This window comes from Phascolarctos cinereus, unplaced genomic scaffold (assembly GCF_003287225.1).
Source record: "Phascolarctos cinereus isolate Bilbo 61053 unplaced genomic scaffold, phaCin_HiC Scaffold_4;HRSCAF=312, whole genome shotgun sequence".
In the NCBI taxonomy this organism is placed as follows: domain Eukaryota; kingdom Metazoa; phylum Chordata; class Mammalia; order Diprotodontia; family Phascolarctidae; genus Phascolarctos; species Phascolarctos cinereus.
In genome coordinates this window covers 274,244,025-274,316,113 of record NW_027555847.1, presented here as the reverse complement: position 1 = coordinate 274,316,113, position 72,089 = coordinate 274,244,025, and the positions used below count along the sequence as shown (strand labels likewise).

At 35.0% G+C, this 72,089-nt stretch overlaps 1 pseudogene; it reads right to left on the bottom strand.

Annotated features, from left to right (window-relative positions):
• Nucleotides 1-18,972: 18,972 nt before the first annotated feature.
• On the bottom strand, nt 18,973-31,339 carry LOC110203079 (uncharacterized protein C3orf26 homolog pseudogene; annotated as a pseudogene).
• Between the last annotated feature and the right edge of the window lie 40,750 nt (nt 31,340-72,089).

Below are 72,089 nucleotides of genomic sequence, written 5' to 3'. Positions count from 1 at the left end.
CAACTCAAAAGGCACCTCATATGTGGACATCATCAGATGGCCATTTCTTATAGTACAATGGTATTCCATCACAATTATATAACAAAACTTGTTTAGCCTTTCCTCAATTTGTGGGTATCCCCTCAGTTAGCAATTCTTTGCCCCCAACAGAAAGAGCTGCTATAAGTGTTTTTGCATGTATAGGCTCTGTTACTTTAAAAAAAATTTTTTTCTTTGGGATACAGACCTATTTGTGGTATTTCTGGGTCAAAGGACATGCGTAGTTTATAGTCTTTTGGGCATAGTTACAAATTGCTCTCCAGAATAGTTGGATCAGTTCACAACTCTGCCAAGAGTGAAATAGTGTCCTGATTATCCCACACCCTCTCCAACATTTGTTATTTTCTTTTTCTGTCATATTCACTAATCTGGTAGGTGTGAGGTAGTACCTCAGAGTCATTTTAATTTGTATTTCTCTAATCAATAGCGATTTACAGCATTTTTCATATGACTATAGATAGCTTTAATTTCTTTGTCTGAAAATTGTCTGTGTCTTTTGACCACTTATTAATTAGGGAATGATTTGCATTCTTATAATTTTGACTAAGTTCTCCTTATATTTGACAAATAAGGCCTGTATAACAGAAACTTGTTGTATTTCCCTCCTCCCCTCCAGTTTTCTGCTTTCCTTCTAATCTTGACTGCATTGGTTTTATTCGTGCAAAATCTTTTTTTAATTTAATGTAATCAAAAACATCCCTTTTATATCTTATGATGCTCTCTATCTCTTCTTGGTTATAAATTCTTCCCTTATCTATAGATCTGACAGGAAAACTAGTACATGCTTCCCTAATTTGCTTACGGTTTCATTCTTTATATGTAAATAATGTACCCATTTTGACTTTATGTGTGAAATGTTGGTCTAAACCTAGTTTATTCGAAACTGCTTTCCAGTTTTCCTAGCAATTTTTTTTCTCCAAATAGTGAGGTATTATCTGAAAAGTTTGGAACTTTGAATTTATTAAACAATAGATTACTATGGCAATTTGCTACTCTGTATTTTGTCCCTAATCTATTCCACTGATTCACCACTCCATTTCTTAGACAGATTGTTTTAACGATTACCACTGTGTAGTATAATTTGAGATCTGGTATGGCTAAGCCACTTTTCTCCACATTTTTTTGCAATAACTCCCTTCATATTCCTGAACTTTTGTTTCTTCAGATGAATTTTGTAACTATATTTTATAGCTTTATAATTTTATTGTTAATTTGATTGCTATGGCACTGAATGAGTAAATTAATTTATGTAGAATTGCCATTTTTATTATATTGCTCAATATTCTAAACTGTTTTTGGACTTTGAACTTTGTTAACATTGGAATGTGCTCATCTCTGGGTTGGAGTGGGATGTCTAGCCTGATCCTCCTTTTTTATGGTCTGTTGATTTACATATTAGGTCTGGGATACTTTAAGTTTTCAGTGTTTCCAAGATGGTGTGATCTGGAGAGAGTTCTGGACATCCCCCACTCTCATGATGTGCTCATCTTTTCCCAAGGAAGGCTCCTTCTTCCTCACAACTGTAATTACTATTTTATACCCTGGAACTGTTGGGTAGAGTCCTGAGTTGAAGTTAGAAAGACTCATTTTTATGAATTCAAATCAAGTCTCAGACACTTACTAGCTGTGTGGCACTGAGCAAGTCACTTATTCCTGTTTACCCCAGTTCCTCATCTATAAAATGAGCTGGAGAAGGAAATGACAATCCACTCTAGTATTTCTGCATATCCCAAATGTGGTCATGGGAAGTTGGATATAACTGAAAAATCACTTAACAACAACACCCTTGGAACTTTTACTCAAAACTGGTAATGAGTGACAGAGCTGCCAAATGGTACCTGATTCTGTGCCTAGTGCTGGCACAGGGATCCCCTAAAATCTTTTTGGCCTGTGTTCATTCCCATTATTGTCACTGTGCACTGAGCACTCTCAGTGCCTCCCAGACCTACAACTCTTGCTGCTTCCACCATACTACTCTCCCAGCAAGCCCATATGCTAGTGTCAATGGATCTCTTTTTTTATTTCTCCAAGCTACTCTGGGTTAGAAAAATGACTCATGATAGCTTCCTGATTTTCCATTTCAAAATTTGGTTTGATGTCCTTTTTAATGTTATATAGAGATATATTTTGGGAGATCTTAGTAAAAATGCTCACTTTGCTCCATCATCTTGGCTCTGTCTTAATATTAATATAATATTGATGAATCATTTTTGGTCTTATAAATGAACACTTCTGATCTTTCCTATATGTCATAGGTTAGTCTGATTCTTGCCCAATACCTGGACTAGTTCTTAAACTTTACTATGACATTCTAAATTTCAGCATAATTGATGAAAATAAATAGCGCTAATTCATGGTTTGTAGATATCTTAGACTGACTATCTTAGACTATCTTAGTCTCCTGTTTGTTTCTTAGAACACTGTTGGACAAGGGTATCACTAAGGATTGCCTCTAATCCTTCCTCATAATTTTAACTAATGTTACCCTGTGACTGGCATATACTTAGTAGAGTTCTCTAATTCTGGAAAAAAAAAGGTATGAATGCTTAATTTTTCTCCCATTATACCCATTCTTATTTCTAGACAGAGTTTGTTTGTTTTTTGTTTTTTGCTACTCAATGGGATTAAGTGACTTGACCAGGGTCACACAGCTAGTAAGTGTCAAGTGTCAGGCCGGATTTGAACTCAGGTCCTCCTGACTCCAGGACCCGTACTTTATCTACCGTTTGTTTTTTGAGGGCAGGATTCTAAATTTAGTGTCTCTTTTACATAAAATGACCTCATTTTAAACAATTATCGGTTGTCTTGGAAACAAGTTCAATTTAAACATTCCTTGTTTACTGCATAAATGTAGAAGCTTCTTGAAAACTTTTAACAGTTTTTTTAATCAGGTATATTACAGGTACATTTAAATTTAGTCTTTTGCTTTAATTCACTATCAAATTTCTTAGAGATATTTTATATCAAATCATCTAGGATATCAAAATTTACCAATTTTCCACAATAATACAAAAAAAAATTGAAATTTGTATTGGGCTTAAAATGTTTAAAATACAAATGGGCATCAAATTGTGTATTTTTCAGTAGTATATTTGGGCATCTACTTATTCTGAACCAGATGCTTACTCTTTAAACGTGTATTTGTACTTCAGAGATATGAGAAGACAATGCCTTTTTTTTCTTATTTTGTCTTTGAAATTAAATTCCATTTTTCTCAATGAAGAAAAACTTTTTTTCTTCTCATCACACACTTCAACTAAGTTGAAAAGGGGAAAAAAATAAAACACCTGTATAAATATGCATATTCAAGCAAAATGAATTCCTTTACTGACATATTAAAAAAAATATCTGTCTCATTCTTCAGCTTAACTTTATCACCTCTGGGTCAGGAGGTTGGTAGCATGCTTCATTTTCTGTCCTTTGCAATCATAATTGCCCATTGTGTTGATTAGAGGTCTGATATATGTCTTTCAAAGACATTTTTTATAGTACTGTTATTTTCATAAATTTTGCTACTTGTACTGCTCACTTCACTTTACATAAGTTTGTACAAGTCATCTGAGGTTTTTCTGAAACCACCCATTCATTAGTTTCTATATCTGAATAGAACTCCATTATATGCACATAGTATAAATTGTTCAGCCACTACCCAATTAGCAGGCACATCATTATTTTCTTGTTCTTTGCTACCGCAGAACAGAATACACACACACACACACACACACACACACACACACACACACACACACCCCATTACATTTTGAATATATATGTGTATGTGTGTGTCACATTTGTAATACAAGTTACAAATCTGATGATTTTTTCCTCTTCTTTTAATCTCTTTGGTCTTTGGGATATAGGCCTTGAAGTGATATTTAAATGTTTATTTTGCTGTTGCAAAAAGAGCAGAATATATCATCATATTTGTTAAATATATGTATGCTCTCTCTCTCTCTCCACATATAAATATATGTGTGTATATCTGTGCGTGTATATGGAGATGGGTATATTATGCATATATACATGTACATATGTATATATATATATATATGTATGTATATATATATATATATATACATACAAATATTCATATACCATCATATTTGGAGTAGATATAATACATATGTATGTATATACATACACACATAAATGTATCTCTGTGTGTGTATATATATATATTTTTATACATGTATAAAACAAATGTACTGATTTTTTTTGTTATTGTTTTTGTTTTCTTCTTTTTTTAATATCTTTGCCCTTTGAAGTAGAGGCCTAGAGGAGGTGTTTTTGGGTCAATAGCAAGACACAGTTTACTGATTTGGGTGGTAGGGAGGGGCAGAGTTACAAATTGCTTTCCAGAATGACTGTACTGATTCATATTTCACTTAAGAATCCCATTAATTGACAAATATATGAATTTTTATTTCTTTTCTCAGCTTTACCAGTCTCATGGATATAATGTGAAATATCAGAATGGCTTTAAATAAAATTTTATGAGTATTATTGATTTAGAACATTTTAAATACATATATATTGTATATGTGTTTATAACTAATGATAGCTTGAATTTCTTCCTTAGAAAAGTATCCACTAATATCATGTGTACTTTGTCTTCATTTGCTTCTCTTTAAAAAAAATTTTAAAATCTTCTTTTAAAAACAATTATTTTTTTTTCATTTTTGTAACTTTCTTTGATTTTCAGAATTTCTATGTTAGATTTTACTAGGCATTTCAAAATTGCTCATTTGAAAGTTGTTATTTTTAGTTACATTCTGAATTATTTGATCTGATCTACTCTTTTTGTTTTTTGGTTAGCCAATGGGGTTAAGTGACTTGCCCAGGGTCACACAGCTAGTAAGTGTTATGTGTCTCATTCCAGATTTGAACTCAGGTCCTCCTGAATCCAGGGCTGGCGCTCTATCCACTGCACTACCTAGCTGCCCCCTGATCTTTCTATTCTTGATTAAGTGATTTAGAAATACAAATATTTTCCCAAGGACTACATCATTCTTTCCTATTTTATTCTCTTTATTTAGTCATTGATATCATGATAGTCCATGAAATTATCAATCATATTGATGATGTGTTTTTCAACTCACTTCTTTAGGATCATTATATTTAGTCTTCAGTTAATTTTAATCCTGTCTTCGGTAGCTTTGAATTGTGTGTGTGTGTGTGTGTGTGTGTGTGTGTGTGTGTGTGTGTGTGTGTGTATGTGGGAGAGAGAGAGAGAGAGAGAGAGAGAGAGAGAGAAGAAAAGAGAGAGATGCATTGCTAAGTAAAGAATGTGTTTACAATTGTTTTGGTTTTCTGTAGTTAATGAGAATTTTGCTAAATACACATTTTTTGGTGAACATATTCAACTGAACATATATATATATATGTGTGTGTGTGTGTGTATGTGTGTATATATGTGCGCATATACACACACACACACACACACACACACACACACACACACTCCTTTATATTCTCATTAAATAATCTCTTGAAACTATTATATCTGACATTTAGAAAATTCTTTTCAGGTTGTTAGCTTCTTAATTTTCTATTAGATTAGTCTAACTCTAAAAGTGGAACATTAAAGCTGTCCACTATATTTTAAGTATTTCTCCCTGTAACTCATTTAGCTCTTCCTTTAAGTACTTAGATACTATGTCATTTGGTACATATATGTGTGTGAAATGTTGAAATTAATTCATTCCCTACAGTACCTTTGAACCAAATAAAGATCTACCTCTTTAATCAGCTGTTTTTGTTTCTCTTTTGAAATCATTATTACTACTCTTATTTTTTTTACTGCAGCTGAAGAGTAACAGATTTTTTTCCCTAACACCTTATTTTAATTCTCCAAATTCCCACACTCCAATAGTGTTTCTCATAAACAATATATTGTTGGATTCAACTTTCTAATACATTCAGCTATCTTCTATCGTTTTATGGGAAAGGCATAAAATTCACATTCAGCATCATGAGTGTTATAGTGTTTCCCTTATTTTATATACATACTTTTCCCTATTTTATCTCTGCTTCTCTTTACAGAAGAGGATAATGGAATGGGAACATGCTTTGAACCAATGCTGTATACTTGATTCAATTAACTTAACTCTTCCTTTGTCTTTTCCTCATACCATGACTGATCACAAGTTTTTTTTTCTTTTTTTTCCCTCTCCTGTTCCTTTTTTCCCTTTCCTCATGATCTTCATATATAGCTTGCTTATGACTAATCTCTCTCTTATTCCTCAACTATGTCTTCTTCTTCTCTCCCTATTCCCTCCTGATTCTTTATTAACTTTAACTTACTTCTGCAACAAACACATGTGTTTGTAGGAATGTAGTGGTTTATGTATTTTACTTTTCATTGACCAAACCAATTAAAAGTGAAGTTTTGATAATGCTCATTGTACAGATTTGGGTTCATTTGTATAGATTTCTACTTGCATCCCTATGTGATATTACCCTCATTTCCCTTTTATTTTCTAGTATCCCTTTCCCCCTTACCTTCCCTCTTTCATTTAATAATATAAAACCATAATCAAATCACTCCCAGACTTTGAACCTCTTCATGACTTTTGATTATATTAAGGTTCTGGGGGAACATTTGCATCACCTTCCATTAGAAGATAAACACTGCATCCTCATATTGTCTCTTATGATTGTTTATTTCACTTTGCATTTTTATGCTGCTCTTTACTCTTATTTGTATTTTAATATTTTACATACCTCTTGTGTTTCCTTAGAATGCTTAGAAGCCTTTTTTTTTTCAACAAGCACCCATTTTCCCTTCTATAGAACTAAATTCTATTATCCTTGAACGTAAGCCTATGTACTTTGTCGTATGGAATATCATATTCCATGATCTCTACTTCTTCATACTGGTAGCTATGTGATACTGAATATTTTTTTCTCAGTATTTGAAATCTTTATGTCTGCTAGCAGTATTTTTTTTTCTGAAATCCTAGATTTTGGTGATGATGCTCCTGCACATTTTCATTTTTTTTTTCAAAAAGTGATAGAGTCTTTATATTTTCATTTTCCTTTCTTATTCTAATATGGCTAGGCAGTTGTGTTTTCATTCTTGTTGTTGTTTTTAAAACTGATTTTCTCTGTGTGTGCATGTTATATGACTTTCAGGCCATCCAATAATGATGAAATTCACTCCCTTTGATATGTTTTCTTAGTTGTTTTTCATAGGAGATATATTAGTCTTATTTTTTTTCAATCTTTTAGCTATATTTTAGTTTCTTATTTTCTTACAGAGTCAATAATTTCTGTCTCATTCATTCTTCTTTGTTTTCTTTTTATTCTTAACAGTAAAATGAAGGGGCAGAGAGGTGGTGCAGTGGATAGAGCACCGGCCCTGGATTCAGGAGGACCTGAGTTCAAATTCAGTCTCACACACAAAACACTTACTAGATGTGTGACCCTGGGCAAGTCACTTAACCCCATTGCCTAACCAAAAAAAAAAAAGTTTAAAAAAATAATAAAATGAATAAGCCTAGGATACATTTGCCCTGAAGTATTATCAATACTAAATATCCCTTCTAACCTCTAAAAGCTCCCTTATAATATGATTTTAGGTTTTATAGTCTTTATATTTTGTATAATTCTGAATATTGTACTTGTAAAAATATTAGGGAAAAGGGGATCACTATTTATGTGATACCTACTATGTCTGGCACTGTGCTAAGTGTTTTTTACAAATATTTGAACCTCACAGTAAACCTGTGAGCTGGATGCCATTATTATCCCCATTTTACAGGTAAGGAAACAGAGGCTGAGAGAGGTTAAGTGACTTGCCACAGAGCTAGTAAAGTCTGCATCCAGATTTGACTTTAGATCTTCCTGACTCTAGATGCAATGCTCAATCCACTCAATCACCAATTGTCTACATTAGCAGTATACATTATTTCTCTACACCAGATATTTGTCAATACGATAATATTTTAATTACATTTCTGACCCAAATATCCCATGTTTCTTCCACAGAGGGACATACATCCTTTTTTGAGAAAATTCCTAACTTAGACTTCTAATTCCACAGTAATGCAATCCTATCCAGCATCTTCGCATCCTCTATAAATAGCTTGATAATTAAGGTGCAAGGCCTTATTGAAATATGGTTTTATCTACCCTTATATAACTCAATGTGTCAAATTTTCCCAAATTATCAATAACATTTTTCAAAGGGCTCTTATCTTTATCTCCAAGGTGTCATGTAATTCTCCTTTTACTAGGAGTCCTCTGTGCAGGTCTAACTATATTGATTAAAAAACAGAGATAGATATCACTGAAGAGAAATATCTGTTACTTATACTCATTATAAATGCAATAAACCAAATGATATTATAATGTTACTATAAAAAAAGCAAAAGTTGCATCAAATAGACTTGTTTGACTTGTAAAGGAATCATATCTGAATACTGTCCAAATTACAAATTAAAAAAAAGACAATTTTCCGTGGTGGATCCCTGTAAAGCTAGGGTATCTAAGAAAAACCTTCAGATATAGTCTCTCCAAAAGGTCCCTGCCAATGTAAATGGCACCTAAATAGGCCTTGGATAAGTATCTACAATGCATTGGATGACCCATTCCTGTCTTCTCTTTGTTCTTTTTTAATTGGATTGATCAACTCAGTGTGCATCCATACTTGTAGATATGGGTTCTCCAAAGGTGGTAAATGGGTTAGTTGTGGTTTCAGCTGCTACAACTAACTCTTAGGGTCCTAAAGGTAACACTTGCATGCTGTTACCCTTTAGCTATATTACATTTTAGATCCCAAAGGCAAATTGGCTTGTTTTCTGTTTAACAAATCAAACAGATTATTCCATTAACACTTACCATTTACTAAATACAAGATAAAACAAGAAAGATTGTAATTCTGCCCATAAACTAAGGCACACTATTTATCTCTTCATCCCCAAATACGTTTGGTGTGTATTGTAGATAATGAATACATATGTGAAGTATGATAATAGCGAGCTCATATTTTTAAAGAACAAATACATCAAAGGAAAACTATAACTCTGGAACTGAGGGCTTGAATGTATTTTCTTTTCCTGATGAATATTCCATTCAAAAGTTTATTGATGAACTTTAGGTTAGTATTGGGCAAGTAACTACAGGGCTTATGTGTTTGGCTCCTTGCTAAATTAGGGTAGTCCTCCATTGGAAAGAGCCACATCGATGCCAGCTCCTCTGCTCTTTGGATGGCCTTGACTTGCAAATCATCATTACTGTTGTGCAATGAATATATACTCATTCAAAAAAATGTAGCCTGTATTTGCAGAGCTTCTCCAGTATTTCTCCCTGGATGTTCTCTGTAACACCAAGGTAACAATTAGCAATGAAGAGATAAAGGACAGACTTTTCTTTTAAACCAGGCAGCATATGGCAGTACAGAGGAAGGTAAAATCTTTTTCCATCAGATTCTGAGATTAATTATTATAAGCACCTTTTTGTTTGAAAGCAGGGTCTATTCAGTGAGATACATCACTTCTAGTTCATGATGGTAAACTGAATCCTATTTTTTTTTAGCTAAATTATAACTAAGCAATATACATTTGTCCAATAACCATGAAACAGCAGTGGGGATCAGAATTCTCCTCTTATTGACTTCATAGTCCTTCTATTATTCATATGAAAATTATATGACAGGAAACAGAAAACTGCAGGCATATTTACCATAGGTATGTACCTTATCTTTGCATATTTCTTTCTTAGATGTTTTGTTTTCAAATACACAAGCTCCATAGATAGATATATGGATAGATAGAGTTATGTATTCATATATCTATCTATCTAGATCTTTGTTACTATACTACTGAATTAGCAAAAAAAGTCAAAATATCAAAATATCAACTTACATACACATACAACCACACACACAGTAATATATTTCATGTATAAAATTTAATTTAGACATAATTATTTCTAATTGATCATTGATTTTTGAATTTGTCCTTTTCACAATGATTTACCTTGCCATCATAAAAGTGCCTGTATAATAAAGAGAGTGAAGAAAAATAAACCAACACTTGGGCCATTGTATTACTTCGCTAGCCACCAAAATGATTTTCATCATCCTTAGTTCTAAGGTAATCCAGATGCATGTGAGGATATAACCTTACTAATTATTAATATTACAAACTTTTAAAAAATTACAAACTTTTTCTTTAGTTAGCTCTGAGCCTCCACCCCAGTTTATTAAAAGTCCTATTTTCCAATAAGCAATTACTTATCTCTCTATAAATATATGAAGAATCCTAATCTCCTAGGTCCTGAATAAGGTATGAGAAATGCACTTCCCCCTCTTTTTTGAAGAGATGATGGACTGGGGGCCTGGAAGCAATGTACTTTTTTTTTTCAGAATGTACTGATATGCTGGTGTTCCTTCCTTCCTTCCCTTCCTTCTTTTCTCTCTCTCTCTCTCTCTCTCTCTCTCTCTCTCTCTCTCTCTCTCTCTCTCTCTCTGTCTCTCTGTCTTTCTCTTTCTCTTTCTCATTATAAGCAATGTCTCTTTGGTGCAGTGAGAAGGTACAAATTCAGAAATTAAAGTGATATAAAAACAAAAGACATAAAATGAAATGAAGTATATTTCTTTTACTACACTAATTTTTAATCGAAAATGTTCTCTTTTATATACTGGAATTGAAAAAAATCAAAAAGACTCCATTTTCTGAACACATGTAGCATTTTATCTTTTCCAGAACATTTTTTTCTATTTTGTGGTATGAATTTCTTTAGTATCATGCTTATATTTCAATTCAATACAATGAAAGAATTTAAATCTGTTGTAATGCTTGAACTATCACTTTTTTCAGTAAGACAATAGACTCTTCAAATACTGTACATAATTAATTTCTAATAAAATGACTAATTTCTGAGACTTTAAATCTATGCTAGTTTTTCTACCATTAACCAGGATTTTAGTCTACCTCTCTGATTAAAAATATATTGCTTTGTGGTTTTATTAAAGATTATAAGGAGAAATGGTCACTGCATATTTGGGAAGGACATTTGAAATCATTGAAAAACATTTGAGAGATTTTTTTTCAGTTCTTGAGTGTATCTTTGTTCTTATTTCCATATCTAATCTCTCCAGTGTTACAGATGACAACCAGTCCATGTCTGCCCATCCTAGATGATTCAATCATGTTCTTCCTTTAGAGACCTGACATTTCCTGGCTAAGAATGGAACATATTTGGTGCAGCAGTTATCCCTTTCTTTCACTGGCCATTCTTTTTCTGGTGATAATAAGTTTTAACTATATTTTCTTTTGGACTAATGCATTCAATTGCTGACATAGTGCTTCAATACCTAGCCCAGAGCCTTGTACATGCCCAGTTCTTCAGTATTTGTTGAATTTAATTTAACTTAATCCAATTAAATGTATTTACCTAAACGAGTTTCAATGTCCTGGACTAGGGGTCAGCAAAATGAAACCCAAGAGGCAAATCTGTCCTGTTGCCTGGTTTTCATAAGTAAGCTAAGATTTTTTTTTTCAAATATACTGTTGGGCTATTAAAAAACAGACATTTGGCCAGATTTGGGATGCAGGCCATAGTTTTATGGTCCCCACACTAGCTTCTGCCTGTGTATCTAGTCAAGACATGTTTTTGCCAAATTCTATTCTAAAATTGTTATTTTATTCACATACTAAGCTTCAAACTGTTACAACAGTTGTAGTTTGTCATAATATGTTCTTAAACCATGACTGAGAAAAAAAATTGTACTGCTCAATTTTTTTCATTTTTTTCCTTCCTCTTTATAACTATTTATGAATCATTACACATTTTAATTACCCAACTATATTCATCTGACCTGAAGTTTTTCACAATAAGTAAAGTATTCAGTGACTTTTTAAAATGAAATATGATTTCTTTAAGCTTCAACCCAAAGTTTATCTTGGTACATTCTAGTGTTATCCCCTATTATCATCTAGTTACAATTTGATAAGCTAGTTTGAAGTTTCTAGATTTATGTTCATAATAATAACAATATATGATCAGTAAAAATATAATCATATTCTGATATCTTTCAATGTTGATTTTCTTTATATTAATGGAATTATCATACGAATGGTTTTTAGTTTTCTTGGGGAGGCTATTTCTCATTGATTTTGTATCAGCTCACTCAATTTTCCCAATTTTTCTTTGAATTATTTTATTTCCTATGAAACAATAACATTCTATTACATTCATATGCCAAACTTTGTTCAATCATTCTCTAATTAATGGCATTCACTTTGATTTTAGATTTTGCTATGACAAAAATATTGTTGTAGATTTTTTTTCACATAAACCTTTTCATTTGAATTTTCTGGGAAGGTTTTTTTTTTTGGTTTTAGGCAGTTGGGGTTAAGTGACTTGCCCAGGGTCACACAGCTAGTACGTGTCAAGTGTTTGGTCCGAGGACAGATTTGAACTCAGGTCCTCCTGAGTTGGGACAGCACTCTATCCACTGCACCACCTAGCTGCCCCCTGGGAAGGTGTTCTTAATAGTGATATTACTAATCATATGGTATATATACAGGGTAATTGTTTTTTAGTATATCTCCAAATTGTTTTTCAGAATTGATGATGAATTAAGTTCCTGTTTTCTCATAGCCCTTCCAAGAATTAATATTCTTTGTATTGCTTATGTCTGCCAATGTTTAGAATTCTTGCATTGAGAAGGTGCTTTGGCCTCATTTTTTATTAACTCCTGATGTCTTTGATATACAATCTTTATCAGAATTACTTACTGAAAAGATCTCCCTTCACAATTTATAGCTTTATTTCTGCTTGTAGGTACACGGTTCTATGTGTATGCATGTGTATGACAAATTACATAATCATAATTATTTGTTTTTATCACTTACGATCCCCTTTCTTTCTTGGTTTAAGTCCTTCCTCATTTTGAAGCTAGAGTTTTTCAAAGCATATCATTCTATTGTTCACTAATCTTTTTTTAATGATATACAGATAGTTCATAATTAGTGAAAATTAGAAAAATGTGAAATTTGATTTAGTATAAATTATAAAATTACATTTGACATACATTTAATGTGTGCCAAAATTCAACTAATGTTATACATACAAGCTAGTTAACGAGTTTTAACAGGACTCTAAATTAGCACTATCTACTTGTAGCTATATGGCACAGTAGATAGTGTGGCAGGCCTGGAATCAGGAAGATTTATCTCCCTAAGTTCAAATGTAGCCTCAGATACTTATTAGCATCTGACACTTTTTGTGTCAGTTTCTGAACTACAAAATGAACTAAAGAAGGAAATGACAAACCTCCTCAGTATTTTTGCCAATAAAACCCCAAATGAGGTCATGAAGAGTCATAAACAACTGAAAAAAAATGATTCAACAACAACTTGTCTATCATCTTGTGTGGACATGTGATTATATACCATATTACCAATACATGCATTTTTTTAAAAAAAGAGTTCTTAATGAAATGTACAAAAGAAAGAATACTTTAGATGGAAATATTGACAGTGCAAAAAAAGAAGCTTTAATATATATGTTTATACGCGCACACACACACACACATACGTATGTAGCTAAACAAAAATTTGATATAATTGAATGGCATGAACATGTCAGAATGTCTGAATCAATAACATGGAATATTATAAAACATGTAGGCAAAAGAAAAGAAAAAAGGCCAAATAGTGAAAGATTTTTTTTTGTAGTTTACAAACACTGCAATGAACTCATATGTTACAAATGAGAGAAAAGGGCCATTTTCAACTGTTTGGATGAAAGATAGCAATTAAAAAACTAATTCCTCTTAGCAGAGTAACCATTCAGCAAAAAGGTTCAAGCTTATTTAAGGTACTGAGAGAAAATGGAAATGAAGTTGATAGTGAAGATTTTTTTTCTTGCAATCATTAGTTGGTTTGATTGCTTTATAAATTCACTTAAATAAAATACAGTTAAAATTACTGGAAAGTCAACATCATAAAGACATCACAGCAAAATACATTGATGTTTTGAAAAAAAATCAAAGTAGGTGGATTTACTGATCAATCATTTTTAATGTATATGAAAAACATTATGGAAAAAGAATGTTTTCGGAGGTTTTCTGGGGCAGAGCCAAGATGGAGGAATGAAAGCATTGACTTGCTTGAGCTCTCCCCCAAACCCCTCCAAATACCTATAAAAAAGGACTCTAAACAAATTCTAAAGCAGCAGAACCCACAAAAAGACAGAGTGAAACAAATTTCCAGCCCAAGACAACCTGGATGGTTGATCAGAAAGGTATATGCACTGGGCTGGGAGCAGAATACAGTTCAGCATGGGTGGGCAGGCCACAGCAAAACTGGAGCAGGTCTCAGAAGACTGAATCATGGGCAGCTGTGGTGGTTGCTAGACTTCTCTACCCATGAAAACCAAAGACAACTTAGAAGGTCAGTGGGAAATGTCTGTTTTTACAGTGCTGAGAGAGAAGTGAGGTGGTCTCAGCTCCATTCCCTGAGTGAGGCCTGGGGTGGTGGCTGCTTCCTAAGCTTCCAGCCCACAGACTGAGTGGGAATCCAGTGGCTGATCAGAGAGGGATTGCAGGGATCTCTTTACCAGTGCTGAGGCAGTATTTTCTTGCTTTGCTTGTGCTTGGATCTAGGTCACAGTTCTGCTTGGCAATCCTGTGGCAAGGAGGAGTGCTGGCATGGTGGAGCTTGGAGTGGCTGTGGAGAGAAAAACCTCCTCACAGTTCCAGGACAGAAAGGAGTGATTGTGGTCACTTATACACCAGAGCAAGGACAGGAAAGGAGTAAACACCTTGACCCTTATCATACCACCTTGGAAGAACTGAAAATGTATAGGTTCCTAAAAGTATCTCCAAAAACAGTGGTACAAACTCCCAAAGCTTGGGACAGTACATTCTTCACTTTGGAAGCAGACTCTTACCTTAACAAAGAGTTTAAAACTCAAGTAATTGGCTGCAATCATGACCAAGCAGAGCAAAAAGAGTCAGACTATATTATCTTACTTTGGTGATAAAGAAGATCAAAACACACAACAAGAAGAAGACAACAAAGTCAAAGCTCCTACATCCAAAGCCTCCAAGAAAAATATGCATCAGTCCCAGGCCTTGGAAGAGCTCAAAAGGGATTTTGAGAAGAAGGTAAGAGAAGTACAGGAAAAACTGGGAAGAGAAATGAGAGTGATGCAAGAAAATTATGAAAAACAAGTCAACAGCTTGCTAAAGGGGACCCAAAAAAATACTGAAGAAAATAACACCTTAAAAAATAACCTAACCAAAATGACAAAAGAGGTCCAGAAAGCAAATGAGGAGAAAAATGCCTTCAAAAGCAGAATTGGCCAAATGGGAAAGGAAGTCCAAAAGATTACTGAAGAAAATACTTCCTTAAAAATTAAAATAGAGCAATTGGAAGCTAGTGACTTTATGAGAAACCAAGACGCTGTAAAACAAATCCAAAAGAATGAAAAAAATAGAAGACAATGTTAAATATCTCAACAACTGATCTGGAAAATAGATCCAGGAGAGATAATTTAAAAATTATTGGACTATCTGAAAGCTATGATCAAACAAAGAGCCTAGACATCATCTTTTAAGAAATTATCAGGGAAAACTTCCCTGATATTTTAGAACTAGAGAAGAGATCCCCAAAGGAAAACTCCTAGGAATATTGTAGCCAAATTCCAGAGCTCCCAGGTCAAGAAGAAAATATTACAATCTGCCAGAAATAAACAATTCAAGTATTGTGAAAGCACAATCAGGATAACACAAGATTTAGCAGCTTCTACATTAAGGGACTGCAGGGCATGGAATATAATATTTCAGAGGGCAAAGGAGGTAGGATTACAACCAAGAATCACCTACCCAGCAAAACTGAGTATAATCCTTCAGGAGGAATAATGGTTGTTGAGTGAAATAGGGGACTTTCAAGCATTCTTCATGAAAAGACCACAGCTGAACAGAAAATTTGACTTTCAAATACAAGACTCAAGTGGAACATGAAGAGGTAAACAGGAAAGAGAAATCATAAGAGACTTATTAAGATTGAACTGTTTATATTCCTACATGGAAAGATGATATTTATAACTCATGAGACCTTTGGCAGTATAAGGTTAGTTTGGAGGAAACATTATATGTATGTATATATAGATATAGGTATAGAGATAGATAGATAGATAGATAGATAGATAGATAGATAGATAGATAGATAGATAGATAGATAGATGGCACAGGGTGAGTTGATGTTTGAGGGGTCATATCTGGAGAATAAAATTAAGGGATAAGAGAGGATTATACTAGGAGAAGAAGAAAGGGAGAGGTAGAATGGAGTAAATTATCTCACAAAAAAAGATGAAAAGAAAAGGCTTTTACAGTCAAGGGGAAACGGGAAGGTGAGAGGGAATGAGTGAATCTTGTTCTCATAGGATTTGGCTTAAGGAGGAAATAACATACTCACTCCTTTGGGTATGGAAATCTGTCTTACCCTAGAGGAAAGTAGGGGGAGAGGGGGACAAGAGAGCATGGGGATGATAGAGAGGATGGCAGATTGGGAAAGGGGATAATCAGAAGAAAATACTTCTGAGGAGGGACAGGGTCAAAAGAAATAATAGAATAAATGGGAGGGCAGGATAAGATTAAGGGAAATAGAGTTAGTTTTTCACAACATGTATACTATGGAAGTGTTTTGCATAACTGCCCATGTATAACCTATATTGAGTTGCTTGCCTTTTCAATGAGGGTAGGTGGGGAGGGAGGAAGGGAGAAAATTTCAAAACCAAAGTTTTAAAAACATATGTTTAGAAAAATGTTTTCACGTGCAACTGGGAAATAATAAATACAGGAAATGGGGTACAGAAGTCTATCCTGCCCTAGAAGAAAATAGAAGGGGAAGGGGATAAGAGAAGGGTGGAGAGAAAGAAGAGAGGGCAGACTAGGGGAAGGGGTATTCAGAATGCATCCCATCTTATGGTGGGGGGAGGGATGAGATGGGGAGAAAATTTGGAACTCAAAATCTTGTGGAGGTAAATGTTGAAAACTAAAAATAAAAGAAAAATAAATGAAATTTTAAAAAAGAAAAGAATGTTTTCCAGAATTTTTATTTTTAAGAAAGGAAAAACAAAACAAAACAAAAAAAAAAACTCTACTTGAATTCCATTATATTCACATACCATAACTTGCTGAACAATTTTCCAATTTACGTGCATCCCCTAAATTTCTATTTTTTTTTGCCAGAACAAACTGAGGTGCTATAAATATTTTTGCACATGAAGATCCTTTTCTTTTTTTGTTACCTCTTTGTAATCTTAACTATTTCAAATGAATTCAAATCATGGAAGCACTTCATGGTATTCATTCTCGGTCCTAATCAACTTCATGCTAACTATAAATTTTTATAATTAAGTCAGCTATACATTTGTAGATTAATGCTCTAAATGGTATAGAATGCTGGTATAAACTTCATTTTGCCATATTAATTTACAATTTTCCCAGCTGTTCTTTTTTAAAATTGAGTCATCAACTCAGAAATTAATGTTCTTGGGTTTACCAAACTGCTAGGATGAGATTCCCTGATATTTACTCCATCAAGTTCCCCCAAACCACTCAAATTAAATTATTAGTTGCTCAGTCAAGTAATCATTTTAATCATAGATTAAATTGTGAAAAGTCTTAAAAAAAATTGGATCATGTGAAATGACACCAGAGATTAAATGTGTTCCAAAATTGATGGATTTCCTCATGCCACCTCATTCTGTATATATGCATCAAGTTAATTGTTATCAAGAGTTGGCATGAATGGCAACCTTGGGAGGGTAGAAGGTGCCAGCACCTAATCACCCTGAAAGGAAATGCTTGGGGGAAAAGGAAAGAATTTGGATTCAGTTTTGTTCTAGGTCTCCTCTCTTCCCTTAAAAAACAATATTAGCAAGAGGAATACCTGAAAAATTTAATGGTCCCAGACTAGGATGTAAGATTTCCCATAATCTCATTGATCCATCCCTGGATCGGCTGAAAGCAGTTTCTCCATTCGGTGCCAATATAAATCAATTGCCCTACAAGGAAGCCCAAAAAAAAAAAAAACTATGCCATACCATAGGAGAATTTCTTGAGTTCATAATGAAAAGGAGAAAAGATTTATAACACTGAAGATCTGTGAATTACCCATTTAGCTTAGCTATTTTCTAAGTTCAAGCCAACATTCCCCTCACTGTATATACTTGCCATGTTGTCTTATTATACCAACTTAGTAAATACACCTTTCTTAGAGCTGTTTAAGGATGGCTGAATAAAATAATTCTTGGCTAATAATGTTGTGGGGGGTGGGGTGGAGCTGGGTTAGAAATCAGTATCAAAACAGTGAAAGATAAAGTCACCAATATTAAAGAATCACTCTTAATTCCTCAGCATTACCCCCTAGAATCATGAAGGAGAAGTAATCTTATTCTAATACCCAAGATTTGCTTTTTAGAGTCAAAGCTGGGATAAGGATTTTCAGAGCTTATGTAGTCTTCTGACCTCTAGGCAACAATATTCATTTTTTTTTCTCAGTCTTGCTTACTTAATATCCTTTGCTGATGAACTTTTCTATTTCTTAACCATAGTAAGTATTTTTATGACTATTTATTACTATGTAATCATAAAAACCACTTGTTATGCCATACAAATCAAACAACTAAGAATATTTCATAGAACTAGACAAATGAAAGCTGAAGAAATTCAAGGATAATTTTTTTCTTAATAAAAATGACACAAATTTGTCCTACTTTATTATAAAGAGAAGGAAACTGACAAAAATGGCAATAAGATCCAGGCCTGGTAGCATCCGAAAAAGCAAACATCTACCTTATGTGTGACTCATTTGGCAGTGCTTGGTTGCATTAAACACAAATGCAAATTCTGTCCTTATGTCAAAGCTTGAATCTTCATTAGAATTTGGAAATTTAAAAAATGTCTCAACCTCAAAGACTTGTTAGTTTCATTTGCAGCAGTTCAAGAACTTTTCTTATCACCAAAGTATGCATCAGTCTCCTCAACTTCTGATCTCTCCAGTTCCAATCAAAAACCAGATACTTCAGGGAGTTCAAATTAAGGACATCTTGCTGAATGAGTGCTTTGATCCTTCCAAGTGTTCCCACTCCCAGATGAACCACACCTTTCTCCAACAACTTTACCTGCTCCTGAATTTTTATGTGTTTTGCAAATAAACTCAACACTTTGCAGTCTCCTTTGATTGCTGACATTGATCTAATGAGTTCCAAGGCTCCAAGTGCAGAGCTACAGATTATCAACATTACCAATGACTTTTCTTCGTGGTTCTTTCAAAGTTTGGCCCTTTTGGTGCAGATTTGCTTTAGATATGAAGAAAGGCTGTGAGACAGATCATTCTCTGAGAGGAAACAGGAATCTAGCAGTTTCAATTCTTCTAATTCAATTGCCTGATGCTCGACTGATCCATCACCAGGTTCTGCAGGTCTTCTGGGACTCCTGGCTTTGGTTCTGATTTTGCAAGAAGGTCAGAAATTTTCTTCTTTTGTCTCTTCTTGGTCTTGGGGGGCCTCTTCCTCCTTTTATTTTGCCAGAAACGAGAAGCATTCTTTGGGCTGCTTGTCTTTCTTTGGTGAAATGGGCACTGGGGTGGTTATTGCTGAATCATTTCTATCATATTTGTGTCTTTTTCCTTTTCTTCATTATGTGATAGATATGTGCTGCCACCTCTGGCTCCTGACCCACCTGATTTCCACCACTCCTAGGTCATCAGCTATCCTGGCTCCAAGCAATGTACTATGCAGCTGTGGACACCTGGGAAGGCAGTCAAAGTCTGTCCCGCCACCAGGTTCTCCAAGCGCAGCCACCTCCCCAGATGCTGCAAGCACTCAGCATTGGGAACCTACCAGCCTGGCAGCTGCCCACAGACTGACAATTTTTTTTTTAAGTAAGGCAATTGGGGTTAAGTAACTTGCCCAGGTCACACAGCTAGTGTCAAGTGTCTGGTCTGAGATCGTATTTGAATTCAGGTCCTTCTGACTCCAGAGCCAGTACTCTATCTGATGAGGGTTGAGAGGTTGTGACCCCTCAAAGACTGAAGTACAAGATGGGGTTGTCTGGAATGAATGTGTTTCTGAGGCTGGGGAGAAATTGGGGTCCAAGTACAAGCACCCAAACACAAGCACCCAAGCACCCCATCATATCCACTATGCCACCTAGCTGCCCCCTAGACTGATACTTTTTTAAATTAGCAATGAAGGAATCTCAACTTTATCCAATCAGAAGCTAATAAATAAATAAATAAATAAATAAATGAATGAATGAATGAATGAATGAATGAATACATAAATAAATAAATAACTAAATGAATGAATGAATGAATAAATAAACAAATAAATAAATAGGTAGATAGATAGATAAACAAACAAACAAACAGATAAATAAATAAATGAATAACAACCCCTGTTGCATATAAAAGGGGTTAGTTTAATTACAATAAGTCATACACTTTATCTAAGAGCCATATAAATCAGCATAGACTCATTGCGTGGGAGGCAAAAAAAAAAAATTCATCTGCAAATAATTAAGATTATCATTAGAATGGTCCACAGAAATGAAATTCAAGTTGGTTGGGTTATGCTGTATTTTTGTCCCCAGATATACAAGAAAAGTTGCTGTTTTTAAGACTAGTTAAATTTTAATTAATTATATACCATGACTTAAAGTCAAATAAAACCAGACAATTCAAAATAAAAGCCTACTGGATTTATTTTGACTACTGTTTAGTATTTCTGGCCATGAATGCATGCTGCCCAAGAAATAAATAAATAAAATCTAGGAATGAATGAAGTGAGTAAGATTTAACTGCCTTACATAAGTTTGAGTGATAATTTTCTTGATGGAAAAATTTGATGCTTCAAATGAAAATATCTCATTATACTATTTCTATCAGATTATCATTCTATGATATAGATGGGTGAATTCCAATCAAACATTTAATATCACCAAGAAGACAGTGTAGATTAGAATATGGAGAAGGGGGTGAATCAACACTATGCTAAGAATGAGAACAAACATGGATCCACCAGTGTCTAGTTATGTGAATTTAGATTAAACACTTTGACCAGTCTAAGGAACTGGGAATTTTTGTCTGAATGAGAGAAGACTCAGTGAAGACATAAAAATTGTTTTCAAGTATTTTAAGGTCTATCATGTTGTGTGTGGATTAAATTTGTCCTCTTTAGCTACAGATGACAGAATAAGGGCTTATGTCATAAAGGTAGAAAGAAGAAAAGTTAGGTTTGATGTCAAGGGGAAAAACAAACTGGCAAGCAAACAAGCAAATACATATGCATACATACATACATATAATACACACATATATAAATATAGATACATATACATATATAAATATATGTAAATTATATATATGTGTATATGTGGGTATGGGTATGTGTGTGTGCATGTGTATGGAATACGTAAACATATGTGTGTATCTGTTTTAAAAAGTACTATACAAATTAAAGTAATAGTCATTATATATTACAATACCATGAAGCCATCTACGTGGTATATAGAAAGCGTCATAAAACATAATAAGAAATATCCTGAAGCCAATCTCATTTAATACAAAGTAATTTAGATTAACCTAGCCATGAGGCAATAGAGGACACCTCTTAAAGGCTATTTAAGTTGTCCATACAGTAAAAATGGAATTCCCTTTAAAATGGAATATTAGGTTAAAAAACATATTTCAAAAATATTATATCTGAGGATTCAAACCAATAATTAAGTATGGTTCAGCTGTCTGAATTTGGGCAGAAGTAGGGTTTGCAGGAAGAGGAAGCTCAAAATTACAAGATTTAGATTGTTGCCTTGATCAGCTTAACCAAGGGAAATCTCCAATCCCATGTGCGAGATAAAGATCTGTCTGTCTATCTATCAATAAATCTATCTATCTATCTATCTATCTATCTATCTATCTATCTATCTTGCTAAATTTTAGGCACAACTGTACATGCCAATGTATAATCGTAATGGCCACATTGCCATTTTAAATGTAGCTATCTACAGAATTTAGACTTATTGCTGAAATCACATTGTAGATGAATACCCATTTTTTAATAGGCCAAAATGAATTGATTGGCTTTATTGTGACCCATTCATATTGTTTATGTATATAGTGTGTCGCTGAGGTACTAAAACTTATTTTCAATAGTGGTTTATGAAAATCCATTTCATGAGTTTGTAGTCAGGCCACGTATGTACTCTTAGAGTCAGAAGATTTGGCCTGTTTATGCTTTTAGAAATAGGGAAAAAAGTCTTGATTGTTGACACTTTTTGCATTCCTATAAATGCTCTAGACATTTATTTGAATGTGCAATCGTGGAATGAAGTAAACACATTCAGTGCATTCATTTGATTGATTGCATATCACATATTCAAATAAACATGTATAGTGTGCTCTAAAATTCAAATAAACATGCTGCATTTATTTAAATGTGTTCGCATTCATATGAATTGGAACATTCATATAAATGCATTTGAATCCACAATTAGATATGTTTGTGCTTCTATGTCTTTGCAATGAATGACTGGTGCACTGTCAAAACCGAACAGAATGTTGGCCTATTACTTAACTCCCAAAGTCATACAGCTCTACATGTATCCTTGGCGGGCTGGTGTATGCACCAAGAATCAAGCTTATTCTAAATTTAAGCTTACAAATAAATTGTCAGGAGATATTTCAGTGCAAATGCTAACATCAATGCTAAGTTTGGTAAGATGGTGATAAGACTTTAGATCCCTCTGAACCATCTAACTATAATTATTTAATAGGGTAAGATATTCTTTGACCTAAGGACTACTTCAGGATGAGATAACCTCCTAATTTATTCTCCCTTAATTCCAGACTCTCCCCTCTTCAAACCCCTCTTCCTCACAATATTCAAAATGGTATTTCTAATATACAGGTCTGACCAAGTGATTGCCCTGATGAAGAAACCCCAGCATCTCTATCTTGTTTCTAGGACCAAATGCAAGTTCCTGGTTTTGGTTTTTAAAGTCATTCTATCTTTCCAGTTTCTGAACTACTCTCACCCCAGAAAGTACAATTTTATAAGTTTTTAAAGTTTAATTTGCTATGTAAATGATGCTTCCTCAATATGAAATAAAAGCTACTTGAGGACAGAGACTTTTTTATTGTTGTCTATGTTTCCCTAACACTTATAGTAGTATCTGACTAAGCATAGGTACTTAATATATGATCACTGAATTCAGCCAATCAACTAGCATTTATCAAGCCACTATGTGTCCAGTACTCTACTAGGTGTTGGAGTCACAAAGGTAAAAATAGAAATAAATAAACAAAAAAAACTCCTTAAAATCTATGTGAGGAAAATAAATGCACATGAAAATGCATAATATATATATATGTGTGTGTGTGTGTGTGTGTGTGTGTGTGTGTGTGTGTATACACACATATATATGTATATATATATATATATATATATGAAAAATGCAAAGTAAATGGAGGTTTGTGTCTCACTAGCAGTTTGAGATCAAAAGAGCTTTCACATAGAATGTAGGATTTGAGCTGAATCTTGAAAAAAACTAGGAATTCTGAGATATAGAAATGAGGGGATAATGCATAGAAGTGGGAGACAGAGTATCTTAGATGCAAGGAGCAAGAAAGACAGAGAACAATTTCACTGGACCATGGAGCGTGTAAAGGGAAGTAATGTGTAACAAAGGGTGAAATATCAGTTGGTAAAAGGTATTTGCATTTTATCATAGTGATTGGAGAGAAAATATTGAGCTGGGCAGGGGAGTGACATGGTCACACATGTGTTGTGAGAAAATAACTATAACAGTTTTGTTAAGGATGGGTTGGAGAGGAGAGAGACATGAGTCTGAGAAATGATAGGAAGCCTATCATGGCCGTACAGGCAAGCTTTGATAAGGGCATTAATTAGAGTGAGTGTAGAAAAGGACAGACACCAGGGATGTAGAGATAGAATCCACAAAACTTGACAATTACCTGTGTAGTTAGAGTGAGGAAAAGTGAGGAGTCAAGAATAGCACAGAGATTTTAAACAAGGGGGACAGGAAGAATAGTAATAACATTAATAGAAATTGGGAATTGGAGAAGGGGATGTGTTTGGAGTGGAAGGAAGATAATGAGTTTTGTTTTGGACATATTGAGCTCGAGTTGTCAAGAGGAAATGCAATTGTAAAAGTCCAAATCCCAGTTGGTGACACATGGCTAGGGATAAAGACAAAGACTGTGGCTAGATATATAGATCTGAAAATTATTTTTGTAGGGAAGGTTATTGAACCCATAGGAACTGGTAAAGTCAAGAAAAGAGATAGGGTGCAGGATTTGAAGAAAATAGTATTTAGGAGAAAACTTTGGAACACACTCATATTTAGGATGCAAATGATAACCTAACAATGGAAACTGCATTAAAGATAGATAAGTAGAAGAAATAATGTCATGAATAGAATTGGATTGGATTGGATTGGATCACTCTTCATTGGTTGTTTCAGTGGCCCCAGAAAATTTTAAGAATAAATACAGCAAGGACACTAAGAAGGTTGTATTGGAAATCAAATAAGTTTTTAAGATCTCAGGTGTCTTGCTTCCTAGTTTATCTACTATTTTAACCCACTCAATGTTTCTATAAGGCCATCATAGCTTCATCATACCATGAAACTTCATCATCACTTGGGGCTTGAGCACCAACAATAATTCTCCTCTTACCTTGTGAATTTATACAGGTATGATTCTGAGAGTACACCTAAAACTTTTATGAAAAATGTGTCTATTCTGCAGGGTGTAATAAGGCAAGACAGTTGCCATGAATTTATTATATATTGATATATGATAAGAACAAAGAGGATTATCATAACTTCTTATCATATTAATGATTTAAGTAGTAGCATAATGCTGTAATCATGAAATATCACATTGTCATTAAGAGTAAAGATGTTTTTAAAAAAAATAAACTCATATCTGCACAATCCTTAAAAAAACAAAAATAACCTAATTGCAAAAGTGAAAAAAATCCAGTGACTTAACACATCCATGCACACAAATTCATTTTTTTTTCCACTGAGAAAAACTGACTCCATTACTGTTTTTAAGCAATTATGTCTACCTAGTGTTTAGATTACTTTGGATTTTCTCATGACTCCTGAGATTCTGATGGACACTTTGATGCTTTTGTTTAGAATATGGCTTACTTGGAAATTCAGATTCCTTTTCTTCCTTCCCTTTTCTTCCTTCTTCATTTTAGAATGAGACTGAGAGCCAGAAAATTCTGATTATTCTATTATCAGGGAATTAAGAACCAATAAATTACCTAGTAAGAGTCTCAGTGTCTCAAGACCATTTATATATATAAAGTCCAAGAATCTAGTCTGTGGGTTCAAAAAGACTATTGGCCTGCTTCAGTTCCCTTTTCTCCAAAGATGGAAAGATATGGGCAAATTATAAGGGCTGAGAGTTTCAAATCACAGGAGCTAAATATGGTAGCAGTGGAGCTGAGGAGTCAATCAAAAGAATGAAGTTATTAAAGAACTCAGTTCCCAAGTATATTCTTTGTCACATGCCTTACTCTGCTTAAGTAGTGAATCAAAGGAAAAAAGGGGACTTTTTTTTTTCTTCCATACTCCTATTGGCAATGGCTTCTTGAATGGCATCACATGAAACTCAACTCCAGCCATGGAGTTAAATTAAGGTGACAAGAGGAGAAAAGAGTGCCGTACTTAGAGTTAGAATCTTATCTAGGAAATTGTAGACCAAGGGCTGAGATTCCTTGCCATTGCTGGGTTTTGTTCTCTGCTTCTTTCTGAAAGTGTCGAGCATATCCTCGGTTAGAATTTCAGCTGAGTCTGAAGCTAGAGGCAATGGTAACTACAGCCAAGCTGACAAGTAGCATGCATTAGAGCAGCACACAAGTCCAGTTGTAGCAGGGGATATGGAACTTATCAGGAGGACATTAGTGGTCTTGCAGTCTTGAAACTTCTGAGGTGTGAGATTCCCCTCCACATTCTCTTTGGTCACATGTGTTCTATATGTGTGTAGCTATTTAATAAGGAACTTGAGGTGTGATCATTTTTTTCCAATGAAGCTATGTGTATTTGTGGGAAAGTGTACCCCCAGCTCAGTCAGTCAATAAATATTTATTAAATAACTGCTGGAGTAGATACTGTGCTAAGTACCGGGGATATAAAGAATGGCAAAAGACTGTGCCTGCCCTGAAGGAGTTCATAGTTGTGGAAGATAAAACATAAATAAATTGAAAAGCAGGGGGTCTGGTAGAGATTGAGGCAGAATTCAACTTGGTAGAAAATGATGGGACATATGCCCTCACTCCTCTCTTTAAAGGGAGGGTCTGAGAAAAGCTCTGTGATATTCACTTTTAATTCTCTTCAATCAGAGGGAGGGAGGGGCATCTAGGGCAAGATGTGAGTTTCAGGGCTGATATTGTTTTGCAAGATGCTGTGTTTCTGGAGATCATTATGAAGTTCATAAGTGAAGCTGTATGGGAAATGCTATTAATGGGAGAGATGTTTTACACAATGCTGAGCTCTTGCTATACTATTTCTGCATGTCTTAGCTTTGAGTCAAATGTGCACTCTGGAATTCAGCACTTTATAAACTATGGATCATTATGGCATCATGACCCACAATCTAAGAAGTGCTGAAGGGGTTAAGAGAGGAATGAGTTTAAGAAGCCCTGCTACATGAATAGAAGTAAAGTTAACATACCAGTCAGGCCTTATGACATATAATTTTGGGAGAAGGGACCCACAGAGTTCTTTGAAGCTTGGGTAGTCATTCCCCCAAAGAGTAAAATCTGTGATTACAAACTGGGGGATAAGAGGCAAAGAAATGCTACATTTGCCTGTCTAATCACTGAATGGGTGTCGCCTCAGTCAAACTGAGACCTGTTAAAGACCATATCTTAAAAAGGCCAAGGAACTTCCTCTTCCAGCAGCCAAGATGGTGGAGTAAAAAGGTAGTTGCTCTCACTCTCTCCTATCAACCTCTGAAAACCCAGAAAATATCACCCCAGAAAAAACCCTGGAACAGCAGAACTAGAAGAAAGATGGGGAGCAGCAGTGCAGCAGCCCAGCAAACAGATCTGCCAGTGCCTCAGCAAAAATAAGGAAGGCAGAACTACAAGGGGCCTCAGGCAGATAAGTACCCTGCCACATTCATCAGAAAGGAGGTGAAGAAGACAATCTAAAGGCTTCCTAAAGCCCCTGCCTTGCTGGTTCCAGCCCAACACCAGGTGAGCTGTCAAAGCCCTGCAGCCTCCAATTGTGAAGAAATCCTGAAGCCTAGGTGGTAGAACAGGCAAACACCAACACCAGGACCTCCAGGTGCCTCAGTGAGGGCAGGGGGAATCCATGGAAACCAGCTCAGGAAACCACCAGGTGCCCTGGCACTCTACTGCAAAGGAATCTCCCAGTGCATTAGCAGAAATGAGGGAGACAACACTGCAGGGGGACCCTGGCACCCATCTAAAAGGAGCTGAATAAAGCTAAAGAAAAGGAAAAGCAGGCAACCTAGAATTGTCTGAAAGTTCCAGCCTTGCTGATTCCAGCCCGACACAAGGTAAGCTGCCAGAACCCTACAGCTTCCAATTGCCAACATTAGAGGCCCCAGCACACAAAGCATTCATAGGTGATCATCAGACAATATTGCTGTTATCATGTACAATTTTCTCCTTATTCTGATCATTTCACTCTGCATCATTTCAGATAAATCTTTCCAAATTTTTCTGAAATCCTACTCATCATTTCTTATAGCACAATAGATTCCAACAGAATCATATACCACAAATCATTTAGCCATTCCCCAACTGGTTGATATCCTTCATTTTCTATTTTTTAGGCACACAAAATAAAAGAGAGAGAGAGAGAGAGAGAGAGAGAGAGAGAGAGAGAGAGAGCACTACTGTAAATATTTTTGAACACGGAGGTCTTTTTCTCTTTCACTATAAATCTCTTTAGGAATCAAACATATGACTGGTATTGTTGAATCAAACAATATGCACATTTCAATAGCCCTTTGGGGCATAGTTCCAACTGCTTTCTATGTCTTAGTTCTGCCTTTCCTGTATTAGTCCTGTTTTTTTGGGATAATTTCTGTTTCTAACCTTTTTCTACCCAATTTTATTTTTAGAATCACTTCATCATATACAATACGGCCCCATCCTTTCTTTCAAACTACCTTAGTAATGAAAACAGTTTTGAGAATACTATTACTATTAAAAATAACTAATAACTACTAATATTAATTCTGCTTTCATATGTCACAAATAGTTTGACCTTAATCAGTGCCTTTTAATTAGTCTTTAGTGAATTCCTTTTATTTTTTCTGGATTGTTTATATTAAATTTTTCATTGAGTTCTAGTCTTTTTGTTACAGATACCTGAATGTCTTTCAGTTTATCAAATGTCCCTTTTTTTTCCATTCAGGATTTTACTCAACTTTGCTGGATAAATCATTCTCAGATGCAACCTTAGCTCCTCTGCTGTTCAAAATATAATGTTCCAAGACCTAAGGTCTTTTACTGTAGAAGATGCTAGGTATTGTGAAATCCTGACTGTTTTCTCACAATACTTTTTTTTCTTGTTGCTTGTAATATTTTCTCTTCAACCAGGGAATTTTTAAATGTGGCCATGACATTTCTGCAAGTTTGCTTCCTAAGATCTCTTTCAGGTGATGATCAGTGGATTATTTCAATTTCTACTTTACCTTCTAGAACTTCAGGGCAACTTTACTTAAAAATTTCTTGTAATATTGTGTCCAGATTCATTTTTTGATCATAACTTTCAGGTAGTCTGACAATACTTATATTGTCCCCCCTCAATCTGTTCTCTAGATTAGTTGTTTTTCTAATGATATATTAAAGATTCTATTCTAGTTCTTTTTCTTCTTTCTAGTTTTACTATATCTTGGTGTCTTATAATATCAATGATTCCTCTTGTCCATTTCTAGTTTTCAGAGTTATTTTCTTCCTTAAGATTTTGTTTCTCTATTTCTAATTGGTTAACATTCTTTTCATAATTTTCTTTGATTGTTTTTTTTTTCTAATTTTCACCTATTCTATCTCATTTGATTTTTGAATTCCTTTTTATGTTCTTCCAAGGTTTCTTTTAGAGCTTGTGACAATTTGATATTACTCTTTACTACAGAAATGGCTTTTTTCTAAACCTCGCTATCTTTCTATGAATATGAATCCAGATCATTTTACTCCAAAATAGTTATCAAATATCAGATTATTTTTCCTTTGTTTACTCATTTTTTATTTTTATTTCATCTTATTTTTAGCAGCTTAATATTATTCCTGTCAAGTCTTAATCATGATTTGTGGGTAATGTTATCCTAGACCTCAAATCCTTCATACTGTTTTTTTTCCCCCTGAATTCTGTTCGGGGGCTCAACCTCTCTTCCTCTCCAAAACCCCAGCCAAGCTGTCCTGAGGATGTTCTTGCTCCCTGAGTACTGTACTCATCAGGCTTGTGCTCCCTCCTTCTTGCTCACAGTCATAGCTGAGGATCATGTCTGGTCAGCACCACTAGGCCTGACTTCCTGAACAGGAAACAGCAGCGGGTCTTTGAATTTTCTCTCCCTCAGCATCTGTTGTTCTTTAGATGAATGTTTGTGAGGTAAAAGTTCATGAGGCAAAAGTTCCTGAGATGAAATTTCTTGAGTTCTAGTCTTTTTCCCTCAGAGCCTACTCTTTGTTGATTCAATGCAGTCAGCCTGCAGGTGTTTACACTTCATTCAAACCAAACCTCAGCCCCTGGAGTCTTCTCTAAGGTCCTCTCAAGGTGGCTTAGAAAGACAACTGCTTACCCCTTTATTTTTGCTTCTCTATGTTCATTTTGTGGTGATTTTCTGTTCGTAGAGAAAATCTGAAGAGCCTGGAAATTTCTGATCTACTCCACCATCTTCCCAGAATGCCACTTTGATTCTTCAAAATAAACTCAGACCTTGTATTGTCACTCATATCTTAATAATGCTTTCATGGGCATTAGCTTCTCCTGAATACAGTGATTCCTCTCAGATATACTTAACATATTTGTTGACATCCAGTCAACATTTCTAACAGAAAACAGTTCTTCTTCAATTATTGTATCTTGATAGTAATTTCGAGGCAACTAAGTGACACAATGGATAGAATATAGGGCTTGAAATCAGGAAGACTCATCTTCACGAGTTCAAATCCAGCCTTGGACACTTAACTAGCTGTGTAACCCTGGGCAAGCCACTTAACCCTCTTCACTTCAATTTTCTCCTCTGTAAAATGATCTGGAGAAGGAAATTGCAAACCACTCTAGTATCTTTCCCAAGAAAACCCTAAATGGGGTCATGAAAAGTTGAGCACAACTGAAAAAATGACTCAGCAACAATTGACAGTAATGTCCCTGTATCACATTGCTATGATTTAACTGATATTAGTTTACTCTTACTGTTGGGGGATCCAAAATGACTTATTCCTAGTTGTTTTTCCAATGCTAGTTCTTTAGATTTTACTTTCTTATGTGTCAACTCTGATTTTTTTTGAGCATATTCATCACTCACACGTCCACCCTAGTCATAGCTGCTACAAAAGATAATTCTTCACATATATTTTGCTGGTGGTGATTTTATATCATCGGATCTTTTTTTGTCTTCAATTATTTTTTTCTATTGTGTAATCTTTTCACAGATAATTTGTAATTTATTTTGTTATCTTAGAATATATTATGACTTTCTTCATGGTCTTCTTTAGGCTGTACACTATAGGATAGCTTAGTATTAGTAAACATTTTTTCTCTAGCTTTAGAATCTTTTGCAAGCATATAAATTATCTCAAAGTGCCTACTTTCCTGTCTAACTCTACATAGCTAACTTTAGTCTCTCACAATATAAGTTAACTCACTTCTGGGTCATGTGATCAACAAAAAAGATACATTTTCTATGATACCTATGACCTTTCAAACCTCCCCAAAACAGAATTATGCACCATCAGCTTCCTCTGGTCTAGGACACCTATAGTACAAAAGACAGCACAAAAACCAAAACCTTGAACTAATAGCTACCCTGAAATCACTTAACATTCCTCCCTCACAATTCACCAAAAAGTGAAGCTTCACTAGTTGACCCAGGGACTTGACACCCAGGTTTATAACAAAATTCAAGAACCTAACACACATGTTTTCAACAACAACAACAAAAAAAAACCCTCATATGCCACTTACCCCTCCCTCTTTCCAATACTCTCAAATTACAGTCTGCAGAAGCTTCCAGGGGCCATTACTGTCAAATAACACCATGGTGGCAATGTTCTATCTGTGAGATATTGGAGAAACAGAGAAAAAGAGGAAGTACTTGTATGTAGGCTTGAAATAGAGCTCAATCCCATACCCTACCCTAACCCAGAGCTTGGCAGACTTAAATGACAAAAATCAACCCTTCAGCACCAGTTTGGCAGCTCTCTTAACTGCTACAACCAGAGCAGAAAATTGAGGATTAGAGGGAGAAAGATAAGAAATCACATATCTTGGGAACAAAGAGGAGAGGGGTTAATTCCTTAATAAGGCAGCTAGGTGCCACAGTGCATAGAGTGCCAGGGTTGGATTCAAAAATACTCATTTTCCTGAGTTCAAATCTGGCCTCACACACTTATTAGCCATGTGGCTCTGGGCAAGTCACTTAACCCTGTTTGCTTCAGTCTCCTCATCTGTAAATGAACTGGTAAAGGAAATAGCAAACTACTCCAGTATCTCTGACAAGTAATCCTCATGTGGGGTTATGAAGAGTTGAAAATGGCTGAAAAGTGACTTGAAAACAATAGAGTTTCTACTCCATTAAGTCTGATGGAAAGAACTCAGCATCTAGGTAGGGTTAGTTCCATCTCCCTAAATGTCTCTTGAGCAGAGATCTAGGCTGATGAACCATCAATTGCCCTATGTGTGAGGAGGCTGGACCACTTTGAAATTTAGCCCTTAGGGAAACCTCCATCAGAGGGAAAAGAAAATCAACAGAGGAAAATCACAGGGAAAAAAATGGGTTGAAATTACCAAAGATCTCAGGAAGAAGAAAACTCAAAAACTTTGAACATAAGCAGATAAATTAATTGTGAAAGGAAATAAGGCCTCCAAATCTACTAAATTTGTTAAAACATCTATGAATAAATACTGCAAAACACAGGAAAATAAACTATCCAGTACTGGATGAGACAAAGAACCCTGTAGAATTTGAGGAGAGTGTGGATCGTAACATACTGTTTCTGAGTATTTAAAGGAGAAATGAGAATTATGAGAGAAGAATTTATGCAGTAAGATATAATGAGCAGAATAGAAAAAAAACTTGAAATTCTCATGGCAAGTCTTACTAAATAAGCAATAGAAGGAACAATAAATTAGGAATCCAGGTACAAAAAATGAAGGACAGTCTAGAAGAAGAGAATAAAAAAAACCCAACAATAACATTAAAAGAAAGTTATGTTTGTCTTCCGCTTCCGGGAGCCAAGATGGTGGAGTTAAAAGGTAGTCGTGCTCATTCTCCCCTATCAACCTCTACAAACGCAGAAAATATCAGCGCAGGAAAAAAAAAAAACACTGGAACACCTGAACTAGAAGAAAGAAGGAGCAGCAGTGCAGCAGCCCAGCAAACAAATCTCCAGTGCCTCAGCAAAACAAGGGGCCCCAGGGGATAAGTACCCTGCGACATTCATCTGAAAGGAGGTGAAGAAAACAACCTAAAGGCTTCCTAAAGCCCCGGTCTTGCTGATTCCAACCCAACACCAGGTGAGCTGTAAGAAGCCTCCAATTGTGAAGAAATCCTGAAGCCCAGGTGGTAGAGCAGGCAAACACCAATACCTGGACCTCCCAGTGCCTCAGTGGGGGGGAACCAGTGGAAACCAGCTCAGAAAACCACCAGGAGCCTGGCACTCACCAAAGGAATCTCCCAGTGCATTAGCAGAAACGAGGGAGACAACACTGCAGGGGCCCCAGGCAGATAAACACCCTGCAGCACCCATCTAAAAGGAGCTGAAGAAAGCTAAAGGAAAGGAAAAGCAGGCAACCTAGAATTGCCTGAAAGTTCCAGCCTTGCTGATTCCAGCCCAACACGAGGTAAGCTGCCAGAAACCTATAGCCTCCAATTGCCAACATAAGAGGCCCCAGCACACAAAGCCAGTCACCAAGACCTATGCTCCCAACACAAGAAGCTTGGGTCAGTACCCTCTGTTCCCCAGCAGGAGAGCTCAATCTCTTTAAAGGCCAGGGAATAAAGAAACACCATGAGTAAAAAGAAACATACCATAGATTCACATTATGAGAACAGTGAAGATATAGACAGAAATTCTGAAGGGGACAACATTGTCAACAAACCCACATCTGCAACAACAAAAGGGAATATGAACTGGTCTGAAGCCCAAAAAGCCTTCTTAGAAGAGCTCAAGAAGGATTTTAATAGTCAAATGAGAGAGGTAGAAGAGTCCTTCAAAAATACAATTGGCCAATTGGAAAAAAAATACACTGAAGAAAACAAGTCCCTAAAAAACACAATTGGCCAATTGAAGAAGGAAGTACAAAAACTAACAGAAGAAAACAATCTGTTAAAAACTAGAATTGGACAAATGGAAACTAATGTCTCTATGAGAGAGCAAGAATCAGTCAAACAGAAACAAAAAAATGAAAAAATAGATGAAAATGTAAAATACCTCATCAGTAAAACAACGACCTGGAAAATCGACTCAGGAGAGACAATTTAAAAATTATTGGACTACCTGAAAATCATGATAAAAAAAGAGCCTGGACAGTATCTTTCAGGAAATCATAAAGGAAAACTGCCAAGTCCTAGAACCAGAAGGGAAAATAACCATAGAAAGAATCCACCAATCACCACCTGAAAGAGATCCCAAATTGACAATGCCAAGGAATATAATAGCAAAATTCCAAAATTATCAGATGAAAGAGAAGGTGCTGCAAGCAGCCAGAGAAAAACAATTTAAATATCGTGGAACCACAGTCAGCATTACACAGGACCTTGCAGCTTCTACATTAAAAGACCGCAGGGCGTGGAACATGATATTCCTTAAGGCAAAGGAGCTTGGAATGAAGCCAAGGATCAATTACCCAGCAAAAATGAGCATCATTTTTCAAGGGAGGAGGTGGATATTCAATGAAAAAGGAGACTTCCAAACTTTCCTGATAAAAAGACCAGAGCTCAACAAAAAATTTGATCTTCAAGTACAGGACTCAAAAAGGACATAAAAAGGTAAATGGGACAGAAAGATACAACATGCTGTTAATAAGAGGGGGGTGCTGTTTAAACCCCTACAAGGGAATATGAGACTTGCAACCCTTGAAAACTGTATTGTTATTATACCTTGTTAAAGGAGTATACATAAAGAGGGTGGATATTAGTTGACTTTGATGTAATGAAAAAAAAAATCTAATCAAGTGGGTTAAATGGATCCAAATAAGTGGATCAATCTGATCTTAGAAAATGTACTGAGAAAGGAGGAGGCAGACAAGGGTAAATTACATTACAGGAAAAGACACAAAATCCTATTACAGCAGAGGGAAAGAAGGGAGGGGGGAGCATTGTTTGAACCTTACTCTCATCAGATTTGGCTCAAGAAGGGCATAACATAATCAGTTAGGTATAGAAATCTAACTTGCCCTATAGGCAGTAGGAGGGAAAAGGGGAAAGAAAAGGAGGGGGAAAGAAAAGGGGGAAAGAAGGGAGGGAAGAAGCAGTAAGACTAAAGGGGAAGAAAAGGGAAAGGGATAATAAAAGGGAGGGACTGAAGGAGGCAGTGGTCAAAAGCAAAACACTAGTGAAGGGGGAAAGGAAAAAGGAGAAAGAAAAGCATAAATGGGGGGAAAAGGATGGAGAAAAAGACACAGATAGTAATCATAACTGTGAATGTGAATGGGATGAACTCTCCCATAAAAAAACGGATTGCAGAATGGATTAAAAACCATAATCCTACAATATGTTGTTTACAGGAAACACATTTGAAAAAGAGTGACACATACAGGGTAAAGGTAAAAGGCTGGAGCAGAATATATTATGCTGTCAGCTGAAGTAAAAAAAGCAGGGGTAGCAATCCTGATCTCAGACAAAGCAAAAGCAAAAATAGATCTAATCAAAAGAGATAAGGAAGGAAACTACATCCTGCTAAAAGGCACCATAGACAATGAAGTAATATCATTACTAAACACATATGCACCAAATGGTATAGCATCCAAATTCTTACAGGAGAAGTTCAGGGAGTTACAGGAAGAAATAGACAGCAAAACCATCCTAGTGGGGCACCTGAACCTCCCCCTCTCTGCACTAGATAATCTAACCACAAAATAAACAAGAAAGAAGTTAAGGAGGTGAATAGAACATTAGAAAAGTTAGGTATGATAGATCTCTGGAGAAAACTGAATGGGGATGGAAAGGAATACACTTTTTTCTCAGCTGTACATGGCACATACACAAAAACTGACCCTGTACTAGGGCATAAAAACCTCACAGTCCAATGCAGAAAGGCAGAAATATTAAATGCTTCCTTTTCAGATCACGGTGCAATAAAAATTATATGTAATAAAGGGCCATGGAAAGATAGACTAAAAAATAATTGGAAACTAAATAATCTAATCCTAAAAAATGATTGGGTCAACAACAAATCATAGAAACAATCAATAATTTCATTCAAGAGAATGACAATAATGAGACAACATACCAAAACCTATGGGATGCAGGAAAGCAGTTCTTAGGGGAAGTTTTATATCTCTAAATGCTTACATAAATAAAATAGAAAAAGAGGAGATTAATGAATTGGGCATACAACTAAAAAAACTAGAAAAAGAACAAATTAAAAATCCTCAACTAAACACCAAATTAGAAATATTGAAAACCAAAGGAAAAATTAATAAAATTGAAATTAAGAAAACTATTGAACTAATAAATAAAACTAAGAGCTGGTTTTATGAAAAAACAATAAAATAGAAACCTTTGGTTAATTTAATTAAAAAAAGAAAGAAGAAAACCAAATTACTAGTATCAAGAATGAAAAGGGTGAAGCTACCACCAAGGAAGAGGAAATTAAAACAATAATTAGGAATTATTTTGCCCAACTATATGCCAACAAATTTGACAATCTTAGTGAAATGGATACATATTTACAAAAATATAAATTGCCCAGATTAACGAAGAGGAAGTAAAATACTTAAATAACCCCATCTCAGAAAAAGAAATTGAACAAGCCATTGATGAACTCCCTAGGAAAAAATCTCCAGGGCCAGATGGATTTACATGTGAATTCTATCAAACATTTAAAGAACAATTAATTCCAATACTATATAGACTATTTGGGAAAATAGGTGAAGAAGGAGTCTTACCAAATTCTTTTTATGATACAAATATGGTGTTGATACCTAAACCAGGAAGAGTCAAAATAGAGAAAGAAAATTATAGACCAATTTCTCTAATGAATATAGATGCAAAAATTTTAAACAAAATACTAGCAATAGATTGCAGCAACTTATCACAAGAATAATACACTATGACCAGGTAGGATTTATACCAGGAATGCAGGGTTGGTTCAATATTAGGAAAACTATCAGCAATTGAGCATATCAACACAAAACCAACAGAAACCACATGATCATCTCAATAGATGCAGAAAAAGCTTTTGATAAAATACAACACCCATTCCTATTAAAAACACTAGAAAGCATAGGCATAAATGGAGTCTTCCTTAAAATAATAAATAGCATATATCTAAAACCTTCAGCAAGCATTATATGTAATGGGGACAGGCTAGAAGCATTTCCAATAAGATCGGTGGTGAAGCAAGGATGTCCGTTATCACCACTGTTATTCAATATCATACTGGAAACATTAGCTTTAGCAATAAAGAAGAAAAAGAAATTGAAGGCATTAGAATAGGCAAAGAAGAAACAAAGCTATCACTCTTTGCAGATGACATGATGATATACTTAGAGAATCCTAGAGAATCAAGTAAAAAACTACTTGAAATAATAAACAACTTTAGCAAAGTTGCAGGCTATAAAATAAACCCACATAAATCATCAGCATTTCTATATATTACCAACAAAGCCCAACAGCAAGAGATAGAAAGAGAAATCCCATTTAAACTTACTGTAGACATTATAAAATATTTAGGAGTCTACCTCCTGAAACAAACCCAGGAACTCTATGAACACAATTACAAAACACTTTTCACACAAATAAAATCAGATCTAAATAATTGGAAAAACATCAGTTGCTCATGGGTAGGCCGAGCTAATATAATAAAAATGACAATCCTACCTAAGCTAATTTACTTATTCAGTGCCATACCAATCAACTACCAAAAAAATTTTTTATGTTAGAAAAAATAATAAAACATTCATTTGGAAAAACAAAAGGTCCAGAATATCAAAGGAACTAATGAAAAGAAATGCAGGGGAAGGTGGCCTAGCCATTCCAGATCTTAAATTGTATTATAAAGCAGCAATCATCAAAACTGCTTGGTACTGGCTAAGAAATAGGGAGGTGGATCAGTGGAATAGGTTAAATATGCAAGACACAGTAGTCAATGACTATAGTAATCTATTATTTGATAAACCCAAAGACCCCAGCTTCTGGGATAAGAACCCACTCTTTGAAAAAAACTGCTGGGAAAACTGGAAAAGAGTATGGCAGAAACTAGGCATAGACCCAAATCTCACACCATATACCAAAATAAAGTCAAAATGGGTTCATGACTTAGATATAAAGGCTGATACCATAAGTAAACTGGGAGAACAAGGAATAGTTTACCTATCAGATCTATGGAGAACAGAAGAATTCATGACCAAACAGGAGATAGAGAACATTATGAAAAGCAAAATGGATAATTTTGATTACATTAAATTGAAAAGTTTTTGCACAAACAAAGCCAATGCAACTAAGATTAGAAGGAAGGTAGAAAATTGGGAAAGAATTTTTACAACCAGTCTCTCTGATAAAGGCCTCATTTCTAAAATATATAGAGAATTAAGACAAATTTATAAGAACACAAGCCATTCCCCAATTGATAAATGGTCAAAGGATATGAACAGACAGTTCTCAGATGAAGAAATTAAAGCCATCTATAGTCATATGAAAAAATGCTCTAAATCATTATTGATTAGAGAAATGCAAATCAAAACAACTCTGAGGTACCACATCACACCTATCAGATTGGCCAACATGACAAAACAGGAAAATGATAAATGTTGGAGAAGATGTGGGAAAATTGGAACACTAATACATTGTTGGTGGAGTTGTGAAATGATCCAACCATTTTGGAGAACAATTTGGAACTATGCCCAAAGGGCTACAAAAATGTGCATACCCTTTGATCCAGCAATAGCACTTCTAGGGCTATATCCCAAAGAGATCAAACAAATGGGAAAAGGAGCCACATGTACAAAAATATTCATAGCAGCTATTTTTGTGGTGGCAAAGAGTTGGAAATTGAGAGGACGCCCATCAATTGGGGAATGACTGAGCAAGTTGTGGTACATGAATGTAATGGAATACTATTGTGCTATAAGAAATGATGAACAGGCTGACTTCAGAAAAACCTGGGAAGACTTATATGGTCTGATGCTGAGTGAGGTGAGCAGAACCAAGAGGACTTTGTACACAATAACACAATTACAGCCACGTTATGCGATGACTAACGATCGTTAAACTGAACCTTCTCAGCATTACAAGGATCTAAGACATCTCCAGAGGCCTCAGGATGGAAAATGCTGTCCACATCCAAAGAAAGAACTATGGAAGTCAAATTGCTGTCACTTATTTTTACCTTCTGTTGAGTTTTGTTTAATCTTTCTGATGGTTCCTCCTACTGGTTTTAATTTTTACTTACAACTTCACTAATGTGAAAATATTTAAAAGGAATGTAGATGTAAAGCCTATATCAGATTGCGCACCATTTTGGGGAGGGGGGGGAGGAAGAATGAGAAAAATTTTCAACTCAAAAGCATATGGAAGTGATTGTTGATAAATCAAAATAAATTAATAAAATTAAAAAAAAAGGCCAAGGTCCCACACTGCATCCGGGGCCATCTCCAGTCATCTTGAGTTATATCTGGCCACTGAACCCAGATGGTTCTTGAGGAGAAATTGGGGTTGTTGATTTTGCACAGCCCTCCCTCACTTAAATCCAATCCACTTTCATGTCATGGCATCACTTCCCTGATGTCATGGTCCTCTTCAAATACGAAGTACAAAAAACAACAATCCTTTGCCTGGTTTCCTCTGGTCATAACAAATACTCATCAGGTAAGGATCTGTTAAAATCTAAGAAAATGAGCATTAGATGAACAGAGCCCACAAAAAGACAGAGTAAAAGAAATTTCCAGCCCAAGATAGCCTGGATGGTTGATTAGAAAGTTATATCGTGACAGGCTGTAAGAAGAGCGCAGTTTAGCATGTATGCACAGGCAAGGCAGGCTTCAGCGAACCTGGAACAGGCCTCAGAGAACTGAATCATGGTCAGATGTGGGAGTTTCCTGACTTCTCAACCCATGAAAACCAAAGAGAACTTAGAAAGTCACTGGGGAAAGTCTGTGACTGAGGTGTGTGAGAGAGAAAGGCACAGTATATAGGAAAGAGAAATCATAAGAATCTTATCAAGGTTACTGTTTGCATTCCTACATGGAAAGATGATATTTGTAACTCATGAGACCTTTGTCAGTATTAGAGTAATTGGAGGGAAAAAAATTATACGTATGCATGTATAGATAGACAGAGAGACAGACAGACAGACAGACAGACAGACAGACAGACAGATAGATAGATAGATAGATAGATAGATAGATAGACAGATGGCACAGGGTGAGTTGAAGATGAAGGAATGATATCTGGAGAATAAAATTAAGGGTTGAGAGAGGATTATACTGGGAGAAGGAGAAAGGGAGAGGTAGAATGGGGTAAATTATCTCACATGAAATATACAAGAAAAGGCTTTTACAGTGTTGGTCAAATGGGGGAAGGTGAGAGGGAATGAATGAATCTTATTCTCGTAGGATTTGACTTAAGGAGGGAATAACATACACACTCAATTGATTATGGAAATCTATCTTACCCTACAGGAAAATTGTGAGGGCGAGGGGACAAGAGAGCAGGGGGATGATAGAGGGGAAGGTAGAGTAGGGGAGTGGGTAATCAGCAGCAAACCCCTCTGAGGAGAGATAGAGTGAAAAGAGAGAATGGAATAAATGGGAAGGGGTATAAGATGAAGGGAAATATACTTAGTTTTCCACAACATGACTACTATGGAAGTGTTTTGCATGACTACATATGTATAACCCATAGCAAATTGTTTGCCTTTTCAATAAGGGTGGGTGGGGAGGGAGGAAGGGAGAAAATTTGGAACCTGAAGTTTTAAAAACCCATATTAAAAAAATGTTTTCACCTGTAATTGGGAAATAATAAATACAGGAATTGGGGTATAGAAATCTATCCTGCCTACAGGAAGATAGAAGGGAAAGGGGATAAGAGAAGGGTGGGAGAGATGGAAGGGAGGCCAGATTAGGGGAAGAGGTGCACAGAATGCATGCCATCTTGGGATGGGGGGAGGGATGAGATGGGGAGAATATTTGGAACTCAAAATCTTGTGCGAGTAAATGTTGAAGACTAAAAATACACAAACAAATGAATAAAAGAACAAATAAATAAACAAATGAATGAATGAATGAATAAATAAATACATTAAGAAATGAATGAATGAATGAATAAATAAATAAATGAATAAATGAATGAATGAAAAAGAAACAGAACATGAGATTATAGATTCAGAACCAGAAGGGACCATCTAGTCCAAATACCTTGTCTTCCAGGTGAGAGAGATCCATGTATATTAAGTGCTCATATATCTGATTTTAGGTCTACTAATCTTTGCACTTTGCCCTGCAAATATTGAACGATTAGTGATAGCTACATATCACTATCCAGAAAAAGCAAACCATCAGTTAAATCTGTATTGTCAGTCTTGTGGCTATTTAAAAAAAATCATCTGAATTTTCCTCTGAGAACAATTTGTACGATGATATATGTTTCAACTTTCGTTTCAAGAATGTAGTTTTACTGAAACTAACCCTCTCTCTGGAAATCACTGAAATATTCATTTAAAGTAGACTGCATCAATATCTTCTTTCCTGCTGTGACTGGAGGTCTAACAGGGGACATTTGCATACAACTAAGCTGATAGAAAATGTAGTAGCTGGGACACTAACTCATTAAATTTGTTCATCGCATTAACAAGCTTTGCTACACTCACATTGTGCCACAAAATTATTTTTCCTACCTCTAATATTTTTCACAATTTTGTTCTTCTTGAAACTTCAGAAACTTAAAAGTCTTCTCACTCTCTTATTCAAGAAAACAGAGGTTGTTTATTTTTCTCTCTCCTAAAATACATGACCTAAAGGGAAAGGAGGGTGAATTGTCAGACAAAACCACTGATGCAATGAGATTTCAAAAAGGCAAATCAATCATTATAATACATTGATTCCTGGAATTATAATGTGCTAAAAGGCACGAAGCACTTTTATGTTGTAAACTGATTTCACCTGTTTCTGTCATGGGAATGAGTAAATACCGAAACAGATTAATAATACTTTTTTTAAGCAACCATTTGTGAAGATCTCAAGCTAAAGGATTGTTCTGATAAGCACTGAACTACAAGATCACCCCTGTTGGCATTGACAAGGAGAAGCTGTCCAAGTGTTTGAAAAATTGAATAAGGAATTACACAAAATCCATACAGACTTGAGGCATGGAGTCAAAATTAAAATATATATCCTGTATTTGCAGACCTGAGATTGAAAACCTCTGTGCAAAAAAATGAAATGGAGTTAGGTAGCATGTGTCTCTCACAGAAATATGTGATTCAGCTGTTTTAGGGCATGATAATTGACCGCTGAGAAGCATTATAGCATAATCATCAACTTTGAAACCAGCAAGATATAGGTTCAAATTCTGCCTCTGACACATACTGTCTATTTGATCTTGGACAAGTCACCTGCCCTTTTTGTTGTCTAAATAGTTCTATAAGCCTTTAAATTATAGAGAAGGTGTTATCTTGCATTTTTAGAGAGTTTTTTTTTTCACTCAAGGGTACCCTGTGCAATTAAATCTCAAATGCAATCCCTGTGTCCCCTACAATTTATCATGTTGGTGTGGACAACATTCTTTTACCACCCCTGTACATTACATCATATCTTTATTGTTCCACCCTCACACCTTTGAGATCAATCGAAAGAAGTCCTAGTCCATGTGTTAAAAGCTTAAAACAAATCAAGAAGGGCTGAATGCATATTGGTAGGGTTTTAATTGGTCAAACAATTTAAATTGGCCAGATCTACTTCATTTGTATGGGAACATATATTATTAAATCAGTTTTTTTGGTAATTCCTTTATTGTACACTTAAATAAAAATGAGAAAAATAAAAAAGCATTGCCATGTATACAGCAGATCGTAAGAAAGGATTCAATATAAAACAATAAATTTCCATTTCAAGAATATCTATATAGTAAATACTATATGTGGTTTTAAAAGCTGCCTAGCTTTTCTTTACTTTCCTTGTTGGTTTTCTTTTGTTCTCTGCTGTGCACTTCTTACTTTATTTCCCCTTTCCTCTCCACAACCCCCACCACCCTAAAGAAGGCTACAATTAAATGTGGATACATTGATACATATACATAGATATCTATAAACCTAGACATATATGCATATATACACTCATACACATATATTTAAGACTGTACTATGCTTATTTCCTCCTATTACCTGTTTCTCTGAAGGTGGGTAGCATCTTTCTTCATAAGTACAATCTCTCTATGTTTTTCTAAATCAACCAGTTCATTATTTCCTACACCACAGCAATTCCTTTCTGGATTCAAACAGTATCTTCCTTCACAGGATCTTTAAGGTTAATTTGGCTATTTATAATAGTCTGAATGACTTGGTTGCTCAAAGTTGTTCTTAAAGCAATAATACTATAACTTTTGTAATATTGTAATATTATTACAATTTTTTTAGTTTTGCTCATTTTACTCTTCATCAATATAAGTTTTGATAGGGGATGCTTATGCTTTTAGTTTAGTTGTATAAGGAGGAATAGAATAGAGTTTGGGATGAGGACAATTAAAATGTTACAGATCAAATAGACAGTATAGAATAATGAAAAGAGCCTGGTGTTACAGACAAAAGACCTGACTTTGGGGCTGAAACATACTGATTATGTGACTATAGGAAAGTCACTATCTTGTTCCAGTTTCAAATGTTTTACTTGCAAAATTGGGATGTTAATTTTGTACTAACTCAAAAAGTTAAGAGGAAAGCTAGATGGTACAGTGAATAATTGTATTGACTTGGTATCAGGAAGATTTGCATTTAAATCTCACCTCAGACACTTAATAACTGTATGACCCTGGGCAAATTAGTTAACCTCTCCTGCCCTCAGTTTCTCCATCTGAAAAATGGGGATAAGAATGTGCCTACATCAAAGGGTTGTAGTGAGGATCAAATGAAATGACACATGCAGTAATTCACAAACCATAAAGTGATATACAAAAGTAGCTATTTTCATTAAAGCGTGGTAAAACTTTTGATAAAAATGACAATACTGTAAGTAATAATATAAATTTTGAAACTGAAAATTTTACATAAAGTTATTTTTTTTATAAAAACATATACCTTTTAGGAAGAGCAGAAAAGTAAATCAAGAAGTAAGATGCTAACTACAAGATTTTGATAAAATATGAAAATATTCACTCTTGGTTCTTTAATCTAAATAATATTACTTTTTTCCAAAACTAAAACAAAGACTTAGAAAGGCAGCATGTTCAATACAGTGGATAAAAAGTTGTGCTTTAAGGGAGGATGGCCTGGGTGCAAGTCCTGCCTTTACTACCAATGAGCATGGACATTTCACAACATCTCAGTAATCCCAGATAACTCTTTAAGACTAGAAGTTGCCATGTAGGTGGAATCTGAACTGTACTGCGAAAGAGAGATTCCTCACTAGGAATCCAATTTTACATGTTGTCATACACTTCGAACAACAACCAAAAAAATTATGAAGGCATTTACAACTTAAGAGAATAACATGATTTTTTAAAAATGTCATAAAGAAAAAAATTCATTTAGTTTATGAAAATATAGCTAAACTAAAGAACATATCAGGGTTTATTTTGTGAAAGGATTTAACAGACAAATTCAAAATTAATCAGTGAAACTAATTCGTACAGAATTCAATTTCTCTCAAGTTTTATTAAAAGTAACTGGACACTTGAATGGATGTTAGCTACTTACTACTCATTTTAAGTAAAAAATAAAATAAAAATGCTCCCTACAAGTGCCAAAGGCACCAGAAAACATATTCTCAGTACTTTGAGATTTTTTATGCTATTTTTTCCAATTATGAATGCTACTTTTTCTCAGAGAGGAAAGCATTAAAATCAATATGTGTGACTTGTCAAGGGCAGGGCTTTTGAAACATAAGGGCAGACTCAGAGAAATAGGCCAGTTAAAAGTAAAAGGGCACAAAAACCAAAAAGCAACAAAGAGAACCAACAACACTTTATCAGACTGAAGCCTTTGATTAATTTCCAAGAAATTAAGCCTCAAAATAAATAAATAAATAAATGCATTCAGAAACCTTAGACTATTCACAAACAAACAAAAATATGTAACAAAATCCTTGTGGTTAAGAAAGACGGTTTTACAAGAAGAACAATTCAAATCATGCCTGTAAACCTTCACAAATGTTATTCGTTTTTACTTTCTTTAGACTGTCTTACATATTATAATTGATTTTACTCCTCACAAAAGTTTTATTCTCTTGGACACTATTATTTTCCTTCCCACAAAAATATTTTATAAGCATATAATACATATCTATACAAATATTTATGCAGACATATGCATGTATGTATGTGCACATATACATGATATGCTAGAGTCTTAGTATAATTTTAGCTTTAATAACTTAAAACTGAACAAAACTCTTGGGACATGCTCTATAAACATATACATGTATAAGTGAATATATGTGTATGTGTGTGTGTGTATATATATATATATATATATATATATGAACATTTGTATTGTGTATATACACATATATCTATATACATATATATGTATTATGTGTGTATGTACATATGTGTATATACATGTGTAGTTGTATATCATTATGTATATATACATATGTACATATATATACCTATATATATATATGTGTGTATATATATATAGATATAGATATATATATTTATATCTATATATATATATACACACATATATATATATAGGTATATATATGTACATATGTATATATACATAATGATATATATATGTGTGTTATATATATATATATATATATGTATATATATATATATATATATATATATATATATATATATATATATATATATATATCTGTGGAGGTGGAATAAAACATATATCCTATATGTAATAAGCCTTCTCTTTCTTGTTAAAAGTCCATCAAAAGTTGTTCATCAGCACACAAAGGATAGGTGACAGTTTAGCTATCTAATGGGTCCTCAGCAAGACATCTTTGCATTCAATCCATTAATATTCAGGAATAGATACATTAGCAAGTCCTTCCAGTTCTCAATTTGCAAATCACAGTCTGGAGCTAACATTTCCAGAGGGCCAAATATTATTTGCAATTCTATTTTAGTGCTGGGTCACTAATTCTTCATCAATGAACTCAGATGTGTGTCTGGGGATTTAAAATAAATAAACTTCCAAAGAAAATAGAAAATCTAACCATTTAACTGTGGATTTTACTTAAAAGCTCATTATGTTATTTAAGAAGCTGCTTGAAAATTATTTGATATTAATAAGTAAATCTTTTGCTAGTAATGGATTTCCTGATCATGTTCTGAACCTCATTCCTGCTAAGCTTTATGCCTTCATAATCCCTTCTTTTTGATTCTACTTGTTTTGCCAGGAATTTAAGAGCTTATTTCATCAAAATAAATAGTCCATAGAAGTGAATGAAATTGAGTAAAGTTTTAGCCTGTTTAAGATCATACAATGCTACAGCACAGAGAGATGATCCAATATAATTTTCGTGAGGAAGAATAATTTACTGCTTTTGAATATTAGTTTGAAATGCATTATTTAAAGTCTCATCCAAATCAAAATCCTGTTTTTAAGCCAATGATTTGAAATCACTTATACAAATGCTCATTAGTAACTGACTTGAAGACTTGGAAACATATTCCCAAGAGGTTCTACACTTCTTTCATGAGCTGTACTAGAGTTTCCTTTTGTCACATTGCTTGTGTTCAGTAGTTTTTGTTTGCATTTTTTTGCGTGTGTTTTTTTCCCCAGACAACCTTCTTGCTTCCTCTTAATTCCTAAAAGCAGATGCTTAAGTTCACAGTGATATTGGTGCCAAGAGCATGCTGCCTTTCACCCATACAACATGAATGAAAGAAAAGACTAGCTAGTCTAAAAACATTTAAAAAAAGGACCAGACAGAAAAATCTGTGGATATAAAGTTGGTGGCTTGCCCATTTGCCCATACCAAATTAAGGAAGTTAGTGGGAAGAGTTCTTTTAAAAAGATCTCGTGTTAGAGGAGGAAAACAGAAAAACATTGTTTTTCCCCCCTCCTCCATCCTGTGGTACTCATTATTTACATAATTTTGGGGGAGTTGCTTCACCTAAATCTCAGGTTTTCCATCTATTAAAGAAGAATAATCATTGCTCTGTTGGCTTTATTAGAGTTGTAGGAATCAAACCAGACATTTTTCTTCTCTCCCTCTTCATATTTTTCATAAGTCTTTGCCCCTCTTAATAATAATAATAATAATAATAATAATAATAATACATGTGTGTGTAAATTTTAAGTTTTGTAAAATATGTTATAAATATCTCATTTTATCTTTACAAAATGCTGAGTAGGTAGTAGGCACTATTATTATCACTATTTTACAGATGAAGTTACTGGGGGAAATAAAGACTAAGTGACCTGCCCATGGTCACATAGGCAGTAAATGTCTAAGGCATTATTTGAACTTAGGTCTTCCTGTCTCCCTATAGAGTGCTGTATCCACAACTTCACCTAGATGCCTCTATCATGTTTTTTGTCTCTCATATTCTAACGTATAATACTTAGGCAGCTGGGATCTATTGGAACACTTCCTAACAAGGTGGGCATGTGCTCAGGCTTGTTAGTACAGAATATGAATTGTGCAGCAATTCATGGTTGGTTCCTGGGATTTTGCTAATGATTACTGACAAATGAACAAATAAAACTACTCATTCCATAAGAGATAAAAGTAATGAAGATAAAAGCTTCATTTTGAATGCTTTGCTTTGGGACTCTGCAGGTAGAAGGGTGTTTATCCTGCCCCTACCATCCCCTAGTGGCAATATGGATAACAGCTTTAGCACATGACAGTAATAACATTTTCTTGCCTAGTTAAGCCTGAGCCAAGGCCTCATTCTTCTGCTTTTTTTTTTCCCTGAACATAGGTTTGTGGACAACAATTAGTGATCCTGGGTTGAGTATTTCTAACCTTGGTGACTATTTTATGAGTTTCAGAAGTCATTTGTTTCTGAGTCAGTTCCAAATGTATATAGCAGGAGGTACTTCATGCAACTTCAATGCTTATGGAAGGAGAATATCACCGTTCATTAATCATATCATCCTGAATCTTAAATGATTAAAATACCATATCTGACTCTCATGAGATTTAGATTTTATGTTTAGAAAGTATAGAATAAAGGTAAAAGTGAAATATTTGTTCAACAATCCCACAAAGTACCTTTATCTTTTCGGAAATTACAAGAATAGTGCTGGGTTCTAAGTCACTGTCTTTGTTAATGTGCATACAAGGGCTTTTTTGGTTTGTGTTAAGCATTTTGTGGGGCAGAGAAGTGAAATAGATATTTTATACCTGATTTTTTCTTTGTTGTTGTTCATTATATCATTTTTTCTAGAAGAGATATTGTTTACCCATCTTGGGGAGACCCTAGGTATGAACCATAACTGAGTTTTGTTTCAGAGGTTTTCTCTAAATTTGTACTCTGGGGTTGGACCATAAGAAACCAAAATAAATATTAAAATTCTAATTACCTGCCTCTCTTTGAGGTTAGGCCTTCCCCAGAATGAATATGGGAACTAGGTCAGTCAACAATTATTTATTAAGCAACTTATATGCGTCAGGCACTGTGCTAAATGTTGGCGCCTAGGAGGCCATTATGGGTAGAGGCCTCTTGGGTCACAGGTCACACTTATTTATCTTAGGTCTTTTCCAACACCCCTTCCTTTACAGCAGTAATAATAATAATAATAATAATAATAATAATAATAATAATAATATAATAGTATATGTATGTATGTGTGTGTGTATACATATTTTTTTTCTTTACATCCCTAATACTTTTCAAGGTGCTGTGCACATACCAATTGCTTCAATGTTTGTTGAACTGAATTAAATTAATATATCAACATACTTTGCACCCCAAATACAATGTAAGATTGTTGTTGTTTCATTCTTCTCAGGACTGTTGTTTGTTAGAATTCAGCTAAGTATAGTCTTATGACAAGTCACTATTCTGCCATTGTTTTTTTTATGTTTAATGTTTGGCAGACCACTGAACAAGTAAGAGCAAACAATTGATTTTTGTAACCAAATAAAAGTGATGAGAAGTGAGTTCATCTTCTGTAAACTCATGTATTGTATTTTGGGGACACGACCCGTAATAGACTTTTCTAGGTATCTAATTCAGTTTGGAGCTTATGAAAGTTCAATATTATGACTTCTATCAAAAATGTTGATCCTAATTTTTTTTGTGTGTGAATCAACAAGATGATGAAGAGGAGGAGGATGAAGATGATAAAAGGTTCTAGTTTCCCCTTTAATTCACCCTCATCACTCTTTATGTCCAAATCCAGGATTTTGGAGGCTTGCTGAAAGGAAAAAAGGGAAAAGACATTTGAGGAGCTAACACTAAGCAACTTTTATTTGGTCCAGCTCTGATTTATACCATTATATCTCTGAATAAGGCAAGACATAGTTAAAGCAGGATTTCTGCAACCTGTCAAGCACTCAAGGTTTCTAAATTGAACTTCAAAGGCCATTCCAAATAGAAAAGAGTGAAAATCAGTGACCATGTACTTTTTTCACTTAAACAGCTGTGGTTTCTTATGGACTGCAGTCATCACCCCCAGTTTCTAGTTACTATTCTTCAATAGGGAAAAGTGAACAAAAGGAAAGAGAAAAATTAACATTCTGATCAATGCTGAACCAGAAAAGGAAATTTGTTCAGATCATTTTTCTCAAAGAAAATAATTATTTATTTGCATTATATTTAAAACAACAAAAGCAATTATAATTTGCAGCCTAATGTGTTGGTCTTTGTTTTTTAAATCCCCTTTCATTGCTACTGTCAAAAGTGGCTGTAATCTCATGCAGATGAGATATTGATCTGTTGCCGATGTTCACTGAGCAGCCAAAGGGGAATCACATTACCAGCTACAAACTCCATCAATCATAGTCTCCTTAATAATAGCACTTAAACGATTGTTCTTGGCATTAATTTATATTGCATCTATGGCTGGCATCTAGGCTTCATATAAAAAAAAAGTTTCCCTTTGAAGGGATAGGTTTGAGGCCTCTGTAGATTATTTAAATAAAAAGCTATGTTTATCTGTAGCAATTAGTATGTTCTAAATTCCTTAGCTTGATTTAACCCAATTATTTCAACTTAGGCCAACAAGAATGGAGAAAAAAAAATGATACTTTCATTTGCTTATGTATATCAAAGGTACTCTCCTAGGTCTCAGATTTGCAGATGACAGGAACACAATAATGTCAAAGTCAAATTGGAAAAGACCTCCAACTTGAAGCAGTATGGGAATTAGAACCTAAAATTAATATGTATCCCAGAGACTCAGTACATATCTTCATAACAATTTTTAAAAATTAACAATTTAGAGGTAGAAATAGGGAAAGATGTGATGGAGATATTGGGAGATTGAAAAGAAAGTAATGCAAGTATGCATGAAGAACAAAAGTAATAGCTGATAGTAACATGTCATGAGACACACTGGAAGTTTACCTTTCAAATTTTTCACTTTTGTATTCTACAATCCATATCCATCCTTATCACATTATTTGCAGCCATGATAGGAAGAACTCAAAGTACCAGAGGAGAATGAGTATAAAAGAAAAAACAGAATATTGAGGTCTTGCGGACTCTGTCTCTTTTAATTTCTGTGTCATTGTTTCTATCTCTGTAGAAAACATAATTACTGATATTATATTTATATTATATTTTATATCCTATTCTCATTATAATTATTCTTCTGTAATTGACAACTTGAGTTTTACAGATAAAAGCCATAAGGCTTTTATACTATGTTACACAAGTTGAGTATTAATACCTCCATGTTGCAGATTAGAAAACTGAGGCTGAGAGGTTAATTTACTTGCCCCCAACCCAGAGATAATAAGTAGGGAAGATGGGACACATGTTGCCTACCTCCAAGTTTAATAATCTTTCCATTATACAAGACTGGTTTTTTATCATTTAGGCATTTCATCTGATACTATAAGACTCCTGTGAGGAAGATAATAAAATATTATAACTGGCAAGACATAGGACCATAGAGAGAAGAAGTGGAAAGATTTGGTGAGACGAGAGTAAGATAAAAATTACAACAGATAGAGAAAGCAGTAAGTTCTGAAGGCTTAAATAACTTTGTCTTATGCCTCATGGGTCATAATAGAAACAGGATTATACCAAGAGGTATTAAAAAAAAATCCTTATGTTGTCTCCATGTATGTTAGGTGTAGTTAAAATGGAGAAATGACAAGTAGAAAAGATTTTTATATTAAAGTACTTTAATAAGTATTTTTAAAACTAATCTTAGTATATACTAATGGAATGTTAGAATTAGAGGGCTCATAAATATCAAGCACAACTCAAACTTATCATGAAAGCCATAGAGGTAAAACAAATATTCCAAAGTCACGTAGTTAATTAGTAGCAAAGCCAGGACTTTGACTCAAGTCTTAAGACTGGTCAAATGTCCTCCAATTATGGAGACTTTCCATATTGGCACTTATAACCAGATACTTAAAAGAATCTGTGATCTCAATGGTTTGATCATTCCCTCTATATCCACTGATGTCTGACCATCCTCTATGATTACTGTGTAAGTCCTCCCAAAGCTTCATTACAGAAGGTCCACATCATGTGCTGACACCTTCCATCTCTTTCTTCTGAAATCAACAGGATATCAGTGAAATTGCTTGTTCATTGTTTTTTCCACATTGCTCTTTCCAGCTCTTTTTATCTTCCAATCATAAACTTTCTTGATGACATTCTTTACTCTTTTTCATCTTTGAAGGTCTTTGTTCATATGTTGCAGCCTGTTTATACCCCCCATGTGGGTTGCCCTTTGTAGACACTTGTTTTTGTTTCTTTTGGAGGAAGTGTTATGCTATGTCTGACTGACAGAAAGCCCCACCAGTAAAACGTCAGTTTTGAAAAGACAAGATTTTTCTTTCTTGGAACACTAAGAGTCAGCAAACAAACTTTATAATTTCCTAAAAGCAATTGAACCTGCACTTCTTCTCATGGTTATCTCTAGGTTCAATTCATTTCCTATCTACCATGTGTGTTCCACATACATACATACATACATACATACATACATACATACATACACACACATATATGTATATACTCACATATATGTGCATGCATTCACACACATATGTATGTGTGTGTGTATATATATATATATATACATATATATGTGTATATATATATATATATATATATATATATATACACACACACACACACATACATACATACATACAAGTTCTATAAGGTATCAGTCCAAGTATATTTTGAAATTTGGGCAATATATATTCTTTATCTACTTGGTCTTTCCTGAATAGACGTGCAGAGCAAACTCCTTCTAGTGATTACATATCTCTTCCAGGAAATCTTTGCGATGTCCTTGAATTTGATATAATCAGTATCAGCCACAAACAGCAATACCTAATGCACCTCCTTATTTGAAGAAAACCTCCCTTTGACCTGGACTCTACACTGGTACTCCTTCATCAGAAACAAAGAGGTCTTTGATTGGAACATTTCTTCCTGTTCAGTGCTTGGTGTTTATGATCACAGGGTCATTTAACAGATCTATCTCTGTTGTAATAGCTTCTAAGCAATGTTGAATGGTCTTTACACATGGATGAGAGACAACTTGTGGCAAAGGAATCTGTAAGATAACATTTCATCCAAATGAATCATTTTTTATTGTAATTGACAAACCATAACACAATGAAATCTTATATTCTCTTCATTTTTCAGTTAATTATAAAACAGTAACATTTCTTTCTTGTTACTAGGGCAATGGGTCTGTAATGTTAAAATCTAAGTGTGATGTATCTATCGTTCTTGATGTAGAAAATTAATAAACCTTTTTTAAATGTTTCCCATTTTATTCTTTTTGAACTTACATAGAATTTTACTAGAAGTGTAGTATAAAATGGAGTTCTGGCTTTACAGTCAAGAAGACATAGGTTCAAGTCATGCTATCTGTGTGACTGTTGGCAAGTCGCTTTAATTACTAACACCTTCTCTGATGCATTCTCTAAGAAAATAAATGTCAAAGAAGGCATGGATTTCCAGTAGTAGAGGTAATTTATCTTGTTTTATTTTTCATCAGGCATTTCATATGACAATAAAATGACAGGTCTTGTTAAAAAAAAATAAGACATTTTAAGATCAGTGAAATCCAGTCTTAAAACCAAACAGAAGAAAACCTCAATCATTTGTTTAAATAAACTGAACCACAAAATGAACACTCCCCTTTGCACCTCTACCTATTAAAAAAAAATACTATGAATTCGTTGTAACAGGTTCTAGACAGATGGACAGACAGAGAAAGAGAGAGAGATTTTTTTCCTAAAACTATTGGGCCAGAAAAAATGTTAAATTGAAGAATTTCATTACACTTGAATGCCAGATTACATAAAAATAAATGTTAAGAAATTACATTTATATACCACTTTATAGTTTATTTAAAAACAACAACAATGACAACAACACAACAGCATAGTTGCCTCCCTGATCAGTCATTCCTTTATACTGTATGCACCCTCTTCAGCCACCTACATCTTCTCAACAGTTGCCTTGCCCTATTCCTCTTGGGCACCCCAGGATCCTTTTGCTTTTATAACCACGCACATCTGCCTTACACCCAAGAGAAATCTACTCAAGTCTGAACTCCAGGGAAAATAGTGTAACTGAACTTATTACTCGATTGGAATCCTCAGTGATTCCATTCTGTCATGTATTTTCCATCCCAGTGATTACAACCCCCACCCAACTTTAACTGCTTAATCCCATTCTCCACCCCCATTTCCATTTTTCATTCCTTTTCAATCCATTTCCCCCTCAATATCCCACTCTCACAATATCAAACTATTTTACTATACTCTTCAATTAGCATCTCTATGAAGAAGATTCTCAGATTTATTTGTCTTGACTTAAACCTCTACTTCTAAACTCTAACCTTGAATCCCCATCTCTCTGAAATCTGTTTTGAATTGTAGGTATTGTAGACATCTTTAACTAGTGATATAAAGCCAAACAAACAGCTGAAATTATTATTTTTCCTCCCAAACCATCCCCTCTCCCAAACTTCTTCACAATAGTTAAGGGTACCACCACCTTCCCAGTCTCCCAGGATCACAACATAAATTTTTACCCTCTATTCATCTACTCATCTCTCTCCATAACCAGTTTTCCAGTCCTATGATATAGTTATCATCATCATCATCATCATCATCATCATCATCATCATCATCATCATCATCGTATCTGTCTCTCTATTTATATCTCTATCTATCTCTTTATCTTTCTGTACACATATTACCTTATAGCTTCCTCCATACCATTTCTACTATATGTCCCTTTCTCTCCTACCATCATGATACAGGTCCTGGTCACTTCAGGTCAGTACCATTACAATGGCCTATTGGTGGGTCAGCCTGCCACAGTTCTCTCCTCATTCCAGATCATTCTACATACAGCTGTCAAATTGATCTTCTATGTCACTCCCTGTCCCATTCAACAAACTCCAGTGGTTCCCTAGTGTTTCCTCCAGACAAAAATAAAATAAAATCCTGTTTGGCCTTTAGAGCTTTTCATTAAGAACGGCTCATTGCTGAACTGCAAATATTTTCCTCCAATTGTGCCCCTTGCTTGGAATTCTCACTCTCTTCATCTCACTCTTCTGACTTCCATGGCTTCCTCCAAATCTGAACTAAAGTCTCATCATCTACAAGAAGTCTCCCACTTCCCCTTAATCTTAATGTCTTTACTTGGAGATTATCCCTGAATGATCCTGTATATCTTGTTTGGATGTAATTATCTGCCTATTATCTCTCCAATTAGACCTTGAGTCCCTTAAGAGCAGGGATGTTATTTTCCTTTTGTTTGTACCCCTTGCATCTAGCTTAGTGTCAGGCACATAGGAAGAATTTAATACATTCTTGTTGGCTAAGACTGCACTTCAAAAGTTCTATCATTAGTTAGGAATTCACCCTTAGTATTTTTGTTTGATTCTGTTTTCATACTTCCATAGATTGAAAGAAGACAATGTTATCCTTTTTGGAGGCTAATGATAAGGTATTAAGTAATATGCAGATAAGGCACACATAAGAACATGTAAACATCAGATGAAGAATTATTTACCTCCATCTCATGAAGTCATAGACAGCAGAGGTAGAAGGGAGTCCAAAAATTTGATTCTCTCATTTTATTTGTATTTATGATTTTTGTTCTTATGCACATTTATTCCAAAATATCTCTTCTCCTCTTACCTACTCAACAAGTTAATCTTTGTAACAAAGAATGAAGAAAAGATTACAAACAACACTTCTTCAAAACCAACCAAGACACCAAGTCTGATACTAGATGAAATATTTCAAACTTATAATCACCATTTTATGCAAAAAAGGAAGGGTATTTTCTCAAATATTTTGTGGGTTGAAATTTTTTGATCAGTATATTATTCCACTTTCAGTTTCTTTTTGATGTTTCTGTTCTTTCCACTTACATTGCTATATTCATTGTATGTGTTGTTTTCCTGGTTCATTTAAATTTACTTTATGTCCAGTCATATAAGTTTTTACATGCTTCTCTGAATTCTCAATATTTCTGGTTTCTAAAGCACAGTAATTGTTTAGCCATTCCCCCAAGCAATGCTAACTCCTCCATCATATTAGATTACTCTCATAAAATTCTAATAACTTACCAAGTGAGTTAATGACAGAGCTGAGACCAGATTCTGAATCTCCTAACTCTTGTCTATGTAGTATTGGTTTGTGACAACCCATTTCCTTCTAATTCTTTTTGAGTGTAACATACTTGCCTAACAGAGACACAAAGGAAAGAATTGTTTACAACAATATTTGTTTCAACTAAACCGCTATCTATCTATCTATCTATCTATCTGTCTGTCTATCTATCTATCTATCTATCTATCTATCTATCTATCTATCTATCTATCTATCTGTCTGTCTGTCTATCTGTCTCCTATCCTAAATTCCTGTTTACATGTTTTGTTATGATATGGAGGTGACTCTGGGTTCATAAAGGCTTTGCCAGGGCAGTCTGAACTCTAATAGGGGCTAACAAATAGGCCAGGTTTCAATACAGGACCGGGAATGGATGAGCAATGAACTAAAACCAATCCATTTGAACTTGAAAAACATTGTCACCTAAAGTTTGACTGCCAGATGATAGCTTTTCAAGAGTACTCAAGAAGACAGTAAAATAAATCTTATAAAATCTTATAATTTTATAAAAATTGGGACAAAAAGTATATCTACATAAGCTCTCAACACATGAGTATACTATAGTGGTTCTTAGTACATAAAACTAGTATCTAGAAAACCTGGTAAATGGCTATATTTCCAATTGTATTTACTCTTATTCCTGTTGTTCTCATTTCAATGTTTACTGAAGATAACTTTTTATTAAATAAATAAGTTGTTAAATTGAGATCAGAACTGTCAACACAAACATATTACACTAACTTGTTAAAAAAAATTAGTCAGTTTAAGAACCTTAAACTGTATCATTTTTGTAACTAATGAACTACCATGACAAGACTAAATGGCAAGACTAATTTTCTTTCAATCACTTAATAAAATGATACTATTTTCAACTTAAATACAATTTAACACATAGCTTTTTAAAAGGCATAGAGGATAAGGAATGGTTCTCTGGGAAGGGGGAAATGGGAAAGATGCAGGGAGAAAGGTAGGTGATATAAAAAAACAATTTATATTGAAAAAATTTTATCTGTAAGATGAAAGTATAGAATCAGATGTCCATTTATAATCTGTGGAACTTTAGATAAGATGTTCACCCTTTATTATACCTCACTTTTACATCAGTAAAATGGGAATAATAATACTTTCACCACTTATATTACAGCTATTGAGAAGAACATGCTTTGTAAGTATGAATAGATATATAAATGTGAATTAGTTTTGTTGTTATTGAGGGGCTATGGGCAAATCAATAATTTGAAAAGTCCATTAAAATGGGCTAAATAAAAAGATAGGTGATCTGTGTTCATATTTAGGCACGTTCTCTGTTTTGTGCACAATAAACTGAGTGAAGCATTTAAGTATTTACTGAACAGCTTAGCCTCCCAAAACACTTTAGCATGAAAAAAAAATCAGAGTGTTGAGACAGAACTCTGAATTATTCTAAATAACAAATTCAATGACATTGCACTGTATCTACACAGACACAGGCAATTAACATAATGCTATCCCGCATAGTCTGTCTGCATCATCAGTATAAAGTTAACATGGAATTTAGTTCTATTAGGTAAATAGTCTTCTTTTGCAGACAGTCACCACAGGAGTACCAAAAAAAGTAGATAAAAGCTTTGCAGTATTTGAATTGAGCCTTTATTTTATGTTTACCATTCTCATTTTAACATGTCAAAAATGGATGAATTGTTCAAGTGTAGTCAACTTAAATAAAACTACATTATTAAATATAAAGCTCTCCCATGACATTGTAATGTGGTATGGCCTTATTTCAAATGTGGAATTATATTAAATAAATTGAGATTTTTCTGGTGCCACATTTGAGACACAAATGAAGTAATATCACCTAGCTCTAAATGAAAGCATAATAGTTTTGTTCTGTTTTTGTGAAGAAAAACATTTTGTTTTAGACTTAGTACAAGGTAATGGACAATTTCATCTGGCTTCAGGTGAACCATTGCTTTTCAATCTCAAGTGAAACTATCAAGTCAATCATAACATCTTATTTTTATGTAATCTGGACCATTTTGAACCACACAAAACTGAATGGTCTTTTTAAAAAGTTTACTTCCCCCCAAACAATAGTCTTTTTGTTACACAATGAATCAATTTAACAATGTGAAGTTCTGTCCAGTCATCATCACGCACATTTTCCATTTTTAGACATTTTCGGGGTACATGATAGAAATAGTCAGGTATTGTTTGAATTCACTTTATCTCTCTCCCTTCACTGCTGAACATTTTAAGTAACATCTTCTGCAGCCATTCTGCAGCAGGAAGCTTAATAGAGATGCTGTTTCCATAACAACAAATGGGATTTGAGCAAAAACACAATGCTCAGTGGTTACTGTTCCTCACAGCAGGCAAAAGCAGTTATTCAAAATTACAAGCAGCATGACATTGAAAAAATAAATTAAAGCAAGGGGTGCTAAGAGTTTGATTCCATATTTAGTAAAAGTTTAACTCATAAATGCCTGAGGGTGCAGCTGTAGGATCCCACTGTATTTTATATACTTCTCTAGTGAAATGGAGATCTGAAAATGAAGAATTGGACCAGGCTTTCATTTTTCAGGCACTAATAAGTCATGTGTGAGAGAGAAATTGCCCCAGTAGAAAAGCTGGAATGCTGGATAAACTTGCTGTCAGCACTTGGTATATGCTTATATTTGTGTCTGTGTGTGTATATATATGTATATACATATATATATGTGTGTGTGTGTGTGTATACATGTGTGTGTACATATATGTATATATATACACACATATATATGTGTGTGTATATCTATATATACAAATATGTATACATAATTTCCAATATTTGATTTATTTTTTATTTTTCTTTAAATTATCTTATTCATAAGGCATTAGTTCTTATATGTAAATATTTAATATGAATTCAAAACAATTCAACAAGATTTTGTTCATTGGTATTAGGCATTGAGACACAAAATTAAAAACTCAACATTCTTCCCATCAAGAAGCATACATGTGCCAGTGGGTTGGAGAAATACATACATACATACATACGTACATACATACATACATACACTCATACATATATACACACGTACATGTTTGTATATATATGTAAATGCCAACCATTTGTAAAATAAATACAAATTTGGGGACACATTTGGGGAGGATCAAAAAAGATCTCTTATAAGAGATAATAATTGAGCTGAAAGCTGAAGAGAAATATGAATTACCAGAGACAGAGGTGATGAGGAAGAACATTTGAAAAGTGAGGGGTAACTTTAAATGCACAAAGATGGAATATGGAATGTAATTCCTTGATACATCAAATAGGGTAAGTTGGTGGGAAGGAACAATATGGACAGTATATGATAGAGAGTAATGTGCAATTAACCTGGAAAGATAGGCTGCAGTCAGATTGTGAAAGGTTTTAAATGACAGAGAAACTTATTATTTACTCTAAAAACAGCAAAAAAAAAACAAAAACAAAGAAGCTTCTGGAAAACAGAAGCAACCCAGTCAGGACTATGCTTTTTATCGATATGGCATCTGTATAGATTATGAGTGCTTAAACTATAGTGGCTGTTGTATAAGCAAAGCTTCTCAGACATGAGCGATGTTGAGGTGGTAGAATACACAAGATTGATAATAGCCAGATGATTTTATGGCAGCACTCTCTCAGGCCTGGTTCAGTTACATAGTTCTACTAAGCATAAGGCTTAACTACATCCAGTTCAAGTTAAAACCAATTAGAAACTTTTCTGCAAACTTAGTAATGTTGCACAGTTAAAATTCCACTTTCCTCATCCTGACCACTTTTTTGCTCCAAGCCCTGTGGAGTAGTTTGAATAGGTTTTCCTAATTAAATGGCTAAAGGAAGAATTCCCTTTGATATTGGTTCACAATCATTGACCTACCATTGCTCTAATAGCACTGTAACAGGTGCCCCAGCAGGCCTTTCATCTGAAAACCCTTTGAAAACCTTATATACACCTGAGCCCCTCGAAGATCTTTGCTTTAAACCAGAGTTGTACACCAGGCTGCACATTTAAGCTACCACCTTGTTTGCTTCCCTCTGATAATCTAGAAAAGGGAGGCCACATGTGGCTATCTCTGACAGAATCTCAGTACATCTGACCACACCCTCAGAATTGTTCTTGGACATGAGTATTAAAAAAAAAACATTCTGAATCGTCCTCTTGTTGCTATGAGCTGTTTACTAGCCCTCCACTTTAATTTGTATGAAGGAGAAGGCCAAATAAAGAGGTCAAGATGATTTCTATGCTAAAAACATAAGTTACTGGGAAAATGATGATTTCCTGGCTAGAAATAAGAAGTTAGGAAAAAAGAGGAATTCTGGGAAAAGATAATGATGTGTCTTTCTTGTAATGTCTATGAGATATCATGGTAAAGGGATAATGCAGGCAGTTGAAAATGCAGCTCTCTCAATGAGAAGCAAAAAGGCCTAGAAATATAAATCTGGAATTCATCTGCATAGATATTATTGTTGAAACAACAGGAACAGAAAAGATCATTGAGAGTATAAAAAGTATAGATGTTAGAAGCCAGAATACAAAAGGTTGAAAAATGAGTGGGAAGTGAGATGTGGAGGCCAAAGATTTGACTGTGAAAGTGAGGCATAGAATCATAACTTTCAGGGATAGTAACTTCAAGTGATTTTTTTAAGATGAAGAAAATCTAGTTATGTTTGAAAATAACATGGAAGGAGTTAGTAGATGAAGGAATTAGAGATGGAGGAAAGATAATTGGAGGGACAAGGTTTCAAAGGAGATGGGACAAGATGTGATTAAAAGTCCAAGTAAAATATTGATATTGTCCAGGAGAAAGACAACTCTTCCTGAAAGATGGAAGCAAAGGAGGATAGCATGAGAGGAAGATGTTTGCAAGATAACAAGTGTTTATTAATAGGCCATGCACTAAGCTAAGCACCGGGAATACAAATACAAGCAAAAAGAAAGGTAGTCATTGCTCTCAAAGCTTATATTCTACATTCTAACAAGAAAGGTAACACACAAAAGAGAGGTCAAAAGATGAGAATGTGTTGTGGGGAATGGCTGTCAAGTGGGGGCATGGGGTTAAACTCCAGAAAGTTAGACCTGGAGGAGGATGAAGGTTAGATGGTCTACTCCCTCCCCAAAATGGAGGCTCCAGGAAGAATTCACCAATGACAGAGGGAGACTGGCAAGATAGAGGAATCTTCCAGAGTGAGAAGGCCACAAATGTAAACAAATGCTGAGTGAGGAAGTTGCAAGTGCATAGGGAATTTCCAGGTTGAGATGGCAGCTAAGGTGCAGTGGCAAAATCTTCAAAGTCAGAAGAAGCAGGTCCAGGAAGAAAATAGGTGCTGAAGAACTTTGCAGGGCAAACAGAGTTTTCAGTAAATTGCCTTCTGTTTTTCCAATAAAGATCTACTGCTGAAGAAGGGATGAGGGTGGGTGGGGTTGTAGATTGGTTTGGAATAAATGGTAGAACAATTAAAATATTTATAAATTCATGGCTAACTTTGAAGCAAGCTAGATTTGAAGCTTAAGCAGACTAAAGTCCATTTTGTATTTTTATCTGTTTCATACATTCCCATGGCCAAAGAATTAATCATTTTGTGGCCTTATGTAATTAGATAGGCTGGTCTTCTGACAATCTGACCTTCTTCAAAGCCTTTCAGTCATCTGCTCTGCTTCCATATCCATCAACTACCAAGGGTTAATTACAGTATATTAACATATTAGAGTGGTAACTTTGTAGAAAATAAATACTTTTACATTTATGCAGTACCTTATCTTTTACAAACTCTTCTAAGTACCCCATGTGAGGTACATTTAAGAACCATACTATTTTCTCCATTTTACCAATGAGGAATTTGGTATTCAGAGAAGGTGCTTCTTGCCAATAATCACATAAATAGTAACTATTAGAAGTGAGATTCAAAAAAAACCTAGGGATCTGAACTCCAAGGCCAGTGTTTTTTCCACTATAACACAATGCCTCTTTAATATTCAGCACTCTGTAAACTATTACAAATGATTATGAAGAAGTTCATAAATTGGATCCTTTCCTTCAAGAAATATTCAGTCTTTTTTGGCAAAATAAGACACACACATTGAAGCAGGTAACTAGTATCCCAAATGAGAAGCATAACCTGACAACCTCTTATTACCAGGAAAATTCAGACATAGGGATTCAGATTAAACAAATCAGGATGGTATTTCTGATTTCTAGGTCTCTGTCCTAAACAAATAAGAGTTTGGGGAAAAGATGAAGCTGCTTTTCACATTTCTAATCAGAATGTTTCCTCTCATGCAGCCTGTGGCAACACAGCTCTGTGGAATGATGCTATCAACAACAATATTCTAAGTCAGGGCATTTGTAGCAATCAGCTTAGCTGAATTTGAAAATAAGGTTGATGTGAATATTAGATACAAATTAAAGGTGCAAATTCAATCACTACTCAAATGGATATATATTTGCTAATAAGCCCTTTTTAGGGAAGTGTCTGCTTTTCTTCTTTTTTTCAGTTATGGCTGGTGGTATCCAAGTCAATTGTTCAACATATGATCTGTTCACAAACTTTCTGGACTTATACATAACTATAAAGATTCAATAAAGTTCACATTACAAACTAGAAATGTAAATTCAGAAAGTAGAGATAAATCTATGTGATAAAAATACTGCCAGATCAGTTCTATCATATTATTTGTAACGAACAGGTGTCCACTCCCCAATGATGAGGAAGAGAATCTACACTTCTTCTGGGCATCATCTTCACTGGGAAGTGCCATGTGCCTCATTTAAGAACCACACTGTTGTATATTCAAGCACTATCACAGTGTGCATAGCCATGAAAACAAGCTCAGTATGGAGGTTTCATAATTGCACTAGAGCATATAATTAGGCAATTAGAGCTATTAAAAGTTGACAAAGCACCAAGCCCGGATGAATTATATCCCTGAATCCTGAAAGGAGATGCAAAGGGGAAATAAGTAAGCTTCTGGGAAAGATTTGCAATGGCTTGTTGAAGAGGAAAATTGTCTATAAGACACAAAGTAGGAGGGTTAACATGTGCTGAAGCATCCACATTTCATGTAAAGATCAGGGGAGGGTATGTTGGAGATGTGAAAGTCTCACTTCAGTCACATTCATAATATTGAGCACATTACAAAGAGAAATTTACTTGGCAGAATGTGAAATGGGGTAAAAACCTGAATTGAAATTAAAGTATTAGGATTTTTAATTTAATTTCTGGAAAATGACTGAATGTTTTGGCTCAATACACATTTATAACTTAATTTAGTAGCAAGTAACTTAATAAAGGAAGAGGTTAATTAAGATGCATCTGTTAAAAATGGGCAGAAAACTCCCAAAATAAAAATAATGCTTCAAGAAGGAGAGGTAACATGGTGATACCTAGTTCTTCAATCAGCTTGTAAAATTTACAACAAACATCAATGACCTGAAATGATTATTGTTTTCAAAACAGCACAACTGACAGGACTGTTGATGTGAATTTGAGACAGATGAAGAAGAATAGGGGGATTCTGTCTGAGAATCTGAAGGAAAGTACTTGGGAGCTGACAGATGTTGCATACTTTCTAAAGTTGACAAGTGTGTGAAGGTAATGAGACTGGGGACTGAAAACAATTACAGGAGCTTCAGACTCAAAAGCAGTGTAATCAGAGATGTAGACCAGGAAAACACTTGGAGTTAATGCATTCATAATTTTTGGAGGAAGTGAAAGAACGAAGATCTGGGGGTAGAGAGGTACAAAGGTGATTTTTATCGATTGAGAAGTCTCACTTGAACCACCACAGGATCCTCTTCTATGACAGCTCCTGGAGGGGGAAAAATGTCACTTGCATAAAATGATATTAATCAAAGTCAGCACATTACAAAAAAAAAAAGAAAAATAGAAACCACAAGTAATTTTATAATGCTCAAACATTGCACAGCATACCAAAATAATGTGAAAGAGGAATACTGAAGCAACAGGGTGTGGACTAGACTCTAAAAATGGAAGTGAAGGGTGAAACCTGAGGAATAATTCAGAAGAAGAATAAGAAAGACTTCCCAATTGAGTGGATGTGAGAATGAGGGAGAGTGAGCCATAAATGTAATGACTGAAAAAGTGAGAAAACAGTAAGATTCTGTTGTGAGGAAGATCCTACAGGTGGCTTTTAATAATCTGAAGTTTCAAGGTGTCATTGAGATATCTAAATGAAGATGGCTGGTAAATCTCTTCTGCCCTGTGGTCAAGGGGAAGGATAAGAAGGTCTAAGCCTATATAAATTTGGGAGTCACCAATATACTGCTGGTAGTTTAAAACTGGAAAAAATGAAGATATTAGAAATGTTTAAAAAGGCCACATCTTATGTATAATAAGCATATTTAATTCTTTTCAATTCAATGAACTATAATTGAACAATTACTATGTTTGAGTTACTGTGCTAGGTGCAGGGGGACTAAATAGATTAATAAAATCAGGTCCCTGCTCTCAGGAAGTTCTGGTAAAGGAGATAAGCATAAACATAATTACAATACAAATTAGAGTATGAAAGAGTTTAACAGACATACAACATGATTTGAAAGTTAAAAGAAATGAGGGGTTGCTTCTCATTGGGGTATCAGGGAAGGTTTCACAGAGGAAATAGCCCTGAAGTGTAGCCTTGTAAGGATGGGTTGTGATTCAATTAGCATAGATAGGATGTGATAGAGAAACTATATTTTAAAAGCGTGGAATTGTATGAGTAAAGACATAGAAAGAAGAAAGGATGAAATAAGTTTCAGGAGAGTGAACATTAGAGTTTCCCTGGAGCATAGAATACATGAAGAGGAGTGTTCAGGATAAGACTAACTCTAACTCCTTGTTAGTTCAGGTTTAGTGTTGGAATGAAATGAAATCCCTAAACATTTAAAGGAGGTTGACTAAAATCCATCTCAGAAAGAATATGCAACAAGGAGAGTGTGGCACTTAGCTCCTCTATATGCATATACCCTAACTGACTACATATCTTGTTAGTGGGTAGTGGGCAATGACTTGAGTAGCTATCTAACATCCACCAAGTTGGAGGGACCCCTCAACTTCAGGTGGGTAGAATTTGTATATTAGGGGACCTGGAAGTTGGATCAAGTTAGGAAGGAACCAAGCAAATCCCAGGGACAATTTTGTTGCCTTTTCGGGAAAACTTACTCATTTTTCAGCCTATTCTGTGACTTTTAAAGTTGAGCTCTGCTCCTGAGGTACAAGGGGCATTATCCCAAGCTTCTGTCACTGGTCACTGGCTTTCGACGCTGGGGCCTCATGTGCCTGTGTCTCGCCCACTGTGCTGGAGATGGAGAAGCCTAGCAGCACCTGTTGTTCTAGGGTTCTGGGCTCACAATTTGTCTTCTGCTCTGAGGCTGGAGGCCTCACTGCTGGCCTGCTGTGTCACTGGCCTGCTGAGCCAGGACTAAGGGGCCTTCCTTGGTTGCTGATCTGTGCTGGGACTAAGATCCTTCTGCTAGCTTGCAAAGGGTTACTAGGCTGAGCTCAACTTTTACCCAAGTTAGACAGAACTTTCCTGAAGTCCTTCTAAGTTATCTGAAGCTGGAAAATTGTTTCACTCCATCTTTTTGTGAGTCTTATCACTCTAGAATCCATTTAGCAGCTTGATTTAACATTGGGAAACTGGGGAAAGTTCAGGCAATGCTTGTTGTGTGAAAATGGGGAAGCTCTGTTTCTTTTACAGAAGTAACATAAATTAAATCTCAACAGTGATGTTGGAGTCATGGAATGTTACCCTCAGGTATTAATAGGCAATGGGGAGCCACTGAAGGCTTTTGAGGAGGGGAGTGGGATGATCTAAATTAAACTTTTCACCAAGTTAAATCCTGATTGTGAAACTTGAGGGGTTTATTTTTGAAGCTTAAGCATCCTTAAAGAGACTGATAGCAAGCTTCTCAAAAGACATAGATAGTAGAATTTGAATTTACAAACTTTAGATGAGAAAGTCAGCCTATAGTCTAGTAGAAAGATGTAGTACATACACAGCTAAATATAATACAAAATAATACACAATTTAAATGCATTAGAATAGGTGAAAAAACTGAAATGTATCTGCAAGAAGAAAAAAGATCTTATTAATCAAATGTATAGGAGATGTTAAAATGAAAGTTCTTGATGCCAAAAAGAACAAAGAAATTATATTAAGTATGTTTATTTGGAGGGTAGGAGTAGAGACAAAGAAATTTAAAAAACCAGGAAAGTAGAAAAATATAAGGGTCTAAGTAACATAAATATTATCAGAATAGTGTAATTCGAAAAACAAAAGAAACTTGAAACTGGCAATACTAAAAAAAAAAAACACTGAAAAGTGAATGGGAAAGAATTTTATCTACATTTGCAATGCAATATGACAGTCACAAAGGCCAATGTATCACCGAAGGAAAGTTTTAACCATAATTGCATGGCTGGCAAAGGTAAACCTGGAATAGTGCATTCAGCTCCAGGCAACTTATTATCAGAAATACAAAGGAGTCTGGCACTGAGAACAAGAATGATTAAGGGGGCTGGATGAATTATCTACTGAGAAGTTTAACAGAAATAAATATGTAGAACCTGGCTGTTTAGGAATGACTAAGGTAGAGTGATGATAAGTCTTTACAAACATTGGAAGTGTGTAATAAACAAGAAAGGAGAGGAATGATTTATCATGGCACAAGGACATAAGCTAGAAGGAATCTGTGAGCTGAATAGCAAATGAAAAACATTTATTCTCATTTCATTTTTAATTTACAAAAAAAAAATTCCCATTGCTTTAGCCTCTGAATGCACATCAAATGCAAAAACATGAGTGAGTAAGTAGGATAGTAGACAAGCATACTTCCAGTTCACCCTTGGCCATTTCACCCTTTTCTACCTTGGCCATTTATGACTAAGAATGGATAGGTTTTAAAAATGATAATTTGGCAACAGACAAAATATTTTGTGACTTAAACTTTGGGTAACTGAAGAGATGTGTAATTGAAAAGTTGTAATACTAAGATCTCCCAAGAAAACTGGAGAAGACATCAATAAAAATGTTGAGGCATGACTGAATATTGGACATACAGTCTGTGAGTCATCTATGGTGAGGGAGTGAAATATCAATAATTTGGCTAGTTTTATCCCTCATTGTAGGGATAAAATAGTGATAATCTTTATAAGGATTCTTCTAGAAGCACAAAATATGTATGTATTCATAATTGTATATATGTACATATATATGTAAATGTATGTCTCTCATATATGTGCATATGTGTGTGAGGAAATACAATACAAAGAGGCTGTTAGGGAGAAAGTACACAGGGTGGTCCACTGTGTTCCTAGATAGACTTTAGCTGTAGAGTCTCATCAAAGACTGTATTGTTGAATTTTCAGTGACCTCCCAAATGCCCTATAAAACATGTCCAAACTATTCATTCAGCACAGTCTTTAGAATATAAACTATGCCAAAATTTTGATCTCTAGTGAGGGTCCTGCCTTATTTTTATTGGTGGACCTGGAGATGTCCATCAAGCCCTGTGCCCCCACCCATGCGAATTTATATCAACTAAACATACAATAGTTGACTATTTTTGAACGCCACTTTCTTCACACATTCACATCTGTATCTTTTTGCTGAATGCTCATGGATAGTTTACTTTTAATCCCCCCAAAATTGGTGAGGCCCATTTTGAATATGTAGCCATAAAATGTAGTACCACTAACAGAGTCACAGAGGCCAGAGGGTATAAGATTTCTCTAATTTCTCCATCAGGTCGTCTGATTAGCACATTCTTTTGCATTGTTCTTCCCCAACTTTCAAGGACTGTCATTCTGATCCAGTCCTCCTAAAGACTCACAAATGTTGCAGATTAAACCTGATTTAGGTAGGTTCAATTGTTCAGATTCAAGTTGAGAATGAAATGAGATACTAGATTATTATTTAACAGTTGAAAAAACAGAAGTTTACTTAGCCATAATATGAAAAGGATATATTCAGCAAAGATATAGCATAGATTCACTTTGCCACAGCTTACTTGCTTCTGCATTGGTGACACAAAGGATCTAGTTAGAAAAATGTTTCAAACCTGGAAGAGGAAATCCTTACTCTTTATGTGCTGGTTTTTGTACTTAAGCCACTAGGAAGTTATATCATTTAGGCCTTGAAGATAATTTCACTGCCTTTTTTATGGGGAATTTTGTTTTGTTTTTTGTTTTGTTTTTAAAGCAACCTAGGCTAGGCTACATGGCAGGAGTCCTACTACATGTTACTGCAACCACAGAAGACATTGTTGTTTTGTGAATGTGTGAAAAATGATCAGATTTTTGATGCGCTATTTTTAAAATAATTTGATACTCATGTTTAAATTAATGCTACCTCAAAAGAATATAATTACCAGCCCACTTGAGCTCTGTCCCAAACCCCTCTAAATACCTGTAAAAAATGGCTCTGAACAAATTCTAAAGCAGCAGATCCCACAAAAAAGAGAGTGAAACAAATTTCCATCCCAACACAACCTGGATGGTTGATCGGAAAGTTATATTGTGCCAGGCTGGGAGAGAAATTCAGTTTGGAATGGGAGCACAGGCCTTAGCGAACCTGAAGCAGCCCTCAGAGGACTAAACCACAGGCAACTGTGACAGTTTCCTGACTTCTTAATACATGAATTCCAAAGAGAACTTAGAAGGTCAGTAGGAAAAGTCCGTGTCTGCAGTGAGAGAGAAGCTCAGGGTCCCAACCACAGTGCCTGAGCGTGGCCTCAGGGTGGTGGCTGCTTCTGGAGCTTCTGGCTAACAGACTGAGGGGAAATCGAGAATCAAGTGACTGATGAGAAGGGGATTGCAGGGATCTCTCTGCTGGTACATGATTCTCTTGCTTTGCCCATGCATGGATCTGGGTCATAGTTCTGGGTGGTGGTCCTAGGTGAGAAGGAGTGCTGCAGTGGTGGAGCTTGTAGTGGTGGTGGAGTTCCAAGACAGAAAAGATTACTTTTGGCCAATCATAGACCAGGAAAGTCCAGGAAAGGAGTAAACACCTCGCCCTTGATCATAGCACCTTGGAAGAACTGAAAATTTACAGGTCCCTAGAAGTATCTCTGAAAACAACTACACAAAATCCCTGAAGCTTAGGATAGTACATTCTCCACACTGGAAGCAGACTCTTAACCTTAACAAAGTGTTTATAACTCAAGTAATTGACTGGGATCATGAGCAAGCCTCGCAAGAAGTATCAGACCCTAGAACCTTTTCTTTTTGGTAGTGAAGAAGATCAAAACATACAACCAGAAGAAGACAACCAAGTCAAAGCTCCTATATCCAAAGCCTCCAAGAAAAATATGAATTGGTCCCAGGCCGTGGAAGAGCTCAAAAAGGATTTTGAGAAACAAGTAAGGGAAGTAGGCGAAAAACTGAGAGTGATGTAAGAAAATCATGAAAAGCAAGTCAACAGCTTGCTAAAAGAGACCCAAAAAAATACTGAAGAAGAATATAATTACCAGTCCACCTACTAAAATTTGTCAAAATGAATATCGTCTTCTTCCCATCATGAAGAGTAAATAAATAATTGTTGAATGATTTTACAATGCTCTTGATTTCCGCCAAAGCTGCTTTACACTGTCACTTAGCTTTTGGGTTGAGAAGATGAATATTCCACCATACATTTGATGGAGGTGGGATCTCAACCCCTAATAGGAAAAGACCATGTCTTTTGGATCTGGGCTCCAAAAAGGAAAAGCCACTGGACTTTCCCCCACAGCCCAGATCCATGGCATTCACCTGAGGCATCTGGTCTACCCCTGCCCACTTTGGTTACTTATTTAGCTTACTAGGCATTCATTAATCCCATCCAGGCCCCTTTCTCTGTTACCTCAGGACCACTCCAGACTAATTGTCATTCCTAGATCCCATCCAGATCTTCCCACAGTCTTTCTGTATAAAATATCAATCTTTCCTCCATTAAATTGCATAGATTCCTTAAGAATCTGTCCAACTTGTATTGGAGAAACAAATATTGCAGACTCAGTGGGAGTCTGACCTGCTTTTATTGGTGTTACAATAAACTGACTTCTTAGACTGAAAGAAGGCTTGAGTACTTGATTTCTTTAAAGGCAGACCCACTCTTATACCCTTGGATTTTGGCATTCCTTCAGTAGAATGCAACACATTGAATCTTCTGAAATGGCAGTGTGTATGTTACTGTCTTGCTAAAGGGTCATAAACCTTTTATTATTTTCAGTACACATATATCTAAGAAATATTTAAGGAAGATTGCTATCACTTTTTGGCTTATTCCATGGAAGAATATATATTCCTCAGCATGAAGGAGAAGAAAATAAATCTTCTCAATTTTCCCTTTATGTAAACTTAAACATTGAGGTCAGGAAAAACATGGATTCTCTCTGCGAGCAAAGAACCTTGTACCTGTTAAGCAAAGAACCTTCCTTATACCAATTCCAACACAGTCTAAGAAAACTGTTTTGCTGTTTTATATAAATTGCTGTTCTCTGCCAAGCACAGGAAGGAGAATCATCTCTTCTGTCAACATGCTAGGGAAGGGTAGGGAGCGTAACAAACAAGTCAAGGGACATAACAAATTTGCAAAGGAAAGGAAAGGAATGGGGAATGAAGTGCTTGGCAAATAGTAACCATATTTTTTTTTCTTTACTCATTCATTCAATGGAAGTAAAATGCAGTTACATAGCTTTGAATTTATTCATCAATATATTTCCATGTAGGCTGCTTTGAATTTAAAGAAAACCTTTAAATAAAACTATACTCTTTATTATTTTGTTTTGTTTTTAGTATTTTATTTTTCCCCAGTTACATGTAAAAACAATTTTTAACATTCTTTTTCAAAACTTTGAGTTCCGGATTCTCTCCCTTCATACCTCCCTTCCCACCTCAAATTGAGAGGTTAAGCATGTGTAGTCATGCAAACCATTTCCATAATATTGATATTATGAAAGAAAAAATAGAACAAAAAACTCAAGAAAAATAAAGTTAAAAAGTGTGCTTCAAACTGTATTCAAACACCATCAGTTCTTTTTCTGGGGTTGGATAGCATTTTACATCATAAGTCCCTCAGAGTTGCCTTAGATCATGCTATTGCGGAGAATAGCTAAGTCATTCATAGCTGATCATCTTACAATATTGCTGTTACCTTGTACATAGTACATTTCACTTTGCATCAGCTCATGCAAGTCTCTTAAAAACTCAGTTCAAATCCTGCTTTCTTCAGAAGGTATCCTGTATTGGTCATCCAGAACCATCCTCAAAGACTACCTTCCATCTATGTTGCATGTATTTTGTATGCACAGTTATTTTCATGCTGTCTTCGAAGTAGAAGTATGATCCATGAGGGCAAGGACTGTGCTTCTGCATTTCTTTGCATCCGCAACACTTTGGGCAGTACTTGGACATAGTAGGCACTTCGTAACTGTTTTTTGAATGACTGTCATCCAAATATCTGAAAGTTATGTCAAGTTTGGTCAACATACATTTAACAGGTGCTTACTAATTACCAGTGCTAGAGATGAAAGAAAGAAAGAAAGAAAGAAAGAAAGAAAGAAAGAAAGAAAGAAAGAAAGGAAGGAAGGAAGGAAGGAAGAAGGAGGAAGGAAGGAAGGAAGAGAAGAAAGAAAGAAAGAAAGAAAGAAAGAAAGAAAGAAAGAAAGAAAGAAAGAAAGAAAGAAAGAAAGAAAAGACAAAAGAAATAAAAGAAAGAAAAAGAAAGGAGGGAAGGAAGAGAAAAACAAAACCAGTCCTTGCACTCAAGGGGTTCACATTCTAATAGAGGAGACAAGATGGAAAACACCTTTGTACAAACAAGATATGTACAGCATGAATTGGAGATAATCCAAGAGGTATTATCCTAAGATAAAGGAGGGCTGAGAAAGATCTCATGCAAAAGATGAGACTTCAGATGAGTCTGGAAGGAATGGGCCAGGTTACAAAAGTGCTTTAAAAGCCAGGCACAGGATTGTATATTTGATCCCAGAAGTGATAGGGAGACACTGCAACTGACAGATGAGTGGTGATGGATGGGGGTAGAAATACATATGAGGGAGACCAGAGATGCTAACCAACAGGCTATGACAATATTTCAAAAAAAAAAAATACAGTATCTTTATCATGTATCTGTTTGGAGTTTATTTTGGTTTATGGTATGAGGGATGCTCTGAATCTAATTTTTTAAAGACTGCTTTGCATTTTTTCTGGTAGATCTAATGAGAAAATATTTGTAAAGTACTTAGCACAGTACCTGGCACGTAGATGTTTAAAAAATGTTTATTTCCTTTAGTTCTCCCTACCCAACTCATTTTCCAAATATGTTGTCTTACTATTAAAGTTGTAGTTTTAATGTATAGAAATCTATACTACTGTGATTTTATCTGAAATCATTTGAAGTACTTAATCTGTTCTACAGATGAACTTTTACATTTTAAAATTCAGTACACTTTGAAGCGTATAGAGATAAGGTGCCCCAAGGCCCTTCTCTCCCACTATTTTTTATTATTGCCTGTGAGTTTCTTTGTCTTTTGTTCCTTCAGGTGAATTTTGTTATTCTTTTGTGTAGTTCTGGAAAGAAAACTTTTATTTTTTTGGTTGGAATGCCACTGAATCTGAGCATTAAAATATTGAAATAACCCAACCATGAGCAATTAATAATTCTCCAATTAATTA